Consider the following 72,089-nt stretch of genomic DNA (forward strand, 5'->3'; position numbering starts at 1 on the left):
TACGAGTATGGTCAAAGATATATTTAACAAAAAAAAATCCGTGAAGAACAATTTCTTAATAGGAGTCTATTAGAATTATCTTTACTGGATAAAACATTTTAGAATTAAAATGTCAAGACTCATTTGCCCATTACTAAGAACAGCTACAGTGCCATTCAGACCAAACCATAATAATGCTTACACATTTTTGCTTCACGGCAGAAAAAGGTGCCGTTGTGGTACCCATAATCTACAATTACGAATTTGGAATTATTTTCAATGTAACTTGAACAAAACTTCAAATAATTCTACATTGAAGTATGTGCATATTCCTTTAGAATAGACATTTACACACACACAGAGCAGTAAATATCGTGTTTCAAAGCACAATTCAAAGAGTATTAACGCAGACAGGCCGATCTTTTCAACCTAAGATATTTAAAAAAACACAGTTACAATTACACTAGTTTTTATCTTTTAAACGTGTTTTATTTAAATTTGTAACATTCGCGGAAATCAGAGTAAATACTAACATAACATAGTTTCATAATAAGATTAGAATTAAATAAATCTTTATTGGGTAATACATAACTACAGTAAATACAAATTTAGAAGTATTTTCAATTTCAGCTAAAGCAAATGCACATACAAAATAACTTTGTCTTCATGGCAAAATGAGAACACAAATTGCTTCACAGCTGCAATGAATCGTAGGCATTTTACTATTATCTGATATTATGTCACATCTACGTTTTTCATCTGTTTAAGGTCAAAGAGAGTTCAAAAAAACAGCTGATTAGGGTTGAGGGAATCATACTTTTTGCGAAAACTTAGCACTTTAAATATTGTATTAAATTATAATGCTAATTCATTTCTGACTTCACATAGCCATTAGAGATGACCTAAGGAATGTCTGGTTCAAAGCATAGTATACCCATTTATTTTCACCTTGTATAATAAATAAAATAAAATAAATAAAAAAGCCTTATTATATATATATTATTAGTATATATATATGATTTCCATTTCCATTATATATATTAATAAGGCATATTTATACATTTTTAAAAGATAATTATGCTACACTTGACATCAAATGACTGGTTTCACTTGAGCCTCGGGTACATTTGTACACAATAGTGGCGACAAGGTAATGCCCACATGCCAGTCCACTAGTTTTTTCTGTTCCGTGATTGTAAGTGTATGGCTTATCCGTTGCTTTTGTGTAAAAAATAAAAATGTATTTCATGGTTTGAGCTCTCCGACTAGTTAAACTGTGGTTTGAGCTAATGGCACCGTACCCAATGCTCTTAAAAAATTTAAAAAAAAACAGGGTAACGGAAACTGGTGTAAAATTGAAAAAATAAAAATGTCTTCTTTCATTCGCGCCTTGCACAGAACGCTGGTTGTACCGCACGCTGCTCACAATTTCACATTTTTCTTTACAACCTTGAAGCTACGTAGATTTCCCGCTTGTAAGCACCGAGTGCCTTTTGTGGTCTTTTTGAACATTTCAATGGTCAACCCGTTTAACCACCTCCAGGATTTGTACTATCAAACTGAACCTGCTTTTTCCCGCTGAGCTCACAAACTCCTGACTTCTGTTGCAAGAGGCAATAGGCCTCACGGTTCTGCTGAATGCAAAAAGGTACGTAGAACATTATTTCCTAATATAAACTAGTTATAAAGACGCCAGGTAACAACGATGAACGATCGCACATGTACAGTAATTACTAAGCCCGCCGGGAGGACAGTTGGGAGGATGAACATAGTAAATTCAGTTTGAATAATCAATAACTTCAAGGGAATAATGTTTATGAAAAATCCCATACTATTATGTTATTATTGACCAACATCCCCGCCACGTGTATGAATTCCGAAATCCTTTCGAAGTTCACTGCTCATGCTGATTATTTGAAAAAAGTGTATAGCAGGTGAAACTACTATATTTCTGTCCCTTCCACAAAAGCTATTATTGAAGAGTTGAAATTGAATATTTTCTATTTGTTAATAATAGCAGTGGTACTACTAGACATTATATACATAGTAATGCAGGTATCACAACTATTTTAAAAATAATATAATTTATTCTGTCAATATATTTTCTGTACCTAACAACTGGCAAGATATATAGCTATGAGGTATGTAATAAAAATTAAGAAATAAAGTAAGTAGGTACCTACCTATATTGAAACCTACTATGTTGTTTTTCATCTTTTCGTTATTTACTATTATTTGTGGGTAACAATTTAAGAAGTACTATTATTGACTGCCAAAGAATTGGTAACCCTATTCCTGCTAGACCTGCTAGTTATACAGAGTTTTATTAAAACCAGAGCATACTCAAATCTAAAAGTAATTTATATACTGTATTGTCCGCAGATTCATTTCTTCAGTATCTCCGGAGTTATTGATGTGAGGAATGAGTGAACCAAATGCTGCCCACCATTCTCTTAACTGTGCTTCAAGAAATAGGATATTATTCCAAGGTAACATTAATTTTCTGTCATCAAAATATATCTCTTACCTCTTAGTATATCAGATGCACTACAATACCTACAAAACAATAATATTCCGAGTCCATGTTGTGCTATGTAGTATGTGTGTTGGTAGGTGAGGCTGAACATTTAGCTAAACAATGGCATAATTTATAATGGAATATGGCTTGTTTGTTGTTTAATTGATTATCAAAAAGTGACTACTACCATAGAACAGGTCACAGTAGAAGTAGTATTGAAGATAAAGTATGCTCCTCAACATTTCTCAAAATCCAGCAGGCCTTTGATATTGTGTGACAACTTACCTCCCACATTTCTACTTTGAAATCCTTAAGTCCTGTGTCACTGGAATATTGCAAGTGAAGAACACCTAAGGGCTTGTGTTTAATCAGACAATTTATACACCCAGGCATGGCTTCTGCCCACCTATTAACCTAGCCAATAAACCAATTGCACATACTGACTTAGCTCTTGGCAAAACTTGGCATTCACATAAGACTGCAGATTGATAAATCATATCAGAGTAAAGATATTAATTTAAACAGACTTAGTTTTGCTTCACAAAAGGTCATTCAACTTTAGACGCGGAGGTCGCTCCTGTAATATGTATACATATGTAATACATATTTGAAGCATGGGAGAAATTGCAGAGAGAGTGTGTTTTATGAACCGTTACATGCATTTGACTGTTTTTGCTACAACACACTAAAACTATGCCACTGCTATAAATTCCCCTTTGAAGTCTTGTCATCTTGCCTTCATCAAAGATTTCAGTGTGTTGATATAGGAGGAGTGAAATGAAATAATTTACTGGTTCAATTAGGTGTACTACAGTAATCCATGGTGTATATTGCTGACTTATCATATTATTTAAAAAATCTGTGTTGTACTTTTTGCTGATGACACATCACTTATTTTTATAGTGGACCTTTTGTGGAGAAATAATTTGGATGAATTAAACAGCACACTCACATGAATAACAAAGTGGTTCTGGGTATATAACCAAGCCTTTAATGCCCGGACATCTAATATAATTCACCACACTGTACATAAGCAAATTGGGGCCCAATCTAGTAATTAACAATGAGGTGTTAGAAACTATTGGTTTCACAGACTTGTTTCTGGACTTCACATTGGATAAAAAACTGCAACTCGATGGGATTTGCATTGTATATATCTTTTGTAGCTGGAAATGGCCTGATTGGTGTACCTTAGCTATTTCCATAGTATAATTTATTGTGGTATACTGCTTTGTGGAAAAGCAGCTGAGATTTACAGCATCTTTGTTTTACAAAAGCGGGTGGTACGATCAATTTATCAGCTAGGTTCAAGATTTTACCTAAGGGAGTTTTTGAGGACATCAATATTTTAACAGTTCCCTCTCAATATATTTATGAGAATGTGATGCATGTCCATCAGAATTTAAATTTGGTCAAAAAGAGGAGTGACATTCTTCTTTTGTGGGATGAGTGTCCTCATTTATAATAAAATACCAATTTTTCTACAAGAATAGCCTTTTTATAGTTTTAATATACTTATAAGAATCAAGAACATTTTAATTAAAAAAGCTTATTACACTTTAAATGATTACCTGAATGACAAAAGCGAGCGGTTCCTAAGCAAAACACAAAGAGAAATAGGTACAATAACATAATAAGTAATTAAATTTAGATTAAATTTTGTTTACAATATTTTGACAAGTAATTATGTAAATACCTAAGTGTTATTAATTTGTAAAATAATTAACTTGTATACAAATTAGCAATCAAAACAATTTGATCTCCAGACTCCAGTATTGAAAAAAAATCTTAAAATGCCATCCTGGTGCATCTATGTTAATTACACGGCAGAAATAGGCGCCGTGAGGCTGTAATGTGTAAGCATTACTGTGTTTCGGTCTGAAGGGCTCCATAGCTAGTGAAATAACTGGGTAAAAGAGACTTAACATCTTATGTCTCAAGGTGACAAGCACAGTTGTAGAGCCAATCAGATATTTTGGGCTTATCAAGAATCTTGAGCAGCATTTCTTTGTAATGGGCAGGGAGTACTGCAATTACCATCACCTGAACATTCTCATCTTGTCCCTTATTATCGTAAAAAAAACCTTTTTTATTTTTTTACTTGTTAATGTAAGGTTGATATGTTTGGGTACTTTTTGCATAACTGTGCGTAGATCATATTAAAATATATATTGTTATATAAAGTGATGAAACTCTAAATATCTAACGGAGAGGCAATGAATGAGGCCTTGCCAATTCTTCTCATTAAAGCCAAATTGGTGGTAAATGGTTTGATCTACATGAATCAGTATATAACAATAATATGCTGATTTTGATTGGCCAGCCTAGATGGCTCTTAAGATCAGGAATATAGTGCAATAATAAAGGTTTCACCGATCTTCTGGATAAATTTAAATAAACTGATTGAAGATAGATAAAACATTTAAATACTCAATGACTGGTTGTGGATCCAAAAGACATTGTTACAGCCACAAGAATATTAGAATAGAAAACTATGTGACATTAATCTTGTAAACTATTCTTATGACTCCTGTGTGCTCAATATTTCCAGATTCCGGAGTGACCTGAATGACTGCACACGGCTTGGAAGATGGCATGTGGGTGGATTTGGTCTGTTAGGTTTGTATTAAGATTTTGATTATATTATCCAGGTGGTGGTAGGTTTAGATTTCCTGTTAGTAAACTTATGTTTTATTAAATTTGATACATCATATTCATTTTAATGAAGTTGCAAGAGTCATGATGATTGACAGCAAGTTGTTGTTATTGGAAAATATTATAATGCATGATTATGTCGAAATGGTGCAAAACTCTAACAAGAAACCAGAATTGAATGGTATTTATTGCTGTTGCTATAAAATATAATCTAGTTGGCAAGCTGTTTGATCACTCTTGCTCAGTGATTTTGTGATGTGACTGGGTTATAGCCAATGTTGGTTTCAGTGCACAAACCAAATCATATTGTGTGCTATTTTTATTTAAGAGGAGGTCAGATAAGAATACATATAGGTTACCAGATTGTATGTGATTACTGCAACCCTTACTTTCTTGTAACACCAGAGATATTACAATAGCATTACTGAGATTATAAAGTACATATGAATTGCTGACCTTTAAAAGTTCAAAACTTAAACCAAAAACATGATGGTATGGTAGTGGATGAGGATCAAAACAGGTGTACAGTGGTGAGGGAGTCAACAGTTCTAGCAAGCTTATTAGTTGACATGGTTATTATTTGGTACCTATACATTCTCACTACAGGATTATAGGCAATAGTTAGGTAAATCAAATTTATGGTTTATGAGTGAGGTATTGATCTAATATCAAGTTATGACATGCCTTAGACATGCATTAGAAGTAAGACAAGTTGTATACCATAATATATAATATAAACATCTTACACAGTCTTTGTAACTATTTCATTAAAAATGCAATGTGTACACAAATACAGATCGGACGGCAGAGGTGATAGCAGCTCAGAGCCACTCAAGGAGCTGCAGTAGAGGAGTGGCGACCACCTTGTGGTGCCCAACTGACACCTACCACTGTGATATGTCTGACAAGTGAGCACTTAACCCTAAGTACTTATTATTACTGAGTGAGTCATCAAATGAGTGAAGGTGTTGCATTTGGAGTGTACCTGAAGAAGCTGATCAATTTGGAGGACTTTGAGTTGGATGTGATATATCTGTATTGTAACAAAGCTACTGTATAAAAATATTGTTATTTCTTACTATATGACTAGCTTTTCAAGTAAATAGCTCAGGGCAAATATTTTTTTAAGTGTAGGTATATATGTGTTGTTGTACCTCTTCCGTCTATACATTTATTCTGTTAAAGTTAATTAGCGACAGTGAAATAGTAAGTTTAAATGATTGATGATGTTGATAGTAATAGAACTATGTAGTTTAGAAGTGCAGCTTCTTAAATGTATAAGTTATGTAACGCAAAGATAAGACCAATGTTTCATGATTGAAAAGTCCAAGGGATTGTTTAAAAAATTTATACTAGTATTTAAGTTGAGATGATATCTTCATCAAATATTATCTGATGAAGTCTACAGTTTTTAATATGAATTTAGTTTTGTCTATTGGTTCCCGTACCACCCGCTGTAGGTAGTGGAGGTGGTGCCTATTCTCGACCGACTGATACCTATCGTAAAGTCTAGTGGCTCTGTGCTTCTGTGTAAGTTCCTGACCTCTGGTGGCAGGTTTAGGCGATGCGGTTGCATCGTCGGAACCTGCCTGGAGCAGGCCTTGATCCTATTCTGTATATGTGACGTCACATGAGAGATAGCACTGTGAGCCGTGTCGACCGAGTCGATGACGTCCGGTATAAGGTCAAGGTCGTCGGACTTGATAGACTCGAGATCCTTTTCCAGTCGTTGCCAGTCTATCACTGTTTTCGTCGGTGGTTGAAAGTTAACCGGTGGGCCTAGATTTAGGACGACGGGCCGGTGGTCTGACTCTAATTCGTGACAAACTTCGATTGAATTTACATTGAGCGTTACGTTTTTAAGTAACGCAACGTCTAGTATGTCTGGTCGGTGCGCGACGTTATTCGGATAACGTGTTGGTTCGTCGGGTGCTATTACTGAAAAGTTCAGCGTGTCTGTAAGCGAATCTAATAAGATTCCGTTTCTATTTGTGGCTCTACTGTTCAAGCTGGAGTGTTTGGCGTTAAGATCGCCGCCCACTATGACTGCGTCCCCGTGGCCGAGTAATGCTTCTATATCTGTGTCTAATATTTGTTTGTTAGGCGGAAGATAAGCTGAAATAACAGTGATCGGCTGGTGATTCGCCATACTGACTCTGATGGCAGAGGAATCGATGTTAGTGAGGACCGGAGGATCTATAGGTATACAGTGTAGAGACCTTTTAAAATAAATGAGGGTACCGCCCATACGGGTGGTGCGATCATTCCTGACTAAGTTATAATTAGCGATACGCGGATCGCGTATACGTGGTTTTAGAAATGTCTCTTGCACTAAGAATAGGTCTAATTGATGTTCGTGAGCGAACTCCTTCACCAAGTCTAGTTGAGGCTTAAGGCCTTGGGCGTTAAAATACGCTATACCTCGCCCAGGCTTAGGAGGCACCTTAGGAGGCGGCGCAGGTTTGAAGGTCGGAGTGAACTCCACCTTCTCTGCTCTGCCTTGCGGCTGGCGGCGCCCTGGGTGACGCTTGTGTTTGGGTGCCTTGGGACACCCGCGATGGCTCGTGGGGTGCCCCTTCTCCACGCACAAGACACAGGCCGGGGGCTCCGCGCATTGCGCTGGTCGGGGGCACTCCGGCGTGCCGTGTTTGCCGAGGCACTTCACACACCTCGGGGTGTGTTCACAGTTGCGTGCCGAGTGCCCGTATAACTGGCACCTGTGACACTGACCGGGCCCCCCGCGGTTGCGAGGAGCTTCGGCCCGGATGCCCTGAAGGGAGCAAACCGATTTAATATTGAAAATTTCATTTCCCTCTTGCGTGAGGTCGAGGACGACGAGAACCATGTTAAATGGTTGTTTGGTGATGGTGCCGCGCATACGGTGCACCTCGTGTGCAGGGTAACCCTGCTCTTTGAGGTCCGACAGAATGTCAGCCTCGTCTATCTCTTTGGGGACTTTCCTAAGCACGACCCTCAGGCGCTTCTCCTCAGGGAGGGCGTACGTGTGGAAACCCACACTCAGCTCTCTAAGGAGAGATGTCAAGGTTGTCCGCTACCTCTTTAGTCTCTAATTTGATTAGAGATTGGTACGCTCTCGCCTGGAGGGAGAGCGTCTTCGGGATCTTATTTTTTATTACCAACCAGCGGCCTCGGTCTCCTTTAAAAATAGGACGCGTGCGCTTGGTCGGAGGCCTTACGCGGGCTTTAGCGGGCGCGGACGCGGGCTTGGAACCAGTCGTGGCCGCGGCTTTCTTGGCGGGCGTGCCATCAAGAGAAGGCGATTCGCGACCGCGCTTCTTCTTGCGACTGACGGTGATGAAACCGTCAGCATCCGACGCGACGCTCTCCGCTCTCGACGGCAGAGCGGTATCTATTGGTTGGGCCGGTGCGGTCAGGAGTAACCGCGGGGACCTTAGGGGTCACCTGCGCGTCAAAGTAAGCCTGAAGGACAGGCGGGCGGGCTGATCTGGTGATCACTTTTCTCGGTTTGACTGAGGCCACGGAACTAACATCGGAGATGTTGCCTAAATCACTTTCGGATTCCCCGTCGGAACCCGAAACGTCAGATGACGAGTTATATTTGTTGGATTTCGCTTTAATAGCGGCATCCACTGTCTCGTTGATTGTTTCCTTCATTAGCGGAGCGATCTTCTTCGTAAATATCCTATCGAGTAGGGCGCTGAAAAAGCCTTCGTCGGGCACCATTGGTGAAGCCATGGTGGCCTGATATTAATTTAGAATAAATGGCAACACCCCAGCTGCCCGAGTCAGGCAGAGGGGGAATATAATAATTAAGTGGACAACTATAGTTAAGTTGTACACTTGTTAATTAATAAAATAATATTAATAATAATGAAATATACAGAAACAAATAAACAGAAAACTTATTTCTACAACCCTATCGGCGTATTGAGGGATAAAACTTTATTATGCTTAAAAACTAATACATGAGGTTTGTGGGGGGGGGGGGGGGGGGGGATCCTATGCTATGATATAACGTAATATTAATCGTAACCTATCACTTAACCTAACTTAAGACTAAGGGGGATCTTGGGAAAGGAAAGGAGGGGGAGGAAATAGGAGGCCTGTTTTCGCCGTTATTTAATTCTTATAACTAACTATGGTTACCAGGTCTCTGTCGACGCCCCTCTCGGAACGTCCGACCATTGCCTGGTCAGGAGTGTAGTGCCTATCCGACGCCAACGTCGCAGACCACCAGCGACCCGCCGCGTTTGGCACTACAAGTCAGCAGATTGGGATAGGATGCGTTCCTTTTTTGCATCCTACCCTTGGGGCAGGGTTTGTTTCCTTTCGGATGATCCTAGTGCCTGCGCCGTTGCAGTAGCCGATGTGATACTGCAGGGTATGGATATTTTTATACCAAGCTCTGGAGTACCGATCGGTGGCAGATCACAGCCCTGGTTCGATGCGTCAGTTAGAGCAGCATCTGATTGCAAAAAACAGGCGTATCGAACTTGGGTTGCGGCGCTGGGCTCAAAGGATCCGAACTGCAAAGTTCTGAAGAGGAAATATAACCGTGCCTCCAGATTTTTTAAGTAGCAAATCGCCCGTGCGAAATCGAAGCACGTCGTCAAAATTGGCGAGCAGCTTTCCAGTTACCCGACCGGAACACGCAAGTTCTGGTCGTTGTCGAAAGCTGCTCTTGGTAACTTCAACCAGCCGTCCATGCCGCCGTTGCACATGAGGAATGACACCCTGGCCCATACGGCAAAAGAGAAAGCCGATCTCCTGTGCACTCTTTTTGCCTCCAACTCGACTCTTGACGACAACGGAAAAACACCGCCGACGATCCCGCGGTGTCAGAGCTCCATGCCTGAAGTACAGTTCCGACAGAAAACTGTTAGGCGAGCTCTGTTTTCGTTGGACGTCAGGAAGTCGAGCGGGCCGGATGGCATTTCTCCAATCGTGCTTAGAATGTGTGCCCCTGAGTTGACGCCGGTGCTAACGCGTTTATTCCGGCACTCTTATTCAAAAGGCGTAGTCCCTGATTCATGGAAGTCAGCCCTTGTCCATCCGATCCCAAGAAAAGGAGACAGTTCGCATCCGGCAAACTACAGGCCTATTGCTATTACCTCCCTACTCTCCAAAATCATGGAGAGCATAATTAACCGCCAGCTCTTGGTATACCTTGAGGGTCACCAGTTGATCAACGACCGGCAGTACGGCTTTCGCCATGGTCGGTCGACTGGCGATCTTCTGGTATACCTAACACATAGATGGGCGGCGGCTATTGAAAGCAAGGGGGAAGGCCTGGCAGTTGGTCTGGATATAGCGAAGGCCTTTGATCGTGTATGGCACAAGGCGCTCCTCGCAAAACTTCCATCATTTGGGCTTCCCGAGAGCTTATGCAAGTGGACCTCCAGCTTCCTCACTGGGCGCAGCATACGGGTCGTTATCGACGGTTATTGCTCGAATCCCAAGCCCGTGAACGCTGGAGTGCCCCAAGGCTGATCTCCCACGCTGTTTCTTCTGCATATCAATGATATATTGGACACCGCCAACATGCATTGCTATGCAGACGACAGCACTGGTGATGCCGTATACACGGGCCATGCAGGTCTCTCTCGGGAAAACGTCGACCAGTGCCGGGAGAAACTTGTGTCTTCTATCGAGTCCTCTCTCGAGAAGGTCGCGGAATGGGGTAAGTTGAACCTTGTCCAATTTAACCCCCAGAAGACTCAAGTTTGCGCGTTTACCACTTAAAAAAACCCCATTTGCCATATCACCGCTCTTCGAGAACACTTCCCTTAAAGCCTCGCCTAGTATCGGAATACTGGGTCTCGAAATCTCGAGCAATTGCCAATTCCGTGGCCATCTGGAGGGCAAAGCCAAACTGGCTTCAAAGAAACTGGGCGTCATAAATAGAGCACGGCAATACTTCAAGCCGGCCCACATTCTAGCGCTCTACAAAGCGCAGGTCCGGCCTCACATGGAGTATTGCTGTCATCTCTGGTCTGGCGCACCCCAGTATCAGCTCGATCCATTTGATCGCGTGCAACGCAGAGCAGCTTGAATTGTCGGGGACCCAGTACTCTGTGAACGGCTGGATCACTTGGCGTTGCGTAGAGACGTCGCTTCATTGTGTGTCTTCTACCGCATTTATCACGGGGAGTGTTCCGAAGAGCTGTTCAACCTGATTCCTGCCGCCGAATTTCACCTTCGCACGACACGCCACAAGTTACGAGATCATCCCCACCATCTGGATGTGTGGCGGTCCTCCACAGTGCGGTTTTCAAGGAGCTTTCTTCCTCGTACCACGAAGCTGTGGAATGAGCTTCCTTGTGCGGTGTTTCCGGGACGATACGGCATGGGTACCTTCAAGAAAAGCGCGTACACCTTCGTTAAAGGCCGGCAACGCTCTTGTGATTCCTCTGGTGTTGCAGGAGAGTGTGGGCGGCGGTGATCACTTAACACCAGGTGACCCGTACGCTCGTTTGTCCTCCTATTCCATAAAAAAAAAAAAAACTAAACCAATTTACAATATATTGGTTTTACATTTATTCAGACCTAGCTAAAACTCTGTGTGGTTATTCATATGTGGCTTTAAATAAATATTGAGTTTACGGGAAGTTTTGTATGAGATAAGTATCGCCTCGGTCTTTGTGTCATTGATTTTAAGCTTCCACTTAGAGAAGTAGTTGCTTGCACAATGTAGGGCTGTATTAAGGTGGGAGACTATATGTTCTTACTGCTGCACAAATAAGCTGTGTCATCAGCGTACAGGGCGAGGACAGTGTTCGGAGGTTTTGGCATGTCTCTCATATAGAGTAAAAATGGAGATGATGGAGCCCTGTGGAACACCTGCTACTACTGGATGTGGGGGGATAAACTATTTTTGACTCTAACTCTAAGAAATCTATTCGTAAGGAATGATTTAATTATTCTACAATATTCAAAGAGGACTTGTGCTTCGAATAATTTGTGAACTAAGGCATCATGCCAGACGGTATCGAAGGCTTTCTCAAGGTCGAGTAGAACCATACCAGTCTGGTGTCTCAAGTTAAATTGGTGTGTTATATGTTCGACTACGCGCGCCAGTTGGTGAGTAGTCGCGTGTGACCTTCGGAAACCGAATTGTTCCTCAGGTAGGTTTGATTCTATAAGTGAGTTTATTCTATTATTAATTAAAATTTCTAATATTTTACTTTGTGTGCAAAGTAAACTAATTGGTCTGTAGTTCGTGGGGGAGGTGGGGTCTATGGCGTTGTCCACTAATTCGGGTCGGTGTAATTTTAAGGAGCCGGGGGAGGGGAGGGCTTCGTTAATATGTTTTTTATAAGTGTCCCATTTAGCATTACCGTATTTAAAGATAGGTCGCGAGATGCGCGGGATGAGGCTATTAATATAGAAAATAATGGGACAATGGTCCGAGATAACGTCATAAGTCAGTGGGTCTGTAACGTTTGTGATATTTTTGGCAAGGGTGAGTTGTAATTTAGCGGCAGAGTGCATAGGGTTGGAGGGGAGGTGGGTCGCTTTGTCCGGAATTAAAATATTATATTCGTGACCTGCAAAGTTATTAAAAAGACGCGATCCATTGGAATTTGCTCGATTGCAATCCCAGTGTCTATGGCGGGCGTTAAAATTTCCGGAACAAATGACGGTGTTGCCGAGAGAGAGCTTTTGCGATGGCTGTCGTGATTCTACCGTCTTGCTTAGGGCAATAAAAGTTAACGATTGTGATGGATGTCTGTCCGCGGTGAGACTCTAATCTAATTGCAATTATATCGCATATATCATGTTCCACCGGTGCAAGTGAATGATGCGATATATTTGACTTAACAAAAATTGGGACGCCACCTCGGGCGCGGTTGTCTGTCTGTCCGTCACGTCTGTAACAGGTGTAACCGGGAATTGAAAAACGTCGTGTGGGAACGAGGTGTGTTTCTTGTATGAGTGTAATGTCGATGTTGTGTGTACCTAGGAAATGTATGAGTTCTCTTTTCCTACCATGTTTTCCTAAATTGTTCTTCCGAGTCTTCCTGATCATTTTCATTTTCCTCTTGAAATTCACGTACAATATCATCCTCCGTAGCTGGTGCACAAATTGCAATAGACTGATCTACATCAATGAACTCGTCTGTTTCAGTAGTAGATAAAGCAGGTCGTAAATTTTGGGCTAATTGAGCCAAAGAAATATTGTCCTCTTCATCGTCGTCAATCACATCATCTGAGGTTCTTGTTATAAGACTTGTAAGATCTTTAAAACCTGCATGCCCAAAGCAGTTAGCTATAGTTTTTTGTGAAACTTTTTCCCATGCTTCGGATATCATCAAGATGGCATCAAGAACCGTAAAGCTGTTCTGATTATTACTGTCAATGCTTTGTATTAACTTTAACACTTGCAGTCTTCTATAATGAGATTTTAAACATCTTATTACACCTTGGTCCATAGGTTGCAGTACAGATGTAACATTTGGTGGTAAGAACAGGAGTTTAATACACTTCAGATTAGTAACAGCCGGATGAGTAGGACAATTATCAACTAAAAGAAGAACTTTCTTATTGTTTGCTTTTAATTCAGCGTCCCAGTTTCGTAACCATTTTTCAAAAATTTCCGATGTCATCCATGACTTCACATTGTTTTCATACGTTACCGGCAGTGAGCGTATGTTTTTAAAGCATCTTGGTTTCTTAGATTTCCCAATAACTAAAAGCTTCCTTTTACAGGATCATGTCATATTTGCTGCAACCATGATCGTTAGTCTCGTCTTGGACATTTTTCCTCCCGAACAATTCTCTCCTTTGAATTTTAAAGTCCTGTCTGGTGTCATATTGTAAAAAAGTCCGGTTTCGTCTGCGTTATAAATGTCTTCTGGACTGTAGCCTTCGCATAATGTAGGCCACTTTTGCGTAATCCATTCGTCTACAGCATCTTTATCCACACTGGCAGCTTCACCACTCATTTTCCCGCCGACAATGCCATGTCGAGCCCGGAAACGTTGAATCCAACTAGACGAGCAAACAAAATCTTCACCAAAACGTTGAGCAAAAGCGTTTGCTTTTTGTTGAAGAATTGGTCCATTTATTGGCACATTATTTGTCCTTTGATATTTAAACCACTTTAACAAAGCTTCCTCAATCTTCGTATGCCGCGTTGTTCTGGCTCGTTTCATTTTCAAAAAATTGTTGTCGTAAAGGATTTGAATTTTCTCCCTTTCTTTCCAAATGGTTGAAATTGTCGAGTGAGATACACCATATTCTTTTGCCAGGTCTTTGTTTGGAATTCCTTTCTCTGGCTTTGAAATAATATGCGATTTTTCTTCGATACTGATTTGTTTTCTTTTTTGCGACATGTTACAATTTTCACAGTTAATGTTTTGCCAAGGTACGGAGCCTATTTCAGATACAAAATAGTCGGAAAATTGTAAGCGCACTGCGTTTCCACCACCTTTGTTTGGACGCAGCTGTGTTGCAGGCATGTTTACCAGGGGCATAACGGTTGGGGTATTCTCCAAGTATATAGCGTCTTTTTTTATTAAAAAAATATGTAATACCGTACAAGCCTTTACAACTTCAATAGCTGTTTCTGCACATACATCCAATGGTCTATGCAAGATCCTCCATTTATTGGATAAGATACCAAAAGTGCATTCAACATATCTTCTCGCGCGGCTTAGACGGTAATTAAATATCTTTTTCTTATTGTCTAAATGAGTACCGCCATAAGATCGCAATAAATTTTGTGACAATGTAAAGGCTTCGTCTCCAACAAATACATATGGTATTTCTTCTTGCATATTTTCGTGTAATGGCGTGGGTCTTGGTATATTTAAAGTACCATCATTTAGTTTCTTCCAAAAATTGGATTGTTTTAGGATAGATGAATCACACTCTTTTCCGTATGAACCAATACTAACGTAAATGAAACGGTATTCTGAATCAACAATTGCAAATAAAATAAAAGAAAAATAATCCTTATAGTTAAAAAACATAGAACCACTATTTATTGGCTTTGTAATCCTTATGTGCTTGCCGTCCAGCGCACCGAGGCAATGAGGAAAATTTGCTTTCGTTTTAAAAGCTTCAGCGATCGCTTTCCATTCTTCTTCGGTATTGGGCAACTTTAAATATTCTGCACTTAATACGCTCCAAATAACAGAACACGTTTCTTTGATTATTTTGCTGATGGTTGACATTCCCACTCTAAAATTATAATGCAGTTGTTTAAACGAACATCCCGACGCCAAATATCTGTAAATAAATACAACAGCTACGCTGGTCAGGACTGACCGCGGGGACCTTAGGGGTCGCCTGCGCGTCAAAGTACGCCTGAAGGACAGGCGGACGGGCTGATCGGGTGATCACTTTCCTCGGTTTGACCGAGGCCACGGAACTTGCGTCGGACGCATTACCTATCTCCATTTCGGATTCCCCGTCGGAACTCGAAACGTCAGATGACGATCTATATTTTTTGGATTTCGCTTTAATAGCGGCATCCACTGTCTCATCTATAGATTCCTTAATTAACGGAGCGATCTTCTCCGTAAATAACTCATCTAGCAGGGCGCGTAGAAGGCCCTTGTCGGCAACCATTGGTGAAGCCATGGTTGTTGCCAGTCGATCACTGTTTTCGTCGGTGGTTGAAAGCTAACCGGTGGGCCTAGATTTAGGACGACGGGCCGGTGGTCTGACTCTAATTCGTGAAAAACCTCGATTGAATTTACATTGAGCGTTACGTTTTTAAGTAACGCAACGTCTAGAATGTCGGGTCGGTGCGCGACGTTATCCGGATAACGTGTTGGTTCGTCGGGTGCTATTACTGAAAAGTTCCGCGTGTCTGTGAGAGAGTCTAATAAAATTCCGTTTCTATTTGTGGCTCTACTGTTCCAGCTGGAGTGTTTGGCGTTAAGATCGCCGCCCACTATGACTGCGGCCCCGTGGCCGATTAATGCTTCTATATCTGTGTCTAATATTTGTTTGTTCGGCGGAAGATAAGCTGAAATAACAGTGATCGGCTGGTGATTCGCCATACTGACCCGGATGGCAGAGGCCTCGATGTTAGTGAGGACCGGAGGATCTATAGGTATGCAGTGTAGAGACCTTTTAAAATAAATGAGGGTACCGCCCATACGGGTGGTGCGATCATTCCTGACTAAGTTATAATTAGCGATACGCGGATCGCGTATACGTGGTTTTAGAAATGTCTCTTGCACTAAGAATAGGTCTAATTGATGTTCGTGAGCGAACTCCTTCACCAAGTCTAGTTGAGGCTTAAGGCCTTGGGCGTTAAAATACGCTATACGGAGCGTATGTGGTTTAACCCGTCCGCTTACGTAATTAGGCATCGCGAATGTTGTTTTTATACTTTAGCCCTATATCGGTGAGGGCACGGAATATTTTGCCGTTGTCTGCCATAACTTGCAGGAGCGACGGCGGGTCTTCTCGGACAGCATCGAGCCTGCTGGCCAGGGCTGTTATTTCATCAATGTCGAACATCTCTGACAGTTCGAACATGAAAGCAAAGGTGCTGCCGCCTTTGTTACCTGTTGCCGCGGACGCGGGCGCCGGTGGCCTCGGTCGCGGGACCGACGCCGCCGGGCGGGACGCTAGCGGAGGCCTGAGGGGCGCGGGGGCCGCGAGAGTGGCCTCTGTGGCAGCGTTGGCAGCCGGAGGAGACCTCGCCCAGGCGTTTACCTTCGGAGGCGGCGCAGGTTTGAAGGTTGGAGTGAACTCCACCTTCTCTGCTCTGCCTTGCGGCTGGCGGCGCCCTGGGTGACGCTTGTGTTTGGGTGCCTTGGGACACCCGCGAACAAACCGATTTAATGTTGAAAATTTCCTTTCCCTCTTGCGTGAGGTCGAGGACTACGAGAACCATGTTAAATGGTTGTTTGTTGTTGGTTCCTCGCATACGGTGCACCTCGTGTGCAGGGTAACCCTGCTCTTTGAGGTCCGACAGAATGTCGGCCTCGTCTAACTCTTTGGGGACGTTCCTAAGAACGACCCTCAGACGCTTCTCCTCAGGCAGGGCGTACGTGTGGAAACCCACACTCAGCTCTCTAAGAAGAGATATCAGGGCGCGGTGGTCCGCTACCTCTCTGGTCTCTAATTTGATGAGAGATTGGTACGCCCTCGCCTGGAAGGAGAGCGTCTTCGGGATCCTATTTTTGATGACTAACCATCGGCCTCGGTCCCCTATAAAAATAGGAGGCGGGCGCTTGGTCGGAGGCGGTACGCGGGCTTTAGCGGGCGCGGGCGCGGACGCGGGAGCGGAGCCAGAGCCTCGTGGCCGCGGCTTTCTTCGCGGGTGTTCCATCAAGAGAAGGCGATTCGCGACCGCGCTTCTTCTTGCGACTGACGGTGATGAAGCCGTCAGCATCCGACGCGACACTCTCCGCTCTCGACGGTAGAGCGGTTTCCGGCTGGGCCGGTGAAGCACTGGAAGCCTGAGGGGCTTCCGTGCGGTCAGGACTGACCGCGGGGACCTTAGGGGTCGCCTGCGCGTCAAAGTACGCCTGAAGGACAGGCGGACGGGCTGATCGGGTGATCACTTTCCTCGGTTTGACCGAGGCCACGGAACTTGCGTCGGACGCATTACCTATCTCCATTTCGGATTCCCCGTCGGAACTCGAAACGTCAGATGACGATCTATATTTTTTGGATTTCGCTTTAATAGCGGCATCCACTGTCTCATCTATAGATTCCTTAATTAACGGAGCGATCTTCTCCGTAAATAACTCATCTAGCAGGGCGCGTAGAAGGCCCTTGTCGGCAACCATTGGTGAAGCCATGGTTGTTATTAATTAGGTTAAGCGGGTGGCAACCCCCACTGCCCGAGTCAGGCAGAGGGGGAATATAATAATAAAGTGGACAACTATAGTTTAGTTGTACACTTGCACATTAATAAAATACTATTAATAATAATAAAGTATGCAAAATTAAAATAAATTAATAATAATAATAATTAAGCCTAAGACTTAGCTTTGCTGGATATGTAGACTGGCTGGGCCGGAACCCCGATGCACGCTGTGCAGGCCCCCACGGAGAAGACACACACGGCACGATCTGCAACACTCACAACACACACGATTAGCGTGCAGAATCGCGAAACACAGCACAGGTGCTAACTAACACGATCGTAAAACCGGGTAATTAACACAGATAATAACTAAGCTACGTTCCGCGAAGGAACGTAACAGGTGCGAGACTCAAAGAGTCCCGAACAATAGCTAGCCCAGGTGGCCTGAGCAGATAGTGCGATAACGCAGGTAATAAAAATATTCGAAGGAGGACAGATAACGCGGCACGTGTGCTCGCGTTGCCTGCCTGAATCGAACTCTAATGTTTGACTTAAAAAAAAAAAAATCAAATTCAAGATTTCTATATTTGGTATTAAATACATTTTACAAAATTACTTAAATCTACTTATTAAAGCAATTTACAATTAAGCCTTATATATGTAGGTATCAGAAAACTTATTTCTACAACCCTATCTACGTATTGAGGGATAAAACTTTATTATGCTTAAAAACTAATACATGAGGTTTGTGGGGGGGGAATCCAGGAAACTGGGAAAACCTGGCTATTTGCTATTGATATAACGTAATATTAATCGTAACCTATCACTTCACCTAACTTAAGACTAATGACTAGAACTTAAAACTAACTTAAAAACTAAGGTAAATAAATACATACATATGTATACATACATATATAACATAAATATAAGAGGGGGGGAGGGGGGGATCTTGGGAAAGGGAAGGAGGGAGAGGGAATAGGAGGCCAGTTTTCGCCGTTATTTAATTCTTATAACTAAACCAATTTACAATATATTGGTTTTACATTTATTCAGACCTAGCTAGAACTCTGTGTGCGTGAGTGTGTGTTTGTCTATACGCTAGTGTTCTGTGAGCTCTAACCAGTTGTGATGTGGTAATGCATGTTTATAACGTTTAATGCTGAGGCAGTACTCTGTGAGTGACTTACGACTACAAGTCGACCGGAGGGCGGGGTTTATTCCGTCCTTCAGTCGGCGTAGCCCTCTGTAGAAGTTATGAGATATCTCTTGTATGTGTTGTTCTAGTGTTGGGATGTTTTTCTTTACATGAAGTCGTTTAAGATTTGTACGCGGGTGGCTCCGGTAGATGGTTTTAAGGGATCTATTTTGCACAGTTTGTAGTTTACGATAATTGTTTTGATTTGTGTTAATCCATACCGGACTTGCGTATGTCATGACCGGGCGTATGTACGACTGGTATAGTAGACGCTTGTTACTAGTTGACAGAGTGGAATTCCTATAGAAAATGGGTCTTAACAGGCTCAAGGCAGTAAGTGCCTTAGAGCGGGCGTAATTAATATGAGGCGTGAAGGAAAGTTTCCGGTCGAGGATAAGTCCTAGGTATTTAGCCTGTGACTGCCATTCGACCGGGTGGTTATTAATATGTGGCTTTAAAGAGATATTGAGTTTACGGGAAGTTGTGTATGAGAAAAGAACCGCCTCGGTCTTTGTGTCATTGATTTTAAGCTTCCACTTAGAGAAGTAGTTGCTTACACAATGTAGGGCTGTATTAAGGTGTGAGACTATAGATTTGATGTTCTTACTGCTGCACAGATAAGCTGTGTGCGAGGACCGTGTTCGGAGGTTTTGGGATGTCTCTCATATAGAGTAAAAATGCCCTCGGTGAGATGATGGAGCCCTGTGGAACACCTGCTACTACTGGATGTGGGGAGGATAAACTATTTTTGACTCTAACTCTAAGAAATCTATTCGTAAGGAATGATTTTATTATTCTACAATATTCAAAGGGGACTTGTGCTTCGAATAATTTGTGAACTAAGGCATCATGCCAGACGGTATCGAAGGCTTTCTCAAGGTCGAGTAGAACCATACCAGTCTGGTGTCTCAAGTTAAATTGGTGTGTTATATGTTCGACTACGCGCGCCAGTTGGTGAGTAGTCGCGTGTGATCTTCGGAAACCGAATTGTTCGTCAGGTAGGTTTGATTCTATAAGTGAGTTTATTCTATTATTAATTAAAATTTCTAATATTTTACTTTGTGTGCAAAGTAAACAAATTGGTCTGTAGTTCGCGGGGGAGGTGGGATCTTTTCCCGGTTTGTGAATCGCGGTGATTACTGCTATTTTCCAGGACGAAGGAAAATAGGTAAGACGAAGGCGCGCATTAAATATATTAACTAAGGTGTCTATTGCTTTTGAAGGGAGGTGTTTTAGAAGTATGTTCTGTATGTCGTCGTGCCCGGGGGCTTTTCGCGGTTTACAGGTTTTTAAAATTAATTTTACTTCGCGAGGTACAACTGGCGTAGGTGCGGTCGGTCCGTTTATTTTGTAAAGGTGGTCTAGAGACCGCGACACCTCGCGTTCGGTGTCGGGGTCGCTCAAATCCACGGTGAGTCTATGCTGTCGCTCGAAGTGTGTACCTAGGGCCTCGGCCTTTTCAGCGTCCGACCGGGCGGGGCCCGAGGGGGTGCTGAAGCAGGGTAGAGGGGTGTGTACGTTTTTGAGGCGTCTCGCGAACTGCCAGAGGGAATTGTCGCGGGTGTCAAGCGATTCAAGCTTTTTGTTCCATTCGTTGGAAGTGAGAGATTTTATTTTAAAAGATATTTGGTTTTGAAGTGAATTAATAATCGTGTTAAACCGACGCGTATGGAGTCTCTGTGCGTGATGTCGGTATTGGTTTTTTAGTTTGATAAGTCTTGTTATGTCGTGTGGAAGTTTGTTTGTTTGTTTCGGTGTGAACGTCGGGATGTTCGCGTTACGGGCTTTGATTATAGCGTCAGTCAGTGTTTGTATGGCGGTGTCCACTAATTCGGGTCGGTGTAATTTTAGGGAGCCGGGGGAGGGGAGGGCTTCGTTAATCTGTTTTTTATAAGTGTCCCATTTAGCATTACCGTATTTAAAAATAGGTCGCGAGATGCGCGGGATGAGGCTATTAATTTCGAAAATAATGGGACAATGGTCCGAGATAACGTCGTAAGTCAGTGGGTCTGTAACGTTTGTGATATTTTTGGCAAGGGTGAGTTGTAATTTAGCGGCCGAGTGCCTAGGGTTGGAGGGGAGGTGGGTCGCTTTGTCCGGAATTAAAATATTATATTCGTGACCTGCAAAGTGATTAAAAAGACGCGATCCATTGGAATATGCTCGATTGTAATCCCAGTGTCTATGGCGGGCGTTAAAATCTCCGGAACAGATGACGGTGTTGCCGAGAGAGAGAGCTTTTGCGATGGCTGTCGTGATTCTACTGTCTTGCTTAGGGCAATAAAAGTTAACTATTGTGATGGGTGTCTGTCCGCGGTGAGACTCTAATCTAATTGCAATTATATCGCATATATCATGCTCCACCGGTGGGAGTGAATGATGCGATATATTTGACTTGACAAAAATTGCGACGCCACCTCGGGCGCGGTTGTCTGTCTGTCCGTCACGTCTGTAGCAGGTGTAACCGGGAATTGAAAAACGTCGTGCGGGAACGAGGTGTGTTTCTTGTATGAGTGTAATGTCGATGTTGTGTGTACCTACGAGGGGAGGTCAAAAAGTTCGCGGAATGACTGGGAAAAAAGATGAAATGATACATTATGTTATTTTTCTTTTCAATATATTCCCCCTTAACACGAATACATTTTTGGGATCTGGCATATAACTTATTAATACCGTCGAAAAAATAGGTTTTGTCTTGGGCGTCAAAATACGCCGAAATCGCCGACTTGACTTCATCATCGTCTCTAAATTTTTTTCCACGCAGCTCTTTCTTCATCTTTGGGAATAAATAAAAATCGCTAGGGGCCAGGTCTGGACTGTAGGGTGGATGGCGTAGTTGTTCAAAACCGCATCGATGAATGGCAGCCGTCGCAACATGACTCGTGTGAACGGGCGCGTTGTCGTGCAAAAGGAGTACACCTTTTGTCAGTTTTCCTCTTCTTTTTTCTTTAATAGCTTCTTTTAATCGGTCCAATAGGGAAGCGTAGTACTCTCCCGTTATAGAAACACCACGTTCTTTATAATCGATCAAAAGAATACCTTCAGTATCCCAAAAAATAGTCGCCATGATCTTTCCGGCCGATTGCGACACTTTAAATTTTTTTGGGGGTGGTGTGCCTTTTTTGTGCCACTGCATCGACTCCTGCTTTGACTCAGGCTCATAGTGGTGAACCCAAGTTTCATCACCGGTTACAATTCGGGCCATAATTTCTTCCCTAACTTCTCCACAGCGGTCCAAATACTCGCGGGAACAGTTGACGCGCTCACGTTTTTGCAGCGGCGTGAGCATTCTCGGGACCCACCTTGAACACACTTTACTCATGCCAAGATGTTGATGAAGAATATTTAAAATTGTGGTTTCTGATACTCCAACTGATGCTGCAAGTTGTTTCTTCTTCAACCTTCCGTCTTCCAATACAAGTTTTTCAACTTTTTCAATGATTTCCGGCGTAGTGGCCTCAATGGGCCGTCCAGGTCGAGGATCATCTTCAATTGACTCCCTTCCTTGCTTGAAAAGGCCGTGCCATTTGTAAATCATGGTTTTACCAGGAGCAGAGTCTCCGTAAACAGCTAACATCTCTTGCAAAATAGTTTGAGGCGTTTTTCCTTGTTTGGTGAGGAACTTTACGACGGCGCGATGTTCAATTTTCTCCATAGTGGCTAGTTTGTTCCCGATTTACTTGTTCACTCGTTTGTAACTCGAAAGCTAATGACCCAATTAGGCTAGAAATTGGGATATACAGGGTGTCCCGTAATCAGTGGACCAACGGGATACCCGTGATAGGGGTGGTCATCATCTATCGAAAACACCAAATTTTACTGTTCTAGGGCCAGTAGTTCAAAAGATATGATTTTTTAAGCATTATTTTGAAAATTCTACCCTTATCAACACAAAAGTTGAAAAAAAATATTTTTTATTTTTATTTTGCCCTGTTTCTTAACTTAAGGTGGCTGAGGAAACATGTGTCTTCACAATTAAATCCATTTTTGTGAATAAATATTGCCAAATTAAAAATTAAAAACCAAAACATGCGCAAATATCAAATAACTAAATTTGCAACGTGATGTTTGAAGCAGGGATGTTGCAGATGCCGATATTTTCACATCCGCGGATACGGATGCGGATGCGGAGTTTAGCAGGCTCACATCCGCGGATGCAGATGCGGATGCGGATGTATAAGATATTATGTAAATAAAGTCTATCCATGAAGAATTAAAACAATGACAACGTAATTATTAACATTTTTATTGTAATCAAACATAATTAAGTACTTATTTTTATGTTAAAAATATAAGTCATGTATAATGTAACTGAACACCTTCTGTTTTTTATATCAGTAGTTGAATTTAAAAATAGGAGCATTATACTTGATGAAGAGTAGTATTGCCGCCTTTTCTGGTTCTAGTCTGTTACGCAGAGGTTCGTAAATTAATCCCGCGCTACTAAATAGTTGTTCGCTAGGAACACTGCCCGGTGGAGCAGATAAAAATCTTCGTACTATCGGCGATAATACCTTGAATTCCCCTCGATGTACACTCCACCAGTTTAAAGGATTTTCACTCACATTTATTCTTTTTTTAGTACGGTAAGCAAGTAACTCTTTTTTTAATACAGCTTCAACGCTACTATTTTCTGGCTCATCTTGACTTTCGTCTTCACTCGACGAATCTAACATCATAGCCAGGTCGTTTTTTAAGCATGGCTTTTTGTTGAAACCTGAAGTCCCTGGTCCTAGTTGTTCTGTTTCATTTTCCATGCAATCAGTTATTTTAGCCCTTTTGGCATTGGTATTAACTGATTCAAAATTGTCATTCTCAATATTTATCATTTTTAAAATGTCATCTTTAATCTTTTCTTCAGTCACCGGTGTGAAAAATTTGTGCTTATAGCGAGGATCTAAGTAGGTAGCGATGGTATATAAATTGTTTTCTCCCAAGCTAGAAAACTTTGTAGAAAGTTCGTTTTTCAAAGTCGTTACAGCCTGACGAATCGGATCAAACTCTTGCGATCTTGTTAAATATAAATAGTCATCAACTTTTTTTTCAAGCATTTGTATTATCGGTATCACAGATGAAATAAGAGCAGAAGAGCTGCTCAGTTCCCGTGTTGCTTCCTCAAAAGGTCCCAGTAATTGAATGAAACTTTCAATCATTTTCCATTCTTCTGGTAGAATAGGGTCAATTTCATTATCATTCATGTAAAGGCTCAGAGCATCCTTTATCTTTGAAAAACGCTCGAACATGTAGAATGTACTGTTCCATCGTGTTACACAATCTTGAAACACTTTCAGGTGCGGTTGATTCAGTCTGTCCTGAATTGATTGCAGTTGTTTCTGGGCAATGGTAGAGTGATTGAAATGGGTCGTAATTCTCTTACATTTTTGTTTTAGTATTTTTATGTTTTCTTGAGAACCTAAACAACTACGGATAGCCAGTTGTATCTTGTGAACAGTACAGTCTATATCATTTAATGCTGCTAATCGCGCGGCTCGTTTCATATTAGACCCTTCATCTCTGATTAGGCAATGCAGTTGTTGTTTTTTAATGTTCCATTCAGAAAGCATGTTACTGAATTTTTCAGCAACTATGTCACCAGTGTGACGGCCGTCAAATGTCTCACATTTCAATATTATCGATGATCTATCAAAGTTTTCTGCAATTCCATGGCAAGTCAGGCTAAGCAAAGAAGCGTTTGAGCTAGGATCCGACCAAATGTCAGACGTAAACGACATGTTATCAAAATTTTCGATTAATCCTTTAACTTTTTGAGCCACTTTGCTATATAATTCCTTGCATACAAAATCTGTAAAAAAATTGCGTCCCCTAAAGTTATATCTTGGTGCTAATTCTTGCATCAGTCTACGAAAACCTAGCCCTTCAACAAAATTAAACGGCAAATTTTGAAGTGCAATCATTTCTCCAATGAGTTTATCAATTTTTTTAGAATTCAAGTTATTGACGTCCCACTTCTTTTCTTTTAGAACCATTTCCTCTAATGAAAGTTGTTTCTTTGATTCTTGCAGAGGAGTGGTAACTTTATCTGAAAAATACACAAATAAATAAAAATTTTCGTTGTAAAAAACTATTTACTTAAAAGTAATTAAAAAGTGAGGACATTTTAAAACACCAGAAAACCTTTCTATCAAATGTCCAACTTATATTGCAAAAAATAAAAATAAAAGGAGTTTATTCCTTATAAATATTTATAAGAAGGAAGGATCCCTAATGTTTTCTGGCATTAACATTAAATATAGCGTGAAGCTAAACTACACTAAAAAGAAAAGGTACACTTTTTGATAGTGATAAAATTTTTGCAATCAGCCGAATAGTTTTTGAGTTAAGTAATTCACTATTCATATTTTAATATCATATTAAAAATATACATTTATGTACAGGTTGTTTTATTTTGAAACAATAAAAAAGTAGATAAATGAATTACATATATTAGTCTTTTTACAACTGACGTTTTATATGACAGCAAATAACTATAATATTGAGTGGAAACTTAGCCAATAAACCACAACTAAAACTATTCTTTTATTAAACTAACCAAACAATGCCTCAAGTAAATATTAATTAATTAAAACTATTAATTATGAAACTTACTTGCGTCAGATTTCATCTGTTGTAATTTTTTTTCTTTACTAATGTTCTCAAATGTAGAAAATTCTTCTGAGTGCATCGACTTAAGATGGTTTTTTAAAGACGACGTGGTGCGGCCCTTGCGAGAGTAGCTTTTTTTGCATATTTTACAATCAGCTTTATCCTGGTCTTCTTTATTTGGTTCAAAATAATCCCATACATTACTTTTGGTCGGTGGTGACATTGTTGACTAAATAGTTAGATAGATAAACTATCAATAACGGGAATCACACTGGAAAAATAACGAATTTCGTCATAAAACGATATTTTTTCCTACAATAAAACGTATTACCGGCGTAATATAATAGAAGTTACCCTGTGATCTTATGGATATTAGTCTTAAATAATATAAAGTTTTCTTGTAAACTCTTCTTATTTACACACTGTATCACAATAACATTAAAAATACCTATTTATCTTTATGATACGATAAGTAGTTCACTTTCACTTCACAACGCAAACAAACACGTATTTATTCACTTCCACTTGCAAGGAAAGGAACAAACAAATGATGCACTAGCGAAAACAAACAAACGTGTCGAATCTTGTCACTAATTTCTTCGCTCCCATTGGTTATTGTCACGTGCGACCGGCACGCGTCAATCACCGGCCCCGCCCAATTTCTTTCTTGTCGCTACTTGTATAATATTCGCATCCGCATGAACATTCGCATTGATTAATGCGGATGCGGAAGCAGATGCAGATGTCCAAAACAATGCGGATGTTCCGCATTTGCGGATGCAGATGCGAATGTTCGCAACATCCCTGGTTTGAAGCAAGCTAGTGCAAAAAAAATGTATGACAGCCTTGCGGACCATTATTTAAAAAACATCTGCAGTTCATACTGATTCCAAAAAGGTATAATTAATCATTATTGTGAAACAATAAAAGACAATAATTATTTTAAATCAACATTAGATAGCAATTTCTTGGCGGAATTTACAATAAAACAAAAGTAAATAGTTAGAATTTTTTTATTTATTTCTTATAATAAATGTTCGAAATGTCTTCCTCTTACTCTAAGGCATAGCCGGCATCTTCTTATAAAATTTCTTTTTAAACTTTTTAACGCCCTTTCATTATTTTTGACTTTTTCACTCACCACATTCAGTTTTTGTCTTAGCTGTCTTTCGTTATCGTTAACGGTTTCATATACGGATTCTTTAAAATATCCCCATAAAAAATAATCCAATGGATTAAGATCAGGTGATCGAGCTGGCCATGGGATTGTACCTCCTCGTCCAATCCACCTACTTGGGTAAGACTCGTTTAAATATTCCCTCACTTGTCTGCAATAATGAGCGGGTGCGCCATCATGCTGTAACCACATCCTCTCACATACCTCCTGTGGTACATTTGCTAATAAATTACTTAAGTCATTTCTTAAAAATTGCAAGTACCGAGCACCATTAAGCCTCGGTGGGAGCTCAAATGGACCAATAAGTTTACCATCTAAGATTCCAGCCCACAAATTGACTCCAAACTGGTGCTGGAATCTATCTTCTCGTACAATACGTGGATTCACAACAGCCCATTCATGTAAATTATGAATGTTAAACACTCCAACTCTTTTAAAACACGATTCATCGCTCCATAATATTGAATTGAAAAATAGTGGATCTTGTCGGCATCGGCGAAGCATCTCTGCACAAAAATCTATCCTCCGTTGATAATCAGCAGGTAATAGTGCCTGCACTCGTTGAATATGATAAGGGTATAAACTGTTTCTTTTTAAAATGCGATGTACTGTTGTTTTTGCTATACCAGTACGTCTTGAAATACGACGAACACTCGTAGAAGGTTCTTCTGTCACTTCGGCCAGTATTTGAAGTTCATCGACTCTTCTAGGTCTTCCCACGTTGTTTGCAGCTCCGGGAATTCTGCCTTCTAAATACGCGTTATTTACACGGAGAAAAATTCGATGATCCGGATAGCGGTCGCGATTAGGATAGCGCTCACGATACGTACGGGCTGCTTGCCGAGCGTTTGCATTACACAGACCGTAAATAAAATACATCTCAGCATATTCACGAGGAGTATAGGTATTAGGCATTTTATAAAATCCGGGCAAACAGTATCCAAATCACAAAGACAAACAAGGTCCAATTCAAGCGTCAGTCACCAAAAAAAAGAGTCGTAATGGTAGCGAAGTAAAAAACACGTGTGCAGCTACGAGCTATGAGCAAGTCTCTGATGAAACTAAGAATAATTTGAAAAATTAGGGTGTGGGGATCATAGGCGTCGGCCAATAGGACCCCGTAAACGAAAAAGGTACCTGAGCGAGAAAGAGATAGCATATTGTGTTATCTCTCTCTCGATAACAAAATAATTCTCAGAATAGATAGCGCTTAAATGTTTCTCGCAATTGGAGTCTAAAATTGGTTATTAAGTTATTTTTTTTGTAAAATGTAATATTGTTATACCTTTTTGGAATCAGTATGAACTGCAGATGTTTTTTAAATAATGGTCCGCAAGGCTGTCATACATTTTTTTTGCACTAGCTTGCTTCAAACATCACGTTGCAAATTTAGTTATTTGATATTTGCGCATGTTTTGGTTTTTAATTTTTAATTTGGCAATATTTATTCACAAAAATGGATTTAATTGTGAAGACACATGTTTCCTCAGCCACCTTAAGTTAAGAAACAGGGCAAAATAAAAATAAAAAATATTTTTTTTCAACTTTTGTGTTGATAAGGGTAGAATTTTCAAAATAATGCTTAAAAAATCATATCTTTTGAACTACTGGCCCTAGAACAGTAAAATTTGGTGTTTTCGAGAGATGATGACCACCCCTATCACGGGTATCCCGTTGGTCCACTGATTACGGGACACCCTGTATAGTAATTATGAGTTACTCAAGTAGCGGCTACCTGGAGGAGCGACCTCACCCCCGCCAACCCCGCCATTCCGCGAACTTTTTGACCGCCCCTCGTAGGAAATGTATGAGTTCTCTTTTCCTACTCACAATACCGTTTATGTTAAGCGACGCTACTCGTAGAGGACGAGCAGTGCCAGTCAGGGAAGGGGTCGCCGTCTCTTCATCCATGGATGCTCAGGAACTCGAATACTGTGATGATTTGCTCCTCGTAGCTCATGCTGCGGCGGAGCAGAGGCTTCAGCTGACCTGCGATTTTAATTAATTTTATAATTTCATGTGTTGACATTTCCTCAGAGTCTGGCTCTTCGGTTGTTTTAAAGGCGGCTGAGTCTGTCTCGACTCTTTTAAAGCCACCTGGCATAGGGCCAGTGGGCCTAAGGCCTGGGAAGATTTGTCTTCCGGACTGGGTGCCCGTGAGGGGCGGCGGACCGGCAGTGGACCGCGTTGTGGGTGGCTGAGGGCCCTGTGGCTGAAGGCCTGACGGTAACGGGGCGTTCCCTGTCATAACTGAGTTCCACCCGCGGCCGTTCGCCATGTTCGATTTGAACATGCGGGGCTGAGGTGGTGCGCTTTGGCGGGTCTGGAAGCGCTCCTGGCGCTCCTTGACGGCCGCAAGGTAGATGCGGCGTTGGGGGCACTGGCGGTACGAGGCCGCGTGCTCTCCGCCGCAGTTGCAGCACCGGACTGGAGCCTCCTCCTTCCGGTCGCACTCCGCTGTGAGGTGGGCTCCCGTGCACTTGACGCAGCGGGCGGCCCGGTTGCAGTTCCGTTCTGCATGTCCGAATGTCTGGTACCTGGAACACTTGGTGCCGTATTTATTGTTTGGTTTATATTTGTAGATACGCACCGATTGGTGGCAAATATATTTAATTTTCCTGAAGGCACCGATATCAGTGCTCTTCGGGAGCGTCACTTGGTACCTTGGTACCAGTGCATCGCCCTTGAAGGCGACAACTTTAGTGGGTTTGAACCCCAGTTCTAGGAGTGCACTACCTAGCTCCTCTGCGGAGCTGTAGTACAGCCCTTGGACGACAGAGATGTGAGCTCTGTCGTCCTTATCCGTGTATGTGTGGAACTGCAAACGTTCCACACCTTTGAGCGCTGCAAGGGCCGATTCTTTATCGGCCTTAGTCTTGCAGGACAGCTGTGCCATATGTGGCTGGATGTTGAAATTAAAATTTTTGATGCCCGCGGCGATAAGCGCCGCTCGGCATCTTTCAAAGTCGAAATTCTCCTTAGAGATAACAATTGGAGTCGGCCTCGCCTGTGAGGGCTTGGCCGTTACCTTGGCTCCCGGTGTCTCCTGTACCGGGAGCGGCTTAAATACGTTGGCCGTTGCCAACGGCTTGGGGCGTCCGTTGTCCGGGCGCGGCTTGGCCGCACGTCGCCGCGTCACGGCGATCCAGTCCGGCAGGCCGCCGTGCAGCCGCTGGCCGGACTCCTGCTCCGGCGGCGAGGCCGGGCTGTCGATGTCCATTTCGGCGATCACCTTCGCCGCGGGTTGCTCACCGGGGCTAGGGCAGCCCCTCTTCATGTCCTGCGACACAGAGTTCAATACACTAATTAATAAACTGCTTCGAAACCGTTAAAAAGCGCGCCAAAGGGGCGCGTGTAGTTAATAATAAAAGAAATTGCGATGATAATAATTCCACAAAAACCAGCGCGCAAACACGTCTCGTCCGTTCAAGCGCAGGTAGCGGAATCGACCGACCTAATGTTTGACTTCTTTTTTTTTTTTTTTTTTTTTTGCGCCCAAGCAAGGGAATGGGCTACCCTCCGGGATAACGACGGGAGGGAGGTGGTGAATGCTCATGCATACCAACGCAGCCTGCGTTGGTTATGTGGGACTCACGTGAAACCTAGGTGCCTACCCACTAAACACCACCTGCAGTTGGCTTTGGGCAGGTGCCCTCTAAGCCTACATCGGAGGCGACCTTCTCATGGGGAGAGAGAGGCGCAAGCGGCACTCCCTATGGAGTTTCCGCTGGGATATTGCACAGAGGGTGCTATCTAATTGGGACTAGTCACATCAGAAGGATGATCACAAAGTAGAGGTGAGTGCGTCTGATTGTCCCCGGATGCCAAGAGGCGTTCCAGGTCAGACGAGAGTTTGTTAGGGGGATCGGAGAGGGCGTGTCTGGGCCTCCTGATTTGATGACGTGAAGGAGGGGAGGCGGTATAATCCGCTGCCTCCTTAATCAGGGGATTTGGGTGATTGTCTGAGGACTTAAAGAAAGTTTCAGACAAGCACTTAAGGTGTTGTTGGATGGTGGGGAGCTCTAAGTCCCGGTGAAGGTCTGCGTTTCTAACACACCAGTGGGCATTGACAGCCTTACGGCAGAAAATGGATTGAACTGTTTGTAGTTTGTTTATAATATTGGGTTTCGCATGAGCGAAAACTGGAGCGGCGTAAGTCAAAACCGGTCGAATGCAAACCTTGAAGAGTGGTCGCTTGTTCCTAAAAGACATTTTACTGTGCCTACCTAACATACTGCTTAGGCGGTACAGATAGAAGCGGGCGGTTCCGGTCACCTTCTTGACGTGAGGCCTGAAGGTGAGTTGGGAGTCGAGGGTCACACCCAAGTACTTGGTTGTGGACCTGAAGGGGATAGGGGAGCCTAATAGATGAATGGGTCGATCCCGGCAGAAGCGTCTGCGCTTAAAATCAAAACGGACTGCGGAGCTTTTATCCGGGTTGACCTCAATACGCCATTTCCTAAACCAGTCACCTAGCTCATTAACTGAGCGTTGGAGCCTGGAGAGGACTGAAGATATCTGTTGGGACTGGACGTAGAGAGCGGTATCATCAGCGAAAAGAGAGAGTTGGACTCCATTTCTAGGGATGGGAATATCGTTGGTATACGATATGTATAGAAGTGGTGAGAGCACTGAGCCCTGTGGAACCCCAGCCGTGAGCAGGCGAGGGGAGGAGAGGACACCTTCGTGTCTGAAACGAAAGGTACGTTTGTGGAGATAAGAAGTTACTATGCGGACTAATCGGGATGGGAGGCCTAGAGCGTGGAGTTTATATATTAGGCCTTCGTGCCTGACTTTGTCAAAAGCCTTGGCGACGTCGAAGAAGACAGCGATTGTCTTCTTACGTTTGGGATAGAACCCGCTGTAGATGTACTCTACAATGCGGTGGACTTGCTGAGGACAAGAGTGTTTAGCACGAAAGCCGAATTGTTAATAATTATTATTAAGGGAGGGCCGTCCGTTGGAAAGAGATGCTTTCTCATACGGAACAGAATAACCCGTTCAAAAACTTTCCCCATAGCCTTGAGGAGGCTGATGGGGCGATGGTTGGAGGGGATATTGAGGGGTTTTCCTGGTTTAGGGATCCCTATAACTATGGCCTCTTTCCAAGCGGTTGGAAAGAAGCAGTGGTCGAGGCAGGCGTTGAAGAGGAGGACAAGAAAGAAGATCACCTGCTCGGGGAAGTGTTTGAGCGCCAGGTTGGAAATACCATCGGCTCCTGGAGCTTTGCGAGGTTTTAATCCACGGATGATGGATTTAACCTCCTCTACAGAAGTTGAAATGGGATCGTCGGTGAGAGGCATTGAGTTCAGACGGCTGACCTCATTCTCCACCGACGCTACGTGGAGGGGTTCGAAAGAAGAAGTGCTGGGTGAGCATTGTGAAGCAATGCTTTCAGCAAAACACTCCGCTTTATCCCTGTCCTCGAAAGCTGTACTGCCGTCGGGGCGTATCAAAGGCGGAGTGTGGAGTATTGCGTCAGTACGAAGGGCTTTCGCCACTTTGTAATACGCCTGGTGTGAAGGGGATATGTTCTCCATGAGTGAATCCCAATTGGAATTCCTCAATTCGGAGAGACGTAACCTAACTTGGCTTTGGAGGAAGTTAGCGCGTGACCTATAGTTGGGCGTTGGGTACTTGGCGGCTCTTCTGAGAGCTGCATTCTTGGCTCTAATGAGGTTCATGACATCAAGCGGGAGCTTATGGCTGTTAACCTTAACCACCCGCTCGTTGTCATGGAGAGCGGACTGCACTGTTTGAGTAAGTGCTTTTACCGTGATGTCAATCTTATCCGTACTATCGAAATAGTTGGACGAGATTGCATACGGTGAATTGTGGGCATCAAAAGTTGATGCAAGAGACTCCCTATAACCCTCCCAGTTGGTGAGGGTTTTAGGGTGTATGGTGGTAGGGGTGGGGGCATGGGGCCCGAGCTTGAGGGAGACTGGACGATGGTCGGAGCCCAGGTCATCGAGTGGTTCAATCGCCCTTAAATTAAGAGCGACACCCTTGACCAAGGCGATGTCTAGAATATCGGGAGAGTGTGCTACGTTATCCGGGTAGTGTGTTGGAGAGGTGGGACTTAGGACGTCTAAGTCCATAGACCTAACTAGACGGCGGAGCTTGATGCCATTCCCGTTTGTGGATAGGCACTTCCAGTCAGTGTGTTTGGAGTTGAAGTCTCCAAACAAGATGACTGAGTCACCTAGAGAGAGGAGAGTCTCAAGGTCGCTCTGGAGAGGGATCTTGAGAGTAGGGAGGTAGATTGAGGCTATGATCAGAGACGGATGACCTGACATGCCCAACTGACAGACGGTTGCTTCCATGTTGGTAAGCACTGGAGTAGCGATTTGCGAGCAATGAAGGGATCTCTTATAGTAAATGGCTGTGCCTCCGCCACGACGGTCGTCGGCTCTGCCATTGTGTATAAGAGAATAGGAAGGGATCGATAATCCCTTTGAAGCGTCGGGTTTAAGGAATGTTTCTTGGATAAGCAATAGGTCGATGTCCTTATTGCGAACAAATTCCTTAACCTCTGGGAGGTTGGTGCGCAGGCCGCGCGTATTGAATGAGACAAGTGTTAAGCCCTGAGGCTTCACTCGCCCCATGTTCGGTGTTGAAGCGTTACGCGATTGGGACATTAATACATAGAGTTCACCAGGTCTTGGTGCTCTATCATTGCAATAAGGCGCTCATGTGGAGACCTAGCTGTTTTAAATTTATTGGCGAGAATGTTGAATTCTTTAATATCGAATTCTCCATTCTTCAAGAAACTCAGGGGGTTTTGCACTCCTGAGTCTGGTTGCGTAGGTGTTGCCCATCTGCGGCCACTCGGGGTGACTTGCACAGGGCGGGAATTGACATTTGATGTCTGGGAGACCGGGGCTGCTTGTCTCCAAGAAGTGGAGAGTAAAGGCCCGGTTGTCCTCTTCCTCAGTTGAGGGAAGTTCGTGCCAGTGGCCGGAGGTGGCCCTGGTTTTGAAGACTGCTTCTTAGCAGGCTTCGATGTTGAGGGACGAGGGGCGCGGGGACATCCGCGGTAGTTCGCGGGATGTCCTTCCTGCCCACAAAGGACGCAAGCGGGAGGAGTCTCAGCATCGCGAGTGCGTTTGCACTCCTTGGTTGTATGCGGCTCTAGGCACTTGACGCACCTAGGCGGGGCTGAGCAGTTTGCAGCTGCATGGCCATAAAGCTGGCAGCGGTGGCACTGCCCTGGGAAGCCCCGTCTGTGTGGAGCTTCAACACGGATGTTTGAGAGCCCACATACGATGAGCTCTCTCTTGAAGATTTCCCTCGACTCGGGGACATTGGTGAGGATGACCAGAGCCAGTGGGTATTTCCTGCCGGATCGGCTGTACATTTTGTGTACAGCCTCGGCCTTGAACCCTTGTTTGGTCAGGTCCTCTAGGATGATCTCACTGGGGAGTTCATATGGGACGCCACGTAGGATGGCTTTCACTTTGCGCTCTTCCGGGAGCGCATATGTGTGATAAGCGACACTCTTATGAGTGAGGAGGCGAGTGAGGACTCGGAAGTCCTCCGTAGTCGGGACGACTACGCGGATGGCTTCACCCGTGTTTGTGGCTCGGGTGTATTGCACCTTTTTGTCGGCGCAGAGCTGAGCAACATAAGTCCACTTTGCCTTGTCTCGTATGAAGATAGGCGGTGGGGGCTTATTAGCAGGGAGGACAGGCGTGCAGCGCGTGGCTGGCTTCATAGAAGAGGTGACAGAGACCGCGGGCAAGCTAATGTCGAGAGACATTAGAGGAACAGGGGTTACCGCGGAGAGTACGTTATCCGACGTGGTTGCTGAGCGCTTGGACTGGCGCTTCTTCCTGGATTGAACCAGTTTGAAAAGTTCTCCAGAGGGACAACGGGAGGTGTTGACAACGGAGCCAGTGACGGTTCCGTTGTCAGAGTCCTCAGAGGAGGACTGGACTGGCCGCTTTCGGCCGCAGGAGGCGGAGTCGGAGAACTCCATGTCCTCGGACGCGGGTTTGTGAGCGGAGGGCTCATCGGGGGACGCGGGAGAGTCAGCAAGGGGCTGACTTGGAGTGATGACCACGGAGGAGATGATGCTATCGACCAGCGACTGGTCGATTTTGATATTTGCGGCTTTAATCAAAGTCGCAATCTGGACTACGAGGGCGCTGCGAGGGTCCGTTGATGGAGCCATACTGTTGAAGAAGCCTCCCCGCCGAGGGCAGGGAGCAACGGGGGTTGGAAGTGGTGGCGCGGCTATCCCTAATGGTTATAGCCGCGAACCGTCACCCTTGGGAAAGCCCAAGTGCAATGGGATCGGGTCGTCCGGTTTCTCTCAGGTCAGGAGGCCTGAGAAACGCACCGGGTCAACGTTAGCCGAGTTAGTTGTCACCGTTAGGTATCCTTCAGCTCAACCGCGATGGCACGCAACTCACTTACTACAATAAAAATTGCTGTAATCAAGCTGCGGGCCGGAACGAATTCGACGTAACCAGTCGAACTTGGCGTAGTATACGTACTCGTACCACACGTAGCGGAGCTGCGTAGCGTAGCACTGGGCGTAGCGTGGCGGCGTAGCGGAGCGTGAGCACAGGCGCGTGTAGTCGTGTGCTCGGCGCGGGGGCCGAGACGAGAATCGTGTTTGACTTTTTTTTTTTTTTTTTTTTTTTTTTTTTTGAGAGGAGGAAATACTGTTACGTATTTACGCCCCGGAACGGGGCGTAATATGTCGGACTCGAGTGTCCGCGTAAGCGGACACCCCATACCGACTAAAACCTCCTCTGTGCTGTTAGCAGCCCTGGCTTTCACAGCGAAGTAGGACGTGGGCCGTGGAGGCCGCAAAGACTACGCAACAACAGTCGCGGGGCGTCTCCTAAGGAGACTCGAACCTCAGACCGGCTGTGTGCTTGTGGGAAGGAGAGAGAATGAAAATGAAGATGAGATGAAGATGAAAGATGAAAAGGTGATAAGAGCACACTCGCCGGCGAGTGTGGTGATGTTTTGTGTAATGTATGTAAGTGTGTATGTATGTGTTTATGATTGCAAGTATGTGTGTTTGTATGTATGTACGTAGTGTAAATGTTTGTGTGCATGTATGTTTGTGTTTGTGTCTGTTTGTGGAGTGTGTTTGTGATTGTGTAAGTGGTGTATGTCAGTCCGTCAGTCAGTCCGTGTGTAAGTGAGTGTAGTGAAGCGATTACAGGACGAGGACTAACGTCTCGTCGGGTATCAAAACAATGTGTGATGTATCTAGGGTGCGGGCCGCTGGCCATCGTCAGAGTGACGAGTGCCGGTGGTTTGCGGTGGTTGACCGCGTCTACGCCTGCGAAGGCGGTGTGTGCGTGTCTGTGTCGCACGCGGAACGCGCTATTAGACAATAGAATATTAAAAATGGTAACCAATAAAGTAATAAGGGTCGAGGGTAGGATTTTAAGAACCCTATTGTTTATAGTGTCGGGCCCCGGGGCCTTCTTGGAGTGAAGCTCCTTAATGATTAGTTTCACCTCTTCGTAAGAGGTGGGTTTTATTACGTCGCCTGAAGGGCTCAGAGCGGAGCGACGTTCAACTTCACGATCAACTTCGTCAACGTGTGTCGGGTCGGCTGCTGCATTTGGAGAGCACTGACTCTCGAGACTATCGGCGAGGCATTCAGCCTTCTCATCGTCATCGAGCGCCGGCTGCAGTCCCGGTCTGTCCAAAAGAGGCATGACAGTGGGCGGCTCCTGTTTGAACGCGCGAGGCAGCTTCCAGAAAGCCACATGTGATGGCTTAAGGTTGCCGAGCAAGCGGTCCCAACGTTCGCCGCGGAGTTCCGCGATACGTTCCCGTACCACCCGCTGTAGGTAGCGGAGGTGGCGCCTATTCTCGACCGACGGATACCTGTCGTAAAGTCTAGTGGCTCTGTGCTTCTGTGTGAGTAAGTTCCTGACCTCTGGAGGCAGGTTTAGGCGATGCGGTTGCATCGTCGGAACCTGCCTGGAGCAGGCCTTGATCCTACTCTGTATGTGTGACGTCACATGAGAGATAGCACTGTGAGCCGTGTCGACCGAGTCGATGACGTCCGGTATACGGTCAAGGTCGTCGGACTTGATAGACTCGAGATCCTTTTCCAGCCGTTGCCAGTCGATCACTGTTTTCGTCGGTGGTTGAAAGTTAACCGGTGGGCCTAGATTTAGGACGACGGGCCGGTGGTCTGACTCTAATTCGTGAAGAACCTCGATTGAATTTACATTGAGCGTTACGTTTTTAAGTAACGCAACGTCTAGAATGTCGGGTCGGTGCGCGACGTTATCCGGATAACGTGTTGGTTCGTCGGGTGCTATTTCTGAAAAGTTCCGCGTGTCTGTGAGAGAGTCTAATAAAATTCCGTTTCTATTTGTGGCTCTACTGTTCCAGCTGGAGTGTTTGGCGTTAAGATCGCCGCCCACTATGACTGCGGCCCCGTGGCCGAGTAATGCTTCTATATCTGTGTCTAATATTTGTTTCGACGGCGGAAGATAAGCTGAAATAACAGTGATCGGCTGGTGATTCGCCATACTGACCCGGATGGCAGAGGCCTCGATGTTAGTGAGGACCGGAGGATCTATAGGTATACAGTGTAGAGACCTTTTAAAATAAATGAGGGTGCCGCCCATACGGGTGGTGCAATCATTCCTAACTAAGTTATAATTAGCGATACGCGGATCGCGTATACGTGGTTTTAAAAATGTCTCTTGCACTAAGAATAGGTCTAATTTATGTTCGTGAGCGAACTCCTTCACCAAGTCTAGTTGAGGCTTAAGGCCTTGGGCGTTAAAATACGCTATACGGAGCGTATGTGGTTTGACCCGTCCGCTTACGTAATTAGGCATCGCGAATGTTGTTTTTATACTTTAGCCCTATTTCGGTGAGGGCACGGAATATTTTGCCGTTGTCTGCCATAACTTGCAGGAGCGACGGCGGGTCTTCCCGGACAGCATCGAGCCTGCTGGCCAGGGCTGTTATTTCGTCAATGTCGAACATCTCTGACAGTTCGAACATGAACGCAAAGGTGCTGCCGCCTTTGCTACCTGTTGCCGCGGACGCGGGCGCCGGTGGCCTCGGTCGCGGGACCGACGCCGCCGGCTAGCGGAGGCCGGAGGGGCGCGGGGGCCGCGAGAGTGGCCTCTGTGGCAGCGTTGGCAGCCGGAGGAGACCTCGCCCAGGCGTTTACCTTTGGAGGCGGCGCAGGTTTGAAGGTTGGAGTGAACTCCACCTTCTCTGCTCTGCCTTGCGGATGGCGGCGCCCTGGGTGACGCTTGTGTTTGGGTGCCTTGGGACACCCGCGATAGCTCGCGGGGTGCCCCTTCTCCCCGCACAAGACGCAGGCCGGGGGCTCCGCGCATTGCGCTGGTCGAGGGCACTCTGGCGTGCCGTGTTTCCCGAGGCACTTCACACACCTCGGGGTGTGTTCGCAATTTCGTGTCGAGTGCCCGTATAATTGGCATCTGTGACACTGACCGGGCCCCCCGCGGTTGCGAGGATTTTCGGTACGGATGCCCTGAAGGGAACAAACCGATTTGATGTTGAAAATTTCCTTTCCCTCTTGCGTGAGGTCGAGGACTACGAGAACCATGTTAAATGGTTGTTTATTGTTGGTTCCGCGCATGCGGTGCACCTCGTGTGCAGGGTAACCCTGCTCTTTGAGGTCCGACAGAATGTCGGCCTCGTCTAACTCTTTGGGGACGTTTCTAATAACGACCCTCAGGCGCTTCTCCTCAGGCAGGGCGTACGTGTGGAAACCCACACTCAGCTCTCTAAGAAGAGATGTCAGGGCGCGGTGGTCCGCTACCTCTCTGGTCTCTAGTTTAATTAGTGATTGGTACTCCCTCGCCTGGAAGGAGAGCGTCTTCGGGATCCTGTTTTTGATGGATAACCATCGGCCTCGGTCCCCTATAAAAATAGGAGGCGGGCGCTTGGTCGGAGGCGGTACGCGGGCTTTAGCGGGCGCGGGCGCGGACGCGGGAGCGGAGCCAGTCGTGGCCGCGGCTTTCTTCGCGGGTGTGCTATCCAGAGAAGGCGATTCACGACCGCGCTTCTTCTTGCGACTGACGGTGATGAAGCCGTCAGCATCCGACGCGACACTCTCCGCTCTCGACGGTAGAGCGGATTCCGGCCGGGCCGGTGAAGCACTGGAAGCCTGAGGGGCTACCGTGCGGTCAGGACTGACCGCGGGGACCTTAGGGGTCGCCTGCGCGTCAAAGTACGCCTGAAGGACAGGCGGGCGGGCTGATCGGGTGATCACTTTCCTCGGTTTGACCGAGGCCACGGAACTTGCGTCGGACGCATTGCCTATCTCCATCTCGGATTCCCCGTCGGAACTCGAAACGTCAGTTGTCGATTTATATTTTTTGGATTTCGCTTTAATAGCGGCATCCACTGTCTCATTTATAGATTCCTTCATTAATGGAGCGATCTTCTCCGTAAATAATCTATCTAAGAGAGCGCTGAAGAAGCCCTCGTCGGGAACCATTGGTGAAGCCATGGTTGTTGTTAATAAGTTAAGCAGGTGACAACCCCCGCTGCCCGAGTCAGGCAGAGGGGGAATATGATAAAGTGGACAACTATAGTTAAGTTGTGCACTTGCACATTAATAAAATACTATTAATAATAATAAAGTATGCAAAATTAAAAGAAATTAATAATAATAATTAAGCCTAAGACTTAGCTTTGCTGGATGTAGACTGGCTGGGCCGGAACCCCGATGTACGCTGTGCAGGCCCCCACGGAGAAGACACACACGGCACGATCTGCAACACTCACAACACACACGATTAGCGTGCAGAATCGCTAAACACAGCACAGGTGCTAACTAACACGATCGTAAAACCGGGTAATTAACACTTATAATAACTGAGCTACGTTCCGCGAAGGAACGTAACAGGTGCGAGACTCAAAGAGTCCCGAACAATGGCGCGCGATAACAATAGCTAGCCCAGGTGGCCTGAGCAGATAGTGCGATAACGCAGGTAATAAAATATTCGAAGGAGGACAGATAGCGCGGCACGAATGCTCGCGTTGCCTGCCTGAATCGAACTCCGTGTTTGACTTCTCGGTTCTATGGCGTTTTATAGCAATCTCGCCCGAGCGTCCGGCTCTGATTGGCTGCCTCGCCGCGCTTCGAACTATTAGCCAATCAGAGAAAGCGTCATCCCCCGCATACCTCACAATGTTTTATTGTTTACGTTATTTATCTATGTACATTTATAAACTATAATTATAATATTTATCTAATTAAACATTATTTACAGTACTTATGGTCATAACATGATTTTTAGGTGTATATACTAATTAGTAACTCTATCGTACACGGGTATTATTATTATTTCAAGTATTCTATCATTCTATTCCAAGTATTATTATCTAATAGTGGTTTGAACCTTTATTTAACAATTATACTTACTATATAAACACTATAAAACCTTTAGAGAACGATAAAATAATTTCTATCGCTGTATAAAGTAAATTTAACAATAAATTAATAACAGTTATAATTCTAATGGTTATTATGCAGCAACAAGTAAGAACTGTAATTTATACAATACAAACAGGAATCTATATAAAACAATTGAAATCATAAGATTATGTTAAAATTAACAACTAATAATAATAATAGCTACAATACTGAAAACATGAGCGGACATACTACTTGGGCTCAAATACGGGTGGGTATCGTTAGTATCCAGCCAATACGGAGCTCACTTTTCTATTACGATATGTGATGTTGACTCACGCGCTCGAAAGTAAATATGATTATTATATTGACGAGACGTTGTTCTGCACAATTTTAATACTGCACTTCTAAATTGGTTTAATAAAACTATCAGGCATCGCATTTTTTATTACATCATCTTACCTATTTCAAATAATTCTTATCATAATTATACAACACTAGCTATGAATGCACACGAAAATAGCAATGAATTTTATTAAACTTAATTAGCACTTCTTATAAACTAATATAATAATTATTGATTTATGACAAAAGTATAAATTGTCCTTTTGTCGTTAACAATAGGAATTATTCCATACACTCACTAGTCGAGCTTCTCATAACGTCATGTTCTTTAACATTTTTTTGTAGGTTAGAGTAGATAAAGTTTTATGATGGTTGTTTTAAAATATTTATTAATATAAGAAGATATTATATTATTAGAAGCGGTCTCAGCACTTGTTATGTATATTAATATATAAATATATTATTAGCCCGCGAGAGCAGTATTATGTATAGTTTTATTTGTATTGAGCAAATAACTCATTCAGTTATAATACATAAGTCTTAAAAGCGTACCCACGGTTCGCTTATTCCTAAAAAAACTGTTGTTTACTGTGCCTACCTAACATTCTGTTAAGGAGCCTGAAGGTGACCTGGGAGACGAGGGTCACATCCAAGTATTTGGCTGTGGTCTAATAAACGAATGGAACTTATGATCGAAACTGCGGACTGCGGAGCTTAAGAGGCTGGGGAAGAACGATATCCCCATCCCCATGCTTTCTATGTCAAATTACAACAGATCTCTTCAGTTCTCGACAACCTCCAACACTCAGTTAATGAGCTAGGAGCCTAGTTTAGGAAACGGCGTATAGAGGTCGATCCGGATAAAAAGCTCCGCAGTTCGTTTCGATCTTAAGCGCACACTTCTGCCAGGATAGCACATTAGGCTCCTCTATCTCTTTCAGGTCCACTGCCAAGCACTTGGGTGTGATCCTCGATTCTCAGTTCGGTACGGCTCGCTTTTACTTGAGCCACCCTAACATTAGTTAGGTAGGCACAGTAAAATGTCTGTTAGAAACAAGCAAACTCTTCAAGGTTTGCAATCGCCCGGTAATGATCTACGCTGCTCCTGTCTTCGCACATGCGAATCTGTGAATGCTATTATAATATTGTCTGTTGGTTCAAGCCTAATAGCCATATTTCATGTAAAAGTTACTTGTCTTGTTTTGTGTTGTTGATTCCGGCTTGAAGTAGTACGATTATGTGTTCAATAATTATATTATTGTAAACCATTTACTTATATGTAAAATGTTTCGTCAACATGTACTTGTCCTGACAACGCGAGGTGCACAGGTATTTATTTTGGGCTGTACTTACGTAGGTGTAAAATTATAATTAGTGCTTTATTAATGTTAATAATCTCGACAAAACATTACTTAAATAATATAGACGTTAATATATATTGTATTAAGAGCAGGGCACTGATCAATTGTATTAAGACATTGTTGGAAGCAAATGAAAAATAAACAAGTTTTATTTATTTCGTTGTTTCATTTACAATCTTTATATATATATATATAATATTTAATATTTATAGGTACATGTATAATTCTTCTGTCCATGTGTCTTAGTGAAGTCCTCTTAAAGGGCTGGTCAGATTTTGATGAATATTTTTTTGAATCGAAGCTTTTACGTGGAACTTCGAGCCGCTTGCCGAGCGGGCTGTCTATTCGTGCTAAGAGCGTCAGATTTGGGATCGTTACACGATATATATGTATAAGAATACAAAGTGGCAGCTGCCGTTCGCTTCACAGAACCTAAACAGTTTTCTGTATGAAATGACGGTTTTGAAAACTATGTACAGAAATAGATTCTGAATACCCAGTGTATTTAATACCTTAGAGTAATTCTTATTTCTCCACGTAGCTGTGACGGTAATCAAATATTATAAAGTAATAATTGGTACTCATGAAAATTATATACTGTTGCCGTGTCAAAATTTGTTTTAACATTCCTAACGAGATATATTGTATTTTATGAAAATAAGGCACGAGATTAGCAGGACGTCCAGTTGGTGGTAATTGATACGCCCTGCCCATTACAATGCAGTGCTGTTAGGATTCTTGAAAAACTCACAAATTGTGAGGGGCAATACAATTGCGCTCGTCACCTTGAGACATAAGATGTTAAGTCTCAGTTGCGCAGTAATTTCACTAGCCACGGCGACCTTCAGACCGAAACACAATAATATTTACACATTACTGCTTCATATCAGAAATAGGCACCGTAGTGGTACCCATCATCTAGCTGGCATCATGTGCAAAAAGTATTTAAAACAAACTCTTCTCTTAAATCCGAGCTGGCAGAGATGCACCAAACATGTTTAGATTTAACCTTAAAAAGAAACAGCTTACTTAAAATCATTAATTCATTTGACAAATGTAGTTCAGAATATGAACAAGCTTTAAGTCGAATAAACCTACTTGAGTCTGAATTGCTTCAAAAACAAAGCATGGTATCTGTAGATTTAACAAATGAAAGCTCCGCTAATAATAAGAATTATATTACAACAAATTCACATAAAAAGAAAAAGTTTATAGCAAAAAGTAGCAAACTCCTTAATAAACCAATTCCTAGGCGAAAAAGGTTGTAAAATTAAGTTAAAAATCAACAGTTGCTGAAAAAATTACAAAAATATAATAGGGAACTAACAGAGTCCCATACAATATATAAAATTGATACAGATATATTAAATAATAAAATATCTGGTCTAAAAACAAATTTGCAAAACATTACTCCATAATATAATTCAGCGCAGGAGCAAGTATCAGAACATATTTAGCATGCCAATTGCTTAATTCAATTAGGCAATGAAAATATGGAACGCTTTGATTCTTTCAGACAAAATTGGCCAATGGCTTGGACCTTTATTAAATAAAGCACTTGTAAAGAATTGTGAGGTAATAAATATATGTAAACCCAATATAACAATATTCAATAACCTCATAAATTCCATACCAAAAATAAATTCAAGAGATAAAACAATCATAGGTGTAATGTTTGGTTATAATACTCATAATATTAGAAATAAGGACCTAATTGAAAATATAGAAAAACTAATTAATATTTGCAATAACACCAAATCTAAAGTGATGATGTGTACGTTCCCATACTCCTCGGATTTGACACAGGAGAAAAATATTTAAATTAAATACAACCTTGTATAATGATGTTCCACTGAAGTAAAAATTAAATTTTATTTGAAACAAATAAATTCATGAAAAACTGAAATGTCAAATTAACTCGTGGTAGCCTATACCTACCACTTATATTTAATCGACAGCTGGCTACGTCAGTAGCTTATAGTTTTACCCCCCTATTCATAATAGTCTGCTAACTTAAAGCATTTCTTATTCTCACTCTGTCTTCTTCTATTGACCTATGTCAGAATGAGGAAAAACACTCTTAAGCGGCTGTTTAAAGTTAGCGGACCATTATGAATAAGGGGGTTAGTCAACACACTACTTCCCCTGTAATTATATTTAATAAACATGCCTCTATTGGGCAAAATTGTAAAATAACTGACAAACAAGCCTCTATTGGGGAATGTATTAGTACTGATATACAAAGATTTAACAATGAAGATTTTTCTTCAAGTAGGTACCTAATTAAAATTTCGACAAGGGAGGACAACTCTTGCAATATCATTCAAAATAGGCAACATTTACCAAATGTACCTGTTACTGCTAGGGATAATCATAATATAAAGCTCATAAGTATTGTTCACCAGAACATACAAGGTATCTCAAATAAGGAATTAGAAATTAAACTGTTTTTGAGCTGCTGTAATATAGATATATTATGTATCACAGAACATTGGCGTAAAAGTCATCAGCTACGTCCAGTTTAGCTTTAGAGAACATATAGTACTCAGTTCGTTTAGAAGTAGGGCAATACATGGAGGTTCCCTAATTATTAGATATTGAGATAGAACACATAATATTATTCTCAATTCTTATTGAATGAAACGTTTAAGTATTGGTCAAAATGTTTTAGTATTAGTTTGTATTTTCTAAACTTGTAAATATTTTTTAAGTAACAATTGTAATTGGTTAACTAGTTTTAAGGATTTTGTATATATATCATGTAACTGAAGTAAAAAATATCATATATTCCTCACAGTCTGCATATTACTCAAGCAGTTGTTTTATTTAATCTCCAAACGCTCAGTCTCTAAAACATTATAGCACCTGAATTAGTAATAATATTTAGTGAATGCATAGATGAGGGTATGTTCCCTGACCTCATGAAATACAGCAAAGTTATACCTTTGTTTAAATCGGGCAGCTCTTTTGACCCTGCTCATTTCAGTGCTGCCTGTTTTTAGTAAAGTTTTTGAAAAACTTTTGCTTCAACAGCAACAACAAATGATTTTTTGTAAATTAATGAACAATTGTTAATTGCTTATCAACAATTAATGCGGGTACTAGACTCATTGAGCACATCTTTGACGCCTGGGAAGAGTCACAGGATGCATTGGGTATTTTTTGTGATTTGTCCAAAGCATTTGACTGCGCTCACCATGAAATTACTCCTAAAACTAAAGCATTATGGAGTGAAAAATAGATCCCTAAATCTGTTAAAATCATATTTAAGCGAAAGATAGTCGATGTAAATGGCAAACGGTCTTCTGGTAAACCTGTGGGAATAGGTGTTCCACAGGGTTCTATTTTAGGTCCTTTCTTGTTTCTTATATATATTAACCGTTTGTGGTAGATGATAGCCATGAGATTGTATTGTTTGCTGATGATACTTCACTTATTTTTAAAGCGAAGCGACGTGCAGATATTGATGATGAGGTAAACAATGCACTCGAAAGACGAATAATCTGCAAGAAAAAGAAATGAATATTATGACTGTTCATTGTCAGTACATTTATGTAAATACACATAAATTTAAATACATATAAATTTAATATACGTTCACAAAAATCGTCACCTTTTTGTTCTTAAAAGTGATTTTCATACTAGAAACACTACAACACTAGAAATAAGGAATTGCATAAGATACATAATAGCTTTAAGGGTAAATGTATACACTTTTATATAAAGTCCCAGCCACTGTTCAGGCATTATCTATAAATAAATTTAAATGTTTTATAAAAAATGGCTCTGTCGTAAATCCTATTACTCCACAGCTGAATATGTAGGTGATCGGACAGCTTGGACAGGATTATTATTATTTTATAGCGATAGAAATGACTGTACAATAATGTATATTTTATTGAAAAGAGCGCAAAAAATAATGCTGGGAGAGTTTCTTGCGCAGCTTCTTCACTCTCAGAGCGCCATTTGTTTCCGAAGCCGTAGTTGGTAGTATCTAGTCTATTAGAAAAGACATCAAAAAGAATTCTAAAGGAATAAATTATGAGAAAATAAATGCCTTTTATGCCTTTTAAAGGACCCTCCCACTGGTATATGCGAAAGGTGGTTCGTTGACGTGAAGGAATTTATTAGTTAATCTTATCTTTTATCCCTTCTCTTTTACGTTTTATTTAATGCAGAGGTGGTAACATCGTTGCAATCTGCTATATTGGACGATTTATGAACTTTTACAACACAATCCCAGAAAACGTACAAAACAAAATATGTGTTACGAAATTTAAAATAATTGTTAAAAAAACGTTTGTGTGTTTGTTTGTCAAGCTAAAAGTACTGAATAGATTTTGATGATACTTTACAATTATAATATAGCTTACACATCTGAATAAAACATAGTCAATATTTTATAATGATATTGTGTGAATTATCGGAAAATATAACTATACTAGTGGACCCAACAGACGTTATCCTGTACACATTTCTTAAATTTGAAAAATCGGTGCAGCCGTTAGGAGCAGTTCACTAACATACACATGAGCAGGAGAATTATATTATATGGGCGGAATTGAGAATCTAAACCAATCTCAAATTCACTGAAACAAAGAAAAAATCATCAAAATCGGTCCAGCCGTTTAGGAGGTAGTTTAATTGTGAATCTAAACCATCCTCGAATCCACCTGAAGACACACAGAAAGTTTCATCAAAATCGGTCCAGCCGTCTAAGAGGAGTTCAGTGACATACACACGCACACAAGAAATATATATATTAAGATAAGTGTCAAGTAAGTACGAAATAAATCTGCCTTCTGTGAGCTATTCTGACGTGCGCTGCAAAAACCGTTGGGAGTTACACGAATTTAATGTTTAGTGGAAATATTTATCTTAAAAAGCCTGCTACAGCTGAAATTTATCTTCAGTGGCGTAGCGTGGGTTTTTGACACCGACCTGGGGGCCGACTGGTATTTTCCGCTAGATATGTTTCCATCATTAGTGAAAAAATTGTAAGGAGTTAAAAACATTTTCAAATAATAATTATTATTAAGATTCTAACCTTAAAGTAATTAAAAAAAATTAACTCTACGTGTTATTTTCAAAGCAAAATCATTTAAATACAGGGTTTGGTAATTTGACCTATTCCCGTTAGGAGGTGATTGTGGTTTGTATATTTGTAATAATTTAAATTCCCCTATAAGATATGAAAAAGGGAACATTTTTAACCGACTTCAAAAAAGGAGGAGGTTCTCAATTAGTCGGTTTGTTACCTCAAAACTTTCTACTGGGTAAACCGATTTTGATAATTATTTTTTTATTTAAAAGCTTTAATATTTGGTCCAGATCTGACAATGGCATCCATGAGAAAACTATAAAAGCCTTAAATTTGCTATACGTACGAGGGGTGGCTGATATAAAATCTACTTTGTTAAAGAAAGTTTTGAAAATCGAACTGGCCACTGCAAAATCATATTCTATATTTATTCCTTTTTCAAAATTATGACGCTTATTTTTTTTCGCTTGCTTTTGTTTTTTTTGGCGCGGCTTTGATTTCACCATGTCGAAAGAAAATTGTAAAATGATGAAATTTGAGCATCGAGCAGTGATTAAATTCCTAAGTAAAGAAGGAAATACGCCTACGCAGATCAGAGAGCGCATGTTAAAGGTGTTTGGTGATTCAAGTCCTTCTGAATTCGTCATAAAGTTTTGGTCGAAGCAATTTAAACATGGCCGTGAGAGCCTGGAAGACGACCCACGTAGTGGAAGGCCAATTTCTGCTGTTACCGCAGATAATGTTGAAAAGGTGAAGAACCTGATTCTTGCAGATCGGCGAATCAAGCAGTGGGAGATAGCCAGAGATGTGGGCATTAGCAAGGAACGAGTTCATGAAATTATTCACGAATATTTGGGCATGTCCAAGGTGAGCGCGCGTTGGGTCCCTAGAATGTTGACCCCCTTTGACAAACAAAGGCGAGTAGAATGTTGTCAGGCATTTCTAGACCTGGTCAAAGGTAAAGAAGAAGAGACTATCTCTCGAATTGTGACCTGTGATGAAACTTGGGTTCGCCAGTGGGATCCGGAAAGCAAACAAGAGTCAATGCAATGGAAATTTAAAGGAGAAAAGCCGCCAAGGAAGTTCAAGGTTCGGCCGTCGGCTGGAAAACTAATGGCCACCGTATTTTGGGATGTCGAAGGGATTTTGATGATAGATTATTTGCCTAAAAATACAACAATGAATGCTGAATATTATGCAAACCAGCTTCGTGAACAAATCAAAGAAAAGCGGAGAGGCAAACTCAGCAAAGGTGTTCTGATTTTACAAGACAATGCTCCTGTACACACAGCCTTAACGGCGAGGTCAGCCCTGAGCAAAAACGGCTTCACAGAAATTAACCATCCACCTTATAGTGCAGATCTAGCTCCCTGTGACTATTTCTTATTCAAAGATTTAAAGAAAAAATTGAGGGGTCGCAGATTTTCGACGGACGAAGAAATGAAGGAGGCTGTGGCTGACCATTTTGACGAGCAAAATAAAAATTACTATTATAACGGCATGATGTCACTTATTTGCAAATGTCATAAGTGTATTTCACTTGTAGGAGACTATATAGAAAAAGAAAAAAAAACTAGCCATCAAAGTCTTTTCTTTCATAGTTAGGTAGATTACTTATCAGCCTCCCCTCGTATGTGCACGACAAATTTACGAATAACTCAATATCGTGCCAACCGATTTCGATCATTCTTTTTTTTCTTCGAAAGGATATACTTCAAAGGTAGTTTGGTGGGAGCTTGAATGGGTTATGATTATGGAATCGATGACAAAGTAACGGAACTCTTCAATTCTTAGGAGCAAATTAACGATACTTGACCGAATCTATTTTATGCTATTCGGATATTTAATTCATCTACCGTACCGTAGTTATAGTCAAGTAATTGTCGTAGTCGAATCTGATGATCCATGGAATCTGGCCCCAGAGCGTTTCCGACCCTTCAAAAAGGTGTACGCGCTGTTTTTGAAGGTATCCATGTCGTATCGTCCCGGGAACACCGCACAAGGAAGCCCATTTCACAGTTTTGTTGTAGGTGGAAGAAAGTTCCTTGAAAACCGCACTGTGGACTGAAACAAACAGCTCTTCAGAACACTCCCCGTGATAAACGCGGTAGAAAACACACAATGAAGCGACGTCCCTACGCAACGCCAAGTTATCTAGCGGTTCTCAGAGCACTGCGTCCCCGACAATTCGAGCCGCTCTGCATTGCACTCGGTCGGTCAAAGTGAATCGTTTTGTTATTGGGTGGTAGTTTTCGTTCAATCAAATCACGTTCAATAAGTGATTTTGAATCCTATTTTTAACAGACTTCAAAAAAAGGGGAGGTTCTCAATTCGTCGGTACTTTTTTTTATGTTTGTTACCTGTAAACTTTCGACTGGGTGAACCGTTGTTGATAATTCTTTTTTTATTTGCAAGCAGGTGCTTATGTGGATGCCATTGTGAGATCTGACAGTGGCATCCATGAGAAAACCATAAAAGTCTTAAAGTAGCAAAGTGGATGATAAATTTTGCGAATAACTCAATATCGAGCCAACCGATTTCGATAATTCTTTTTATTGGAAAGCATATACTATACAAAGATAGTTTGGTGAGAGTTTGGTTAGGTTCTGATTACAGAATCCATGACAAAGTAACGGAACTCTTCAATTCTTAGGAGCAAATTAACCATTCTCGGCCGAATCTTTTTTATGATATCCGAATATTTAAGTCATCTAATCATAATGGGAGTCCATAACGACTTACAGTAAGGGTGCGATCTGTGGCAGAATTTCAAACTGTCTGTAATCAAATTGCAAAAGCTTACGTTCATTGCTGCATTGAAAAGTTTAGTATATCTACACAACTCAAATTCACTAAAAATCAAAAATATATTTTTAAAATAATTGCATATTTTTATACGTAATTTAATTAATTAATCTAATTCTAGGAACGATTATTGTAATTTTTGGAGTCGGTGTCATCCGAGATAGGTTTGTAACTACATACATAGTTATAGGTGAGACGTGCTTGAGTTGTGAGGAAGCGAGAGGCGAGAGCGGGTTGCGGCGGAAGGACACCGATTCCAAAAATTACAATAATCGTAACTAGAATTTGATTAATTGATTATATTGTATAAAAATACTCAATTATTTTTATACTTTTTAGTGCATATTATATCTATTGTTTTAAAAAGTGTTTTTGAAGTCGGTTGTTTTTTTGTTATAATATATTTTGAATAAAAATATTTGAATTTAAATAACTTTTAAAAAATTGTGAAACCATACAGAGAAGGAAAATTTAATTGATGAAAGATGAGATGAGAATACTTTATTGGACATTTTTGTAAAACAAAATAGTGAAAATAATTACCGAACACAATATGAGCTTCTTGCTCTGTTCGCTCCGTGTTAGCACAGCATTACGGTACCTATACAGTAGTCTGGTCAAGGTACAAGTTAAAATTGGAGACGTCCAGGTATTGACTGCATAGCCTGGTACCATCCTGGAGTAGTCTTTTTTGGAACCGGTGCTCTCATTTGTCTATGGTCTCTAGGACTCCTGATATTATAGATAGTTTCACTTTTTGTAGTTAATGTAAATGTTTTTCACTAAATCATTATTATTGTCACATATTAGTGATGCATGAATTTGGTAGTTTTGTTATGAATTTGAAACATCGTCGAATGTATATCTACACATATTTAGACAAATTGTTAGATAGTGTACTTCAAATTCACACACAAGTCAAAAAATAAATTAACAAAAAAACAACCGACTTCAAAAACACTATTCCAAAACAATAGATATAATATGCACTAAAAAGTATAAAAATAATTGCGTATTTTTATACAATCTAATTAATGAAACTAATTTTAGTCACGATTATTGTTATTTTTGCAATCTGTGTCCTTCCGCCGGGACCCGCTCTCGCCTTCGCCCCCTCACGAGTCAGCACATCTCACCTATAACTAACTAACCTGTATGTACACCGACTCCAAAAATTACAATCATCGCAACTAGAATTAGATTAATTAATTATTAGATTGTATAAAAGTACGCAATTATTTTAATACTTTTTAGTGCATACCCATTATATCTATTGTTTTGGAATAGTGTTTTTGAAGTCGGTTGTTTTTTTGTTAATTTATTTTTTATTTTTTGACTTGTGTGTGAATTTGAAGTACACTAACTAACAATTTGTCTAAATATATCTAGATATACAAAATTTTTCAATGAAGCAATGAACGTAAGCGCTTTGCAATTTGATTACAGACAGAACTCTGCCACAGATCGCAACCCTTACTGTAAGTCATTAAGGAGTTCCATTGATACCATCGATCATCATATTCGACTACAACAATTACTGAACAAGTAGATGACTTAAATATCATAATAGCATAAAAAAGTTTCCGTTACTTTGTCATGGATATTCCATAATCAGAACCCAACCAAACTCTCACCAAACTAGCTTTGAAGTTTATCTTTTCCAATGAAAAAAGAATCATCGAAATCGGTTGGCGCGATATTGAGTTATTTGTAAATTTGTAGTAGACATACGTATAGCAAATTTAATACTTTTATGGTTTTCTCATGGATGCCATTGTCAGATCTGGACCAAATTACAATGGGACCACACGGGAAGCACCAGCTTTCAAATAAAAAAATAATTATCAAAATGGGTTCACCCAGTCGAAAGTTTTCAGGTAACAAACATATTATCATACTATCGACGAATTGAGAACCTCCTTTTTTGATGTCGGTTAAAAAGGTAATAAGCCTGGCCTGTTTTCATGGGTTGTCTAGCAGAAAGTGGGTCTGTCTAGACGTATAAATGATCTAAGAAGTTACTCTTTAATAATTATAAATGACTAGCTGATGCCCGCGACTTCGTCCGCGTACACACATGACTAAGCACGTATTACTTATTAAAATGTTTATTTCTTATTACAAAACTTAAGATTTATCGTTGATAAAAATTTCATTTTCAAATTTTATTTGAGCTAAAATTAATATAAATATAAGTTATTATTATTAATATAAATATAATATAAATTATAACTTTATATTTTACCTACTAAGAAAGTTGGAAAGAAATGAAAGTTCTAATTAGTTATTTATTTTAAAATATTCATTCAATTTGATTTCTAAACGACGGGGGACGACACATCAAAGGATAAACAAAATTGTTTTTATTTAATTCCGAGCATTTTCACATTTATTCACCTTTTAAACGTTCTCTGGACTTCCACAAATAATTCAAGACCAAATTCAGCTAAATCGGTCCAGCCGTTCTCGAGTTTTAGCGAGACTAACGAACAGCAATTCATTTATATATATATATATATATATATATATATACTAGTGGACCCAACAGACGTTGTCCTGTACACACGTCTTAAATTTGAAAAATCGGTCCAGCCGTTAGGAGGAGTTCACTAACATACACATGAGCAGGAGAATTATATTATATGGACGGAATTGAGAATCTAAACCAATCTCAAATTCACTGAAACAAACAAAAAAGTCATCAAAATCAGTCCAGCCGTTTAGGAGGTAGTTCAATTGTGAATCTAAACCATTTTCGAATCCGCCTGAAGACACACACCAATCTCAAATTCACTGGAACACACAAAAATATCATCAAAATCGGTCCAGCCGTTTAGGAGGTAGTTCAATTGTGAATCTAAACCATCCTCGATTCCCCTTGAACTCACATAAAAAATTTCATCAAAATCGGTCCAGCCGTCTAGGAGGAGTTCAGTGACATACACACAAGCACACAAGAAATATATATATAAAGATAGATAGAACTGTATCATAAAAATGTATCAAATATTATAATAAAATTGTGTTTAAAAGTATGCATTGAAACTTTGCTACGCGTCAGTGTAATAGGCGGTTCAAAACACAGTAATTGGCAGTCTCGTGCATAATGCATGCGCTTTGTTTCTGTGGTACGGTTTGTATGAACTGAGTCATCACTTACCGCAACCAATGCGGGTTCACAATTGCTATGGTGTTAACGTTGACCGCCTGACATATTGTCATATTATATGGGATATTCGATCCAATTTTACTTGTTATTACGTGCCATAGTATATGATTTCCTGTAGTATACGTCTGGTCTCTTTGACACACATCTTATAATATATAACATTTTTAACTGACTTCAAGAAAGGAGGAGTTTCTCAATTCGACTGCATTTTTTTATATTTGTTATATCAAGAATTTTCGACTGGGTGAACCTGGATGATTCTTTTGTTATTTGGAAGCTGGTGCTTCCAATGTGGTCCCATTGGTCTTGGTCAGTTCTGACATGGGCATCCATAATTTTACAAAAATTATATCGTCAACTAAAATTGTTTAATATTATTTCAATACGCATTAATTGCAACTAAGTTAAATTCTTTTGAAGAGGTGGAAATTGTTTACATATGAAAATACCGTTTCGACGTACTGGCGAGTCTATTATTATTATCGTCTTTTTAAATGGATTGTAGATTCAGACTGTCAGTAAGTGAAATAAATTTTATCTATCAAAGCTTTCTAAGCTGAAATCCTTAGTTTGATTACAGATACATATGTTCTGCAGAAATGTCTCGACAGACACGATCTCACAATTATCGTACACAACGTTATTCAAAGAATACGTACAGTACTAGCTCGTAAATCCCTCGATCGATGGTGGATAGGACGTGATTGATGTCCTCATCAATCTGTTTGATTTATAAATCAAGTAGATCTGATTGTGCGATACCTGCTTCTAAACTTCTGAGAACTAAGTATAAATTTATTATTATTATTTCTAGAGGGTGGTTACGTATCTCGTTCTAATGAGTCCTAGTAACACCGCGTCCAGAATTGAGCTATTGTGTTCGCCACTCAAACTTATAGCTCGTCGTAAAGCCTCTTAACGCGATTATTACTAATCTCCTCGCACCAAGAATGGTGTTACGCTTATGTATTAGTGGGCCGCAATCGCAGACGAGATAAAGAGGCATTTCATCGGCCTCAACGCAATCTGCAAGTTACTGAGGTGCCTGTTTAGGCGAAGGTGCCTAGTTAGTTTCCTAGTGAGTATGCATAGGATTTTCCTGTTCAGTAATAGGGTTTAAACTTGTTGAGTTGCTCCAGCGTTTATGTCTCTTGTTGACATCGGTTCCTTAGAGTGTGTAAAATGGTGCTCTTAGGCAGTCCACAGACAAGTATGTTTTAATATGATATTAAAAGATGATCCCTATGACATGTTTGTATTTAATAAATTTGGCAAAATAAATCAATTATTAGATATAGGCCGGTTTTCTATTCTATTATAGCCGGCGATGTTTCAGTAGCTTTTCCCAGCTAATCGAGGTCCTATAATATATAGAAAAATAATATCTAAAAATGACATCAACAATAAGTTCGGTTTCCTTCAGGACTCTCCCCGACCCTCTTCTCGCTGCCCTGCACAGGCTTCTCGTTGCCCAGTACGCTGACGACATGTGCCCTCTATTGCTGTGCATCACACTCGTCCTGTCGCAATCGCACCGATTATGAGGTGACTGGTTCAAGAAAAATGGCGTATTGAAGTCAACCTCGCTAAGAGTTACAACTACCAACGCAAAGAAATAGTACTCCCTTAAGTGAAAGTAGCTTGTACGGCACATCCATTTCATAGACTAGACACGTTAAATATCTAGAAGGTACGCTAAACGATACTATGAGCTTCGTCAATCATTTCGGCTTGGTACGTAACATAGCCCGGGTCGTTCGCAGTCGCTTGAAACCGCTTCTCAACAAGCGGACCAAGCTATCCCTCAGACACAAAGTGACGATGTACAAAGTTATCCTACGTCTGATCATGTCGTATGCAAGCGTCGTATTCGTTGCACCGTTTTCTGGTGGTGCACAATAAATTTATGCGCATGGCTATTGGAGCCCCGTGGTTTTGTCAGAACGTACTTCGCTCAACACTTCAAAGAGCTATCACGACGCTTGTTTGACAAGGCGACCCTCAACCCTAACATCTTGGTGTGACTAAGTGCTATCACACCCAAGAGAAGAACAAATACGTCGACCTCGATTCGTCCAAAAGGATTCTGACGATGACATCACCATCTAGAACGCAACACCGACAACTGCACTCTCACAAACGCTACACAACGCAAGGACTAGTGGTCATTACACCGCCAACAACGGCGAAGACACCTAGAACTGGGTTAAGAAATACTTGGTGACGCTGGAACAGTTATTTAAAGCTGCCACCCATTATATGTCAGTCCAGCTACCGGTGTCGCTGTTGTACTCACTAACTAATACATACACTTTCATTTTTTTAAATGCAAATAAGGGACGAGCAGGACGTTCAGTTGTTGATACGCCCTGCCCATTACAATGCAGTGCCGATCAGGATTCTTGAAAGACAAAAAAAATCTGAGCGGCACTACAACTGCGGTCGTCACCTTGAGACATTAGTTTGTTAAGTCAAATTTGATCAGTAATTTCACTTGCTACGGCGTCCTTCAGACCAAAACACAGTAATGCTTACACATTACTGCTTCATGGCAGAAATAGGAGTTGTGGTTCCCATGATCTAGCCGGCATCCGGTGCAAAGGCACCTTCCACAGGTGTATTTATTACTGATGTATTATTCATATATCCTTTCAGTATTTCAATAAACTAATGTCTTTCGCTTCAGATGGTCCCAGATTGAGTCCTGTCGGATGACTCTCCGCGACTGTGATCTACATTTTTGGCCGCCTTTTTTCATTGTTGAAGATTATTTAATAGAGGAACCCTTGAATTGACAAAAATATTTAAAATCACCATGCGAGCTAAACACGTAGATAATATTAATATGCATTTCTTAAAAAGAAGGAGGGAGTGTAGGAGATAATTACATATTTTTCACAATTTCTACGTAAGAACCTTAATAATAACTATTAAAAATAAATTGAAAATTGCATAATAATAACACAAATAAATTAAAGATGAACAATTTATAAATGATGGAATTTCTCATAGAAAAAGTGTGAGTGTACTATACCGTATTTAAGTACCGTAGGGAGTCTTCTACACAGGGAAGCGGTGGTGGTGGTAGAGCCTGAAGGGTGTAGGCCATGAAAAGAAAAGATTTGAAAAGGATCAAACTTGATTTATTTTAAATATTTAGGGAGCACTCAGAAAAACGCAGCGAGTCGATGGTCAGTCGCAGGCAGAGAGCATAGACGTTTGACAGGAGTAAAGATAATACAACACCATAGACAAACCACCTACTCCGTAATGCTTCGTTTACACTTCCAACACTGGCCCTTAAACGAAGCATTCACAATAACTTACAGTTATATACATTGTGTACATGATATTATGTTATGGTCATTAAACATTAATACAATATTCAACATAAATACATAATGACCAAACAATATTTCACCTAATACATAAACAAAATCTTAAGTTAAACACATAAATTCAACCATAGACCATACTCTAATAATAACTTATGAAAACTTAAACTAAATTATTCTTAGAAAAGCCCAACTGATTTACAAATTTTTCAGTTTTATACTGAGTTAATGGCTTTGTTAATATATCAGCCATCATGTTATCCGTTGACATATAACACAAATTAACTATACCTTTATTTATAATTTCCTGAATAAAATGATGCCTGACATCAATATGCTTTGTTCTTGAATGATATATGGGATTAGTACTAAGTTTTTGTGCAGACTGACTATCATTATATATGGAAATCTTACAATTTATACCTAAACATTCAAACAAAAAAGATCGTATAAATAAAGCCTCTTTACATGCATCCGATAACGCCATATATTCAGCCTCAGTAATAGGACAAAGCAACCGTTTTTTGCTTCCTACTTTCCCATGATATTGTTGAATTACCAAGTTTAAATACAAAGCCTGACAATGATTTTCTATCTGGTTCATTAGAAGCCCAATCCGCATCTACATAGGCACTAAGTTCCATACCACTTTTAACATAAGTAAGACAATGATTAATTGTACCTTTTAAATAACGCAGCAAACGTTTTGCGGCTTTCCAGTGAAGTTCACTATAACAATCATTAAATTGACTTAAAATACTAACAGCATTAGCTATATCAGGCCTAGTACACACTACAATATACATCAAACAACCTTTCAATTCTCTATATGGTAAATTTAGACCATGATTACTATTACATTTCTCAAATTTTAATCCAGTCTCCATGGGGGTGTTGGCTGGATTACAATCTGTCATGTTAAAACGGTCTAACACCCTACGAATGTATTCTGACTGATCTAAAGAAAACATAACATTCTTTCGACATAGTCGCATACCAAGGATGTGATGGGCTGGCCCTAAATCTTTCATCTCGAACTGAGTCATTATCTGCTGTTTAATAAAAGGTTTCTCTTTATGGTTATTAGTAAACAAAACAATATCATCAACATAAAGAGCCAAGATTGTCATGGTCCCATCATCATGATTATTAATGAATACACATGGCTCTGAGGAAAGTTTTCCAAAACTCATTTTGTTTATCAAAACAGTATTAATCTTTTCATAACAACTTTTAGAAGCCTGTTTGAGACCATAAATTGCTTTATTCAAGCGATAAACCATATGGGGCTTTTCTTTATCTATAAAACCTTCTGGTTGTTTCATGTAGATGGTTTCCTTAAGATATAATACTGGCGAATAAGTTTCAAAGTAATTAACACCATGTTTCTGTGTGTATCCTTTAGCAACTAATCTAGCCTTATATCTCAAAATTTCTCCAGTTAATCCTCTCTTCTTTTTGAATACCCATTTACATTTGACAGGTCTTTGACCCTTAGGCAGTTCCGTCAATATCCAGCAGTTGTTATCAACAAAAGATCTATACTCATCTGACATAGCGGCTCTCCATCTCTCAGAATCTCCACCCTGCAAGGCCTCTGTCACCGTCTCTGGTTCACCACAACACCAGCTCGCACTGGCTGAGTATGCAGACAGCTCGGCCAGAGATGTTTCATAGTAAGGTTCAGCAGAGTCGGAAGAGTCTATTGTCGTTTCACCTGGAATGTTAGTTTCATCGAGCGGATCGTCTGATTCAATACTGCTCACAGATATTGGGCTTATTTGTGTAGGCTGCCTGCGACTGACCACCGGCCTTTGCCGTTGTGACCTTATAGTAATATTTTCATCAGATCCCGCATTACTGGGGCTCCCCCTGTCATCACATGGAAATACAGGTCTACTAGGTGGATCAGTTATGTCAGACTGACCATGGGTCTGAGGATTTTTGTGTAGTGACACTTCTACTGTGTCCGTAGGTTCTGCTGTGACTGATTTGTAAAATTCATTTTCCAAAAATGTTACATTCCTAGCTTTTATGCACACCTTAGGATTAGTTGGATTTAGTAATCTGTATACTTTGGTCTCATCACAATATCCTACACAAATATATTTATCACACTTTGCATCAAATTTCTTTCTCTTCTCAGCTAATGCATATGCTAAACAGCCAAAAGTTCTAAGGTGAGTCATATTTACCTTTTTATTTGACCATTTCTGCCCAGGGACAGTGTCCCTCAACGCCTCACTTCAAATTTACAGCCTCCGCCCAAAACCCCTGGTCGAGACCGGCATCGAGAAGCATGCATCGTGCTTTCTCTACGATGGTGCGGTTGGCTTGCTCTGCGACACCATTCTGCTGCGGCGAGTGAGGCACTGTGGTCTGGTGGCGAATTCCACACTTCTTTAGGAACTCCTGAAAGTTATTATTAATACATTCTCCACCATTATCGCTGCGAAGAACCTTGACCTTCTTCCCTGTCTGATTTTCAACTAGGGATTTATATTCTCTAAATTTATCAAAAACCTCATCCTTTGATTTAAGAAAATATACATAGGTCTTTCTACTGTAGTCATCTATGAATGTGAGGAAATATTTACTTCCACTAAAAGATGCTTGAGGCATCGAACCACATAGGTCTGTATGAACTAACCCTAACTGTTCCCTAGCCCTACTAAGCGACTTCTTGGGAAACGGCAGCCTCGTTTGCTTTCCTTGTCAATACCAAGAGCCATACCTTTTAGTAAATCCATACTACGCCTGTTCAGATGTCCCAGCCTCTTGTGCCACACCTCCTGCGACCCCCTGGACTGAGGTGCCGACACTACCTGCTCAGAGTTTGGACCTGTGGACGAGCTATAACATTCCTGCCTAAGTTGAGGCTTATCTAAAATGTAAACACCATTTGTTTGTGTAGCTTGAGCGACAACCTCATCCCCATCTAAAATCCTACACAAGTTGCCCTTAAATGATACAGTAAGACCCTTTTTGGTCATCACACTAACAGATAATAAATTCACTGATAGATGAGGAACATACAGTACATCACTTATGGTCCTTAGTAGGGGAATTTCTATCTTTCCTCTACCCGATGACATCAATGTTTCACCATTTGCAACTTTGACAGCAATAGGAGATTCACTCACATAATCAGTTAATGAATTGAGGTTATTACACATATGATTTGTCGCTCCGGAGTCCACATACCAAATATCATTGCCTAAATTCACTGACATAGCACAAAACAAACTTTTATTCTTCTTCTCTTCCTTCTTTGCTCCCTCAACACAGTCCTTGAATCTGTGCCCGGGCTTTTTGCACCGAAAACAGCGGATAATCTTATTCCTCGGTTTACTCACAGCTAAAGCCGAATTAGTGCCATCTTTCTCAAGCCTCCGTTGATACTCCTGTGTTAACCGGGATCTTACTGACTCTGTGGTGAGCTTCTCTGAAGAGTTTTCCAAGGTCATTATGAGCGGGTCGTAGTTGGATGACAGCCCACTCAGCATAATGACAGCCAGAAAGACATCCTCCAATCCAGCACCGATGTCTTGTAGCTGCTGACCGACGTCGCTTATTTTATTAAAATAAGTCTGCATGTCCGTAAATCCTTCTAGCTTTAATGCGAACAATGTGCGCAACAGCCCTAGGCGCCTCGTTAGACCTTTACCTTCGTACACATTTTCGCGGGCGTTTTTTAAGCGGGCGATTTACACGAATCTTACGAAGCACCGGGCGTATCACGGAAATAATGGAAAAGGTCAGGCTATTCATGGCCCCCATGATATATTATTTACGCTTTAAGTTCATTATTATAATACTAGGACGATGGTTCTAATCAGAATCGCGGTTTTTAAGTTTAAATTGTGAAGTATATAAGACATATACGAGTAATACAGACTGCAGTACTCAATACTATTTCAGAATAAAATCCATTGCCTTCGCAAAGCAATCTCAAAGATCAAACAGCCAGCTCCCGTTTGAAACCTGGGCCGATAACGAGATATTGAAATGAAAAATGTGACATGACATGCTAGTTATGAATATGAATATAAAAGAAACAGTTAAATAATATACATTTAATGTTTATAATTAATACAAATTCAAATATTTTTATTCAAAATAGGGTATGAAATCATTTATTGAACGTCAGAAACTACCAGCCATTTAAAAATTTATGTCAAAGACCTGAGAAGAACGAGCGCTAGCGACTCAACGGGATCCTAATATTTTTTATATAAAATTTCGTAAAAATCAAATTTATTATATCAATAGCCTGACGGCCAGCGCCGTCAATGATCATCCATGATTATTGAAGTGAAGTATTTTAAATACGAGTTCCAAATGGAGATCTTACAAGCTGGAGCCTTCGAGAAAAGCGATGGCTGGTCAATCCATTATGAACGTGACCGGACACTACGTAGAGTGACTAGTCAACCATTTCATCGTTGGGTTAAAAAAAGTGAGTAGCAGTAACAGTCTAGGATAAACGGCACTTTAAAAAACAAAGGTTGGCAACGCTCCTGTGATTCCTCTGAATGTGGGCAACAAGTGACCCGTACGCTCATTTGTCCTCATCTTCTATATAAAAAAGGAGGTAGATTATAGGTACCTACTTTATTTTACCGGTCAATTGTAGAATAGAAAATATTTGAACAAAAAAATTCCTTCCCGGTTTCTGGAATACTTAAAGAAATCCAAAATAATAAAATATAATAATAGATTGTTAGTATCGGTAGACGGCATATTCATTATTTTGAATTTAGAACCCTTTTTGCTCTTAATAGTGCTTTTCATTATTATAACACTAGAAATAAGGGATTGCTGGTAACTAATTCTAGTAGGCTTCATAAGATACATAATAGCTTTAAGGGTAAATGTACACACTTTTATAATGCAGTCCCAGCCACTGTTCAGGCATTATCTATAAATAAATTTAAATGTTTTATAAAAAAATGCCTCTGTCGTAAATCCTATTACTCCACTGCTGAATATCGAAATGATCGGACAGCCTGAGACTAGATTGTGATTATTTTATAGCGATAGAAATGACTGTACAATATTCTATATTTTTATTGAAAAGAGCGCGAAAAAAGAATGCTGGGAGAGTTTCATTTGTTTCCGAAGCGGTAGTAGTATCTAGTAGTTATTAGAAATGACATCAAAAAGTATTCTAAAGGAATCAATTTTGAGAAAATAAATGCCTTTTATGCCTTTTTGTTATGGGAATTAGAATTTCAAAATGTAAATATTTTGAACATATAATACTGTGATTAAGTGCATCATATTTTTAAATGGTCTTCATTTTTTATAGTCTTACTAGCCGACCCGACATATGTTGTTCCTGTATAATAAATAAAATACTGTTTTTAATGAATTTGTCAATAATATTTCATAGCATCAAGAATTATTTCGTAAAATATGCTCCCTGTGGTTATAATGAAATTGTTTCAAAGCAGAACTGTCAAACCGTGCGTCAATAAATATGTCCATACAAAACAAATATTGGAAGTAAAAATAATTATAGGTTGCAAAATAACAACTATCCTATCTCTCAAGTTGGACTTAACTGCACTTCATGAAGTCTAGGAGTTCACTGGAAACAAACATCAGGACACTGGATTTATAAATATATTAAGACTAGCTGACCCGGCAAACGTTGTTTCGCTATATAAATTATTTATAGAGTTAGACCGTTTCTTGCAGCATTACTTTATTTTACTAAAATAAAAGAATTTTATTTAAATAAACAGCCTAAGTTACTCCTTATTACATCAGCTACCTGCCAATAAGAGTCCCGTCAAAATCGGTCCAACCATTTCAGAGATTATCCGGAACAAACAGACAGAGAGACAGACAAAAATTGTAAAAAATCTTATAATGTATGTACATGTTGTAAAAAACGGTTATTTCAATATTACAAACAGACACTCCAATTTTACTTTGAGACTTATTTGCTTTTGTGTAAAACAAAAAAAATATGTACTTAAATGACATTAACAGCTAACAGCGATATAGATAATGCAATCTTTTCCAAGGAAAATTCTTTTCCAAAATTTAAAGCTAAATTAAAAAAGCACTGTCAATCACAATAGATAGATTGTTACCTTAGAATATAGCGTGTTTTTAATTTATTATTGTTTAACTTTAAAATCACCGTAACTATAATACTATAAAATTTATGTTTTCTATTATACGAGTATTTATTTAGAATTATTGTAAGTGAACTTTTCTTCTTTTTGAGAAATAAACTCTTTAAACCTAAACCTAATAATAATTAAGACAACTTATAGCTTCAAATAGCTTCCAGAAAGAAGAAGACGATCAATCAGTTTATTCACATTGCCAGTCTCTTAATATAGAGGATATTGCTAGAGCTGTGGCTAGAGTAAGTGCTGGTAATAAAGATAAAACCAATATCTAAGAAAAAATCTATTTCAAACGAAAAGTGTCTATAATGGCGGAGATATGAGGTAAGACAAATACGAATCCATTTGAAAATAGAACGAAATTATTATAGATATTTACTGAATTATATTACGATGTTACCGATCCTACCTACTAAGCTAGAGGTCCCGGGTTCGAATCCCGGTAGGTGCAAGCATTTATATGATGAATATGGATGTTTGTTTCCGAGTCATGGATGCTTAAAATGTATTTATGTATGTTTATATGAATTTATGTATGTTTTAGTAAGTATATTGTATTAAATATATCGTTGTCCTGTAACCCATAACACAGGGTATATATGCTTAACTTGGGGCAAGATATTTTGTGTAAAAAGTGTGTCAATATTATTATATTATATATATATAAATCCAGTGTCCTGATGTTTGTTTCCAGTGAACTCCTAAACTAATAAACGGATTATAATGGGGATTACTTCAAATCAAATCAAATTGTTTATTGAACTCATAACATTGATTTACAATGGCTTAAGTTCATACACTTCATTTCATAACAATAAATAAATAATATCAAACAGATAAAATTAATATCAAACAAATGAACTAAAATAAAAAACATCAACCAATTAAAATCACATTAAAACAAATCACACTAAGTAGATCAATTCAATTCCAGGCTGCTTTATCATTTAAATAATCTTGGATATTGTAAAAGCCTTTGCTGATTCATTTACTTTTTGTGAAGGCTTTGAATTTGTTCATAGACATATTTGCTATCGGTTCGGGGAGTTTATTATAGAAATCATACACCATACATACAACACTTTAAAGGATGTTTAATATGTTTGACAGCAAATTTTTTGTGCCTATTTTAAGCGCCACTCGCGAGCGTCTAGAGAACTAATTTTGACGTATAATACATATGGCTGCGAAGGAACCTACAATACTCTGAAGAATTTTTACATTTTTAATTAATTTTGTTCGTTTCCGTGTTATTTATACATTCAAGAATCAACGTAATAAAGTATACAATTTTTTTAAATAGTTTCGATGTTTCCTGAGGTTGTCATCACTAGTTTTAGTACCGCAGACTCTCGCTACATGGTACATGACCAACAGCGTCAAAATGGTGAATATTAAACAGGCACAAAAGCACTTTGACAGCCGCCAGTCCAGTGGTATATAGTAGAGGTCATTGCTTTATGGAGTCTTGCGGCAGACATGGCAAGTCTATCCTTATTTCTAGTGTTAATACTATGTAACTTCATGGAGTGCAGTTTAGTCCAACTTGAGAGATAGGGTAGTCTTTATTTCGATTTGGGACCCATAAGATTTTTGTTTTGTATGGACATATTTGTCTATGAGAGAATATATTGACGCACGGTTTGATAGTTCTGTTGTGTAACAATTTCATTATTTATTTAACGAAATAACTCTTGATGTTTTGAAAATTCATAAAAAAGCAGTATTTTATTTATTGTGTACAGAACAAAGTCTGTCGGGTCAGCTAGTCTTTTAGGGTCCCGTAGCCAAATGGCAAAAAACGGAACCCTTATAGATATCATGTCTGTCTGTCTGTCCGTCCGTCCGTATGCCATAGCCACTTTTTTCCGAAACTATAAGAACTAAACTGTTGAAACTTGGTAAGTACCTAGATATATTTTGTTAACCGCATTAAGATTTGTTTCTTTATAAATTTTCAAAACATCAAGAGTTATTTCGTCAAATAAATAGTGAAATTGTTCTAACTATTGTAACTAACATAACATTTGGCATAAAAGGCATTTATTTTCTCAAAATTGATTCCTTTAGAATTCTTTTTGATGTCATGTCTAATTCAAATTCAAATATTTTTATTCAAAATAGAATTCAATATCACTTATTGAACGTCAAAAACTACCACCCATTCAAAATAGACAGCCTCAGACCTGAGAAGAATGGGCGCAAGAAACTCAGCGGGCTTTTTTTTTGTATAAATGGATTACAATGTGATATCGTACAATAAACATTAATAATTAAAGAGCCTGAGGGTGTTCACTTTATTCCCAGCCCGTGGTGTCATTAAGAAAATCGTTTATGCTATAGTAATCTTTCCTACACAAACGTTTTTTAACAATTTTAAATTTCGTAACACATTCGTTTTGTACCTTTTATTCGATCATATTTTAGAAGCCCAACAAAAGAATTACTAACTCGACCCAACCGAGTAGTAGCTATAACAAGTTTATGTTTGTTCCTCGTGTTAACGTTATGAATATCACAGTTTCTAGAAAATTCCTCAATGTGCTTATGAACATACATACATAACATTGTCTATTATACAGAACATAAAATATATTGAGAAGCAACAGTCGAAATGTTTATTTCTTTAAATTTTTCTCTTAATGACTCTTTAGGACCTAGGTTATAAATCCCGCGAATAGCCTTCTTCATAAAATAATATACTACATACTACTACCGCTTCGAAAACAAATGACGCTCTGAGAGTGAAGAAGCGGCACAAGATACTCTCCCAGCATTCTTTTTTTGCGCTCTTTTAAATAAAATATACAATATTGTACTGTCATTGCTATTGTTATAAAATAATCATAATCTACTCCCAGGCTGTTCGATCACTTCGATATTGAGCTGTGGAGTAGTATGGTTAACGACAGACATTTTTTAATAAAATATTTAAATTTATTTATAGATAATGCCTGAACAGTGGCTGAGACATTATTATAAAAGTGTATACATTTACCCTCTGGTTGTTGTCTATTAGTAGTATTATTTTGTATTGGTCTGAAATGAATTATTTATCACCTTGCAGTCATCTTGTTGCTGACATAAGATTTGGTCACAAACATTGTCTGTTTGTTTCTCATCTTGGCACGCCCCATATGTTTGAGGTTTTCATTAGCTCGTAATTAACGTGTCTGGTAGATTAGTTGCAGTGTACACGTTCATCCTCAATAATTCTATGTAATGAGATTATCAACTGATTAAGATATTAATTCTGGATGTGTGGCGGTCCTCCACAGTGCGGTTTTCAAGGAGTTTTCTTTCACGTACTACAAAGCTGTGGAATGAGCTTCCTTGTGCGGTGTTTCCGGGACATGGGTACGTTCAAAAAAAGTGCGTACACCTTCCTTAAAGGCTGACAACGCTCTTGTGATTCCTCTGGTGTTGCAAGAGAATCTGAGCGGCGGTGATCACTTAACACCAGGTGACCCGTACGCTCGTTTGTCCTCCTATTCAATAAAAAAAAACTAGTTCATTATAATTAAAATATAATTCACTTTAACAGATATTGACGATATGACTTTACAGCTAGAGATAGAGATTTTTTTTAATGAAAATAATGGACGAGACGAGAAGGACGTGCAGCTGATGGTTATTGATACGCCCGCTCAGGATTCTAGAAAAACCCAATAATTCTGAGCGGCACTACAAATGCGCTCGTCATCTTGAGACATATTAGTAAGTTGTCAAGTCTCATTTGCCCAGTTGTTTCACTAGCTGCGGCGCCCTTCAGACCGAACACAGTAATACTTGCACAATAGTGCTTCACTGCAGAAATAGGCGCCGTTGTGTTACCCATAATCTAGCCAGCATCCGGTGAAATGGAGCCTCCCACTGGTAAAACTGATAAATTCTGTATACAATACTTACAAGCACAACAACATTGAGTAAGCCTTCCTTCCTTCCTTCAATCCTTACACAAACAATGAATTTTAGCTCTAGAGGTTGTTGCACCCAATGTAGGATAACTTATATTTATACAGTTTATTCTTTATTTCTTTTTATTAAATAATATTTGGTATTTAGAACTATTTTATCTAACACAATATATTGGATGCAATACCTTACAAACTAAAGCGCCCATGAAGTTTCGTATTATATATATTATTATAATATTGTACTTCATGGACGGGTACCGCCCCCTTAGTGATGACGACTATTACTACGATTGTGCCACAGATTACAGATAGTATGTATAAATAAATGCTTAATTGTAAATAAGGTGTAGTTATATGTTATTAAAAGTTTACAAAATTAATTCTTTACGATACTAGATACTTCTAACCCATTGGAAACAGTGCTCGGAGAGCGAAGAAGCGTCGTCAGAAACTCTCCCTATCTATCTTTTTTTTGCGCTCTTTTTAATAAAATATAAAATATTGTACTGTCATTGCTATAAAATAATCACAATCTAGTTGCAGGCTGTCCGATCACTTAGATGTTCAGCTGTGGAGTAGAAGGATTTACGATAGAGCAATTTTTTAATAAAACATTTAAATTTTCCCCGCTTAACTACAAAATTAATTAAATATTAATTAATAACCCTAACTTTAATTGGTTTGCTAACGCTTTGTAGGTGCTTTAATAAACGATAGTTTCGACATGGCCGATCAGAATTTACCAAAATACTATCAACACTGCAAATCAGTCATTATGCTGAAGATCGAAAATGCTATCGTATTAATTTATTCCAGGTTGTATGACGCAGTAATGTGATAATATTATGTCAGTTCTATTAGGAATTGTATTCAACAGACAACATATATATTGGATACTAGCTGATGCACGCGACATCGTCCGCGAAGATAAAGGGTTTTTAAAGATAATAAGCAGTTTGGAATTGAAGATTATCCCATGGTTTATTCCAATTATGGTTTCCGCTTTCGTTCCCGTTCCCAACATATTATTAGTTCTTTGAGAAGATTGCTCTAGCAAACTAGACCTACTATTATTATAGTTAATAATCCCGCGGTGATCATGGATTTTCCCGAGATAAAATGTCTCCTATCTCTATGTACTTTCCCAAGGTCTAGTCTATCGCTGCACCAAATTTCATCAAAATCAGTTTAGTAGCTCCGACGTAAAAGCGTAACAAACAAACATACATTCACATTTTTAATATTAGTAGGGATAAGTGGTATCATCACCCAAAGTGTAGGTATCGAAAAATTGCCATGCAAACTCAATTACCTAGGCATGGGACAAACATTCGATATCATGTCATTGCTTGTTTGGCAGATTGCTCGAGAAGAATTCAAAAAGTAAACTTACATTCGTAAATTAACAGATAATTTTATGCCCGAATAATACCTTTATTTTTTACAGGGTGCGTGCTTTGATGCATCTACTCAAAAACTGTTTGTGTTTTTTTAAATATAAGAACATTTGTTTTGATATTAAAACATATCCGTGTTAATCGTGACGTTTGCATTTTTATTGTCACATCACTTCCAATAGTTTGTAAATAAATCTTTCGTAAAATTTTGAAGCTTATACAGCTAAGGTATTAAAAAAATAATAATGAATAAATAAGGCCTTATATTTCTTACTAGATTCAATAATTTGTACATTTTTATTAAATATTAACATATAATATACAAAAAAATATTATTCCTATAACTTTTAATTTAAAAAAAGGTGAAGCCTAATCTAGAGATTTTCAACTATCCGTGTTCCCTGCAGTCTCCATCCACTGTTCACCGGCCACTTGTATGAAATCATCAGACCACCGGGTTGATGGTCGACCTCTGCTTCTAGCGCCTTGTGGCCCTTTCCAACGTGATATCCTGTGACTCCATCTATTGTCTGTAAGTCTAGCTACGTGACCAGCCCATCGCCACTTAAGTTTTTTACAGTGAGACAGAGCATCCGTAACGATAAGATATAGACTTAATATATGGTGGTGCATATTTTCGTAGAACATAATATTCACAAAACTATTTTGTATTACATTTTCCAAACTTTTTGTTACAAAATATAATATTGTATACGTGAATATGACGCCGTTTATCAATATTTATCATGGGGATTGTCTAAAAGTAAAATACTACTCACTTCACTAACACATTTTTTTTATGAAAATAAGGGACGAGACGAGCAGGAAGTTCAGCAGATGGTAATTGATACGCCTTACCCACTACAATGCAGTGCCGCTCAGAATTCTTGAAAAACCCAAAAATTCTGAGCGGAACTACAATTGCGCTCGTCGCCTAGAGACATAAGATATTAAGTCTCATTTGTCCAGTAATTTCACTAGCTACGGCGCCCTTCAGACCAAAACACAGTAATGTCTACACATTACTGCTTCACGGCAGAAGTAGGAGCCGCTGTGGTACCCATAATCTAGCCGGCTTCCTGTGCAAAGGAGCCTCCCACTGGTAAAACATCTGTAAAACTGAGAAGAGTGTTTGTCTATTACGTTTAGTGTCCCAATACATCATCAAAAGTGACGCGAGAATCCTGCTAAAGCCGCCACAGTGTCGGTTGTGGAATTTCGACAAAAGGCGTCTCGAAGCCCGGCATTGATGTTTCTATTATATTACTTCAAGCTGTTTCTTTGTTGGACCATCCTACAGAAAATCCCGGAAATCCGTTTTGCCTCAATATTTTCTCACAACTTTTCAAGAATATACTCACAAAATAATTAGATATCTTTGCCTGTTTACTTTTCATGGTATAACATACACAAGATAAGCAACACATTAAATTGTCAATGATCCTAAAACATATTCCTGTAGACTTCCACTAGTGTGCCGTTACATTGTCAAAATTGTTTTACACGTAATTAATGAAGTGCTATTTATTGTTAGACAGCTGAAACTTTATAACAACAACTTAGAAAGCATATTATAGAGAGAAATTTAAAGAATTTAACATTTTAACTGTTGCCTCTCAATATGTTTTTCATGTACATTAGCGAATTTTCTTGAGAACTGTGATAGCGATATGAGTTCACGGCTCCTATGTAGCAAAGCCAATATTTTCAAAATTCTTGCGTCGAAAATTTAACATTTTAACAGGCGCAAACAGTTTAATTGCTTACAATCCTCATTATCGATTACTAATCTTAATAAATGTACCAACACAAAAAGTAAAAGCTATAAGAACAACTTTTATGAGAGCAGTATACTAAACGAATGCATCATGCCGAGAAAAAACTTGTTTAACTGCAAACAAAACTGGTAGTTCATAATAGCTCTGGAGTGTTAAGTTTAACTAACAGCAAGCATTAGCAACCTTCAAATAAGACTTAAGGATATGTGTAACAGGATAAAGTAGTGTTCATAGCTCCAAATGCTATATTTTCACCACAAAACTTGTCTAAAAACACCTTGTTTGCGCGTCTTCGCCTTAATGCCAATACACAGCCACGCTTTACGTAAGCATAAAAAATATTTCGTTAGGAAAAGTATTTAAAAAGTACATTGTATTTATATCTTGTACGGAGGGTTCGCAACCTTTGTTTTCTTTTTATATTATCATATCGTTCATATCAACACCGACACAGTAAGTAAAACTAAAACGAACAAAACCATTTGAGTAAGTGTAGTGCTAACTGCTAGTGACTTAGCGTAAAACAGTATAAAATAGTGATATTATAAATGACACATGAACAAAGATCCTCTTAGTAAAGATATTAAGAAAAGTGTTACTTCGAACATTTAGCTGGTTAAGTTAAAATAGAATAACTTATAAGTCTAAGTTAAGGCTAGATTGTACAACATTAAAACAATCATGTGCCCTAGAAGAAAGAAAAAATACCTTCAATAGTGATCTGTGTCCAGCCCTAACTTATTTAAACGTCATGTCCGCTTCACGTCTCTAATTCCCACTCTACTCGAAGTGAACATTGCTTTGATAATTAACTGCAATCACTGAGCGGATATTGCTGCGATAACGTGGCTCTATCACGCCCCAATCAGACAGTGTTGTATCATATTATGTTATCATGAAAACTTATGTTGTATGTTCTGACTTTGACTTTAAAACAATTAAATAAATAATTTATTGTTCCCGTTATAGATTCTGCCTGTGTCTCCTTATACTAAAAAAAAAACTCGTTTTAGAACTGCCTACGTAAGGAAGTTCTACTGCTAGGAAGGTCTAACTTTATACATATAATATAATACATTAAATGTAAATCATTAAGAAGGCAAACAATACATTAAATTTAATTAATAATGAATCTTATTCTTGCAAGAAAGAATTAATACCATGGTTACTTAAACACGATTAGGTTACACAGAACACACACACATAGATTAGGATACATATAGGTTACACTGAACACACACACAAACTGAATGACACTCTCTTGGAAGCATTCATTCAATGATACACACAAACATATTTTATATTTAGTCTCAATATTATAGGCAATAAAATACAGTTATAAAATTACTTAAGCATGGGGGAGCCGGGATACTCATAGCACAGGTTCTAACTAGTTTAGAACAAAAATGTCGATCTATGGTTGGTTCCTAGATATAGTCATCAACATGTGTTCATCGATATCCTATAAAACCTTCGTGGATTAACGCTAACAGGGAAGTGAAGAAGTGTTCTACTTACTCGGGGTCGCGCGCTTTAAGTAATATAGGTTAAGAGCGTGTCCGCTTATCTGTAATAAATTCAACACAACAATATTGTTGACTTTTGAATTTATATGAAGCCGAAACTTCTCAGTTTTACAATACAACCATTAATAGAATACAGAAGTATACCTTGCCAAGAATCGGAATACTGTGTCAAGTAATTCCAGGGATTGCTTTTAACGAACACTGTAACAATAATAGAGTGAGAGTTGAGACCGTACTTCAAGTCGGACCTCATCCAGAGCTCTATAAGAGGCACGTCCAGCCTGCTGTATTGTTCTTATCACTGGTCTGCTCCATCCCAGTATCAGCTCCAACTGCGTACATATAAGTGATCACCGCCACTTTTTGTCTCTTCACTGTAGAGAAACGCCGTAAATCTAAATGGTGAGTACGATATAATTATTTGTATGAAAGTGAAGCAAATCAAGGCAGTATTTGTTCTGACAGGCCTTCGTTGATTTCTCAACATGCTGCTTCCACTGCTGCATAACTACGTCTTCTCTAGTCTCAAGCAATTCGGGATATCGAGCCCCGTTTTGGGCTCCATTAGATCAGAATATTTTTTGCACTCGAGCTTTCTCGTAGGCAATTCTCCGGGCAATGTGACCAAAACAGCTTGAGACTCGTTGGTTACAGATCATAGTCTGGTTTGCTAAAAACTTTAAGCTGATAGCTTTTTTGCCATCTACTGTATCCTAATTTCTCCGTCACAACCACTCCGATTGCTTATCGGATTAATCCATGGTACACATTTGAAAACTCCATCACGGTGAGATCTCTTATACGTGGAAAAGGTCCAGCTCGATCTACTGCCATGACTCTAGTCAACGTAAATACGTTGTCTTTGAAGGATTCTTACGTAAGCGTAATTTTCACAAGATTTCGTTTTGAATTTTCGCTTCGAAACTACTATATTTTAACGAATGACAGTTTAATACCGAGCAAATACGTATTTCCTTCAAAGGTCACAA

General features: G+C 40.2%; 1 protein-coding gene and 1 long non-coding RNA gene across 2 annotated transcripts; one reads left to right on the forward strand and one right to left on the reverse strand.

Annotated features, from left to right (window-relative positions):
- The first annotated feature begins 1,374 nt into the window (after positions 1–1,374).
- Positions 1,375–7,578, forward strand: LOC126970214 (uncharacterized). The gene is made up of 4 exons (XR_007730565.1): positions 1,375–1,627; positions 2,362–2,468; positions 5,049–5,116; positions 5,949–7,578. It is a non-coding gene; the product is annotated as an uncharacterized LOC126970214 (long non-coding RNA).
- Positions 7,579–23,337: 15,759 nt separating this feature from the next.
- On the reverse strand, positions 23,338–26,520 carry LOC126970144 (zinc finger BED domain-containing protein 4-like). Its single transcript, XM_050815890.1, has 2 exons — positions 25,714–26,520; positions 23,338–25,147 (listed from the first exon to the last, which is right to left on the reverse strand). Exons 1-2 carry the CDS (start codon positions 25,931–25,933, stop codon positions 23,442–23,444), a joined length of 1,926 nt encoding a protein of 641 aa, XP_050671847.1. The 5' UTR covers positions 25,934–26,520; the 3' UTR covers positions 23,338–23,441.
- Between the last annotated feature and the right edge of the window lie 45,569 nt (positions 26,521–72,089).

This window comes from Leptidea sinapis, chromosome 20 (genome assembly GCF_905404315.1).
Source record: "Leptidea sinapis chromosome 20, ilLepSina1.1, whole genome shotgun sequence".
Lineage (NCBI taxonomy): Eukaryota > Metazoa > Arthropoda > Insecta > Lepidoptera > Pieridae > Leptidea > Leptidea sinapis.

Coding starts and splice junctions, on each gene's coding strand:
- LOC126970144 (XM_050815890.1), bottom strand. CDS start 25,933: ATGTCACCACCGACCAAAAGTAATGTATGGGATTATTTTGAACCAAAT. Junction 25,148..25,713: donor ACAGATGAAATCTGACGCAA/GTAAGTTTCATA, acceptor TGTATTTTTCAG/ATAAAGTTACCACTCCTCTG.